Source organism: Amphiura filiformis, chromosome 3 (assembly GCF_039555335.1).
Source record: "Amphiura filiformis chromosome 3, Afil_fr2py, whole genome shotgun sequence".
In the NCBI taxonomy this organism is placed as follows: domain Eukaryota; kingdom Metazoa; phylum Echinodermata; class Ophiuroidea; order Amphilepidida; family Amphiuridae; genus Amphiura; species Amphiura filiformis.
The window spans coordinates 11,824,642-11,896,730 of NC_092630.1; the positions used below are offsets into that span (position 1 = coordinate 11,824,642).

At 36.1% G+C, this 72,089-nt stretch overlaps 3 protein-coding genes across 3 annotated transcripts in view; 2 read left to right on the plus strand and 1 right to left on the minus strand.

The window, feature by feature from the left end:
• Positions 1-14,573: 14,573 nt before the first annotated feature.
• LOC140147625 (uncharacterized) lies at positions 14,574-20,841 on the plus strand. Its single transcript, XM_072169401.1, has 5 exons — positions 14,574-14,651; positions 14,918-15,135; positions 16,997-17,161; positions 19,468-19,621; positions 20,575-20,841. The coding sequence occupies exons 2-5, from the start codon at positions 14,934-14,936 to the stop codon at positions 20,636-20,638; spliced, it is 585 nt and encodes a 194-aa protein (XP_072025502.1). The 5' UTR covers positions 14,574-14,651; positions 14,918-14,933; the 3' UTR covers positions 20,639-20,841.
• An 18,032-nt stretch (positions 20,842-38,873) lies between these two features.
• LOC140148033 (uncharacterized) lies at positions 38,874-45,213 on the plus strand. Its single transcript, XM_072169871.1, has 5 exons — positions 38,874-38,999; positions 39,740-39,961; positions 40,872-41,036; positions 42,123-42,276; positions 44,948-45,213. The coding sequence occupies exons 2-5, from the start codon at positions 39,757-39,759 to the stop codon at positions 45,009-45,011; spliced, it is 588 nt and encodes a 195-aa protein (XP_072025972.1). The 5' UTR covers positions 38,874-38,999; positions 39,740-39,756; the 3' UTR covers positions 45,012-45,213.
• Positions 45,214-65,054: 19,841 nt separating this feature from the next.
• LOC140148038 (uncharacterized) overlaps positions 65,055-72,089 on the minus strand; it is a 22,047-nt gene continuing 15,012 nt past the window's right edge. The window contains exons 3-4 of the mRNA XM_072169876.1: positions 70,164-70,317; positions 65,055-65,846 (exon numbers count right to left, since the gene is read on the minus strand). Of these exons, the coding sequence (XP_072025977.1) occupies positions 65,783-65,846; positions 70,164-70,317 (218 nt within the window). The 3' untranslated portion in view covers positions 65,055-65,782. The remainder of the gene's footprint in view (positions 65,847-70,163; positions 70,318-72,089) is intronic.

Below are 72,089 nucleotides of genomic sequence, written 5' to 3' on the forward strand. Positions count from 1 at the left end.
ATTTTTTGATTATTATTGATATAGATATTAATAGTTCGGATTATTATTGATATTGATTTTAAAATTTTTGATTATTATTGATATTGATGATAATTTTTTTGATCATTATTGATATATTGATGTTAATATTTTTGTGATTATTATTGATATAGATATTAATAGTTTAGATTATTATTGATATTGATTTTACTATTTTTGATTAATATTGATATTATTTATTTTTTATTATTATTGATATGTGTAATATTTTTAATTATTATTGATATTGATGTTAATATTTTTGATTATTATTGATACAGATATCGTCACAGTTTCCAGTCATCATAATAGTACCATTGTGGTGCACTGTCAGTCACAGCTTCACCTGACATAAATAGCCTATGTGTCAGACTTTGTTGCAGGCCCATATGGGGTAATTCAAGGGTACTTCAAGTGCGGAGCTGCAATTCCTGCTCTTTAGATATCAAATCAAGATGACTTCCATTGAACTTCCGCAGCTATCTTGTCCAATTTTAATTCCACCCCAGTGTTGTTGCATTCACCTGACTGCCCACCTATAATATGAAGAGCCTGTCTAGCAGTCTGTATATATGTTGCATAGACATCAAAAATGTAGGTAGGGTATCAGTAAGCACAACAGAAAGTAAACAATATCTTCCCATGGAGCACTTGCTACACCCCCTGTGTGGAGGTTTACAGTTCATGTCTTCCATAGGGGGTGATTTCAACTAGAAGAATAGCCAATTGACAAAGGTCTTTGTAATGTACACTATAAATGTAACATTAATATCTAGTATATATAGATGCTATTTGTATCAATTTGAATCACCTCTATGGTGATACTATATTCATTACTAAAACATAGACAACCTTTTGCAACCTTCAAATCACCTTTACATCATAGCTTACAACCTATTTATAACAGCAGCAACCTTTTCCGACAGGTTTGCAACAATGTTCAGTATGCATCGCACTTCCCAGCCCTTTAATGTCACATGAGTCACAAAATGTCTTATTTCAAGAGTAGCCTATATTCATGAGAATGATGGGATACAATCAGATTATAAAATTAAATGGAATTATTTTAACATACATGTATGGATGGAAATTTTTAGTGGCTAACAAACTGATAGAATTTATTAAAACATTTTTATTAAAAATTGTATTTTGTGGATATAATGTTACATGTAAAAAATCCAATCATCCAATTCCTTGCCGCAAGCAAATCCGCTGCCAGCCGTCTGACCTCGTTGCTTGTTGTCAGGCTCCGTCGAGACATCGTCACTCGCCGCCCAGACAACGTCCGGTTTTGGTCGCTAGTCTCCGTTTCCTGCCGCAGCCTTTCGTCACTTGCCGTCGTTTTGTCGCTGAAGGTCCTTCCCACTCGTCAGCGAATCTTGTTTTTCCTCTTTTTGCCGTCGCTTTGCCGTCAACATTTTGTGATTTTCACGTTCGTCACCTTTCATTGGTTATCTGCCGTCATAGTGTGACCAGGCCTTAAGGGTCTGTGTTCCGACTCTTATATCGGCGAGACCGAAAAGTTGCTTCGCATCAGATTTTTGGAACGCCGTCTCCCCAGCTCTACTTTGTCTGAGGTTTCCAAACACATCCACATCGAGTCTCCCAGCTATCATATAGACTTGGACAAAGTTTAAATTCTGGACAAGGAACCCAGATATTTTGAGCGTGGTGTGAAGGAGGTCAAATATATCAGAGTGAACCAGCCATCGCTGAACATTTTTTGGAGTCAAGTGTCCGAAAGGTGGCTTACCTATAATTTGGGTTGCCAGTCTGCTGATGAAAGTCGAAGTGTTGACTGAAAATTTTAGGTACGCAAATTTTTGTGTTGTGATCAAAGGTTTAAACTACTAAACTATGTGTATGAAGTTGTTGACTTTTGACCTATTCGACCTGATAACTCCTGAACTAAGCACCGTATAAAAATATGACAACTCCTTTTTTTTATTCCCTGTTATGAGAGGAACTATTTGAGATACATTACAACAATATGAGACTATTTCAAAGTTTTGGTCCACTCTGACCTTTGACCTCTCGTGGGAACCACAGGAGGCATAGAAAAAAAATAGAACCAATCAAATTTGTATCATTTCATGTTTCTTTGTTTCATTTGTTCAAATTATTTCATTGTCTATAACAGTGATGTAGCCAGGACTGTTTCAGACTTTGACAAGGGGGCTTGGGGTCAAGTCAACCTTCAACCACTTAATTGGGATAAATAAATTATTCATATTAGTAAGTTCATGCAGAAGTCATCGAATTGCGAAGCTATCGCCTGATATGAGTGGTTCTTTCATACGTGGGAGAAAAATGGGAAGAAAATTCGGCACGCGACTGGTTGAGCACCATTCGGAAGCAGAAAAGGAAGTTCAACTTTGTAAAACAGTCACCGGTAAATGGAACATGCAAACACAGTAAAGTCGGCACGTGAGTCGAGTGTTGTTACGTTTCCTGAATGCCTCCTCTAGTGACTTTTGTTAATACACAGACGGAATTTTTGGAAATTGATGGTGTGGCATTCAGATAGTTCAGCCATTCAAAAGCGCGCCTGCAGAACAATCCTGGATCGGCACTATTTATCATGTAGCGATTTTTACAAGTTTGACAGTCTCTCTGATAGGAATGCGGAATACTGGCTTAGGTTCGCCAAAGGGCTTACCAAAACCAATTGCATAAGTTCTCTTATCGCCCCAACCGAAAATGAGTGTCGTGATAGTTCTTTGCGTAATGTAGCAATTTGTCTCTCCTCTCAATAAATAATGTGTGCTTTTTCTTTATCACCCTAAAGTTGTTCTATTCTATTCATTTCGTTTTATACGTGTTGCAAGTGCAATATTTGTAAATAATATAAAAAAAAGATGACTTTTATCCTCTAAATTTTATTCAATAACGTATTCTAATCATGCTAATCTATTATTGTTCTTATTTTGTTATGAAATTCGAATTATAATCTGATCTACTGGACTTAAGTTTTGTGAGTGGCAATATTTCACACCCTATCTCAGATGCATCATTAGGCCGACTGATGTTAAAGCGACAAAAGTTCGTTGACCTATGAAGAGAATGTTGAGTCACATGTCGAAGATAAGCTAAACCTCTGAGGGATCTTCTTTATAGCTGAAAAATAAGCCCTTACTAAGTTGTGCCGTAGCCCGCCTTCCTTGTTAAGTGAAGGCTCCTCTCGTTTGACGGAAATCGCTTCCTAGACTCCTCTCTTAAACCATCTTCTTTCGCGATCTAATATATTGTCATCCTTATTGTCAAATGAATGATTGGTGCTGTCCAAGTGCGAGACCCACATAGAGGAATAAGACATCCCGGTACGACATCTATCCTGAGTCAATCTGCATTCTTTTGGCTGAAAGAGCCTACCATCAGACATAAATTCTAAAGGGAGCATGTCCTGATATCAGGGTTGATTTCATGGTAAGCCTAAAACGCATTGAAAACTCCAAAATTCAGTCACAAAATTATAATATTAATAAATCACCAGAGCGTAGGTTTTTGAAAAAGAACTCTATTAACAATAACAAAGAATGTGCCCAAAGATTTGTCTCTTGCATGTCGTTTTCTTGAAATGTTACCAAAAATATCAAATTTTGTAAAAACGTCCCAAAATTTAAAACAAACATGAACCATAAAATAAATACATTATTCGCACTTGGCGGCCCAGTCATTACCTGCCGCTGTAATCTGGGGTAACTCGTCGCTTCCCCTCTTTGTATGAATGGCCAAGTGGACCAAATAACGTGTAGGATTATACGTGTAAACTTACACGTGTAAGATAGCATCTAACACATCTTACACGTGTAAGAATGCATCTTACACGTGTTATAATCTAGCGGGATGCTTAAAGGGGGAGGGGGAGGGTAACCCTATTGGTTTTGGATATGAATTGTCTTAAAAATTACATATAATATCAAATATTGTCCCCTTCATGCAGCTTTGTGAAAAAAACGAGAGTATGTTCTACGTAAATGTGAATAAATAGCAAAATTTGCAACCCAATACTTGGTATGCGTGAATCGCATTCTGGGAAGGGAAGCAATAACATGTGCCGTAATTCCCGTTCGTCATGTGCCAAACTGTTGCGTAATTGTAGTAATTTGTCTCTCCTCTCAATAAATAATGTGTGCTTTTTCTTTATCACCCTAAAGTTGTTCTATTCTTTTCATTTCGTTTTATACGTGTTGCAAGTGCAATATTTGAAATAATAATAATAAAAAAGGTGACTTTTATACTCTAAATTTTCTAAATTTCATCAATAACGTATTCTAATCATGCTAATGGGTATTTCATAACCAGGGCAATTTTGCCTAAATATATAAATCTATTATTGTTTTTATTTTGTTATGAAATTCGAATTAAAATCTGATCTACTGGACTTACGTTTTGTGAGTGGCAATATTTCACGCCCTATCTCAGATACATCATTAGGCCGACTGATGTTAAAGCGACAAAAGTTCGTTGACCTGTGAAGAGGATGTTGGGTCACATGTCGAAGATAAGCCAAACCTCTGAGGGATCTTCTTTGTAGCTGAACAATAGGCCCTTACCAATTTGTGCCGTAGGCCGCCTTCCTTGTTAAGTGAAGGCTCCTCTCGTTTGACGGAAATCGCTTCCTTGACTCCTCTCTCAAACCATCTTCTTTCGCGATCTAACATATTGACATCCTTATTGTCAAATGAATGATTGGTGCTGTCCAAGTGCGAGACCCACATAGAGGAATAGGACATCCCGGTACGGCATCTATCCTGAGTCAATCTGCATTCTTTTGGCTGGAAGAGCCTACCATCAGACCTAAATTCTAAAGGGAGCATGTCCTGATATCAGGGTTGATTTCATGGTAAGCCTAAAACGCATTGAAAACATTCAGTCACAAAATATATAATATTAGTAAATCAAGTAAATCACCAGAGCGTAGGTATTTGAAAAAGAACTCGATTAACAATAACAAAGAATATGCCCAAAGATTTGTCTCTTGCATGTCGTTTTCTTGAAATGTCACCAAAAATATCAAATGTAACAAAACCACCTTTTTGGGTACCCCAGTATATGACACAGGATCATACAAGTTATAAATATTCATTCCTGTAATATTTAGCAAAATATTACAGAATTTTAAAGCAGAAATAACAATATTGGCCAATATTTAGTGTATAATTTTCCGGGATTTCCTAATTTCACGAGGGCGCGCTCATATTATTACGCCATATCGATATAATGCTTGAGAATGTTTGTACTTATTTTGGTATCACTGGATAGAAGATACATAGCTACACATTTGTATCAATTATATAACAATATAGGACATATAGAAAATGCGGGGCTTCCAGCTATACTAAACTATACAGTAGATCAGCCTGATTTGTACAGCTAGGAATGCAATTCGTCTCTTTGTTAAATTCATTAATCACACTTAGGCGGATTCGTCCAAATTAAAATTTCAAAATCAAAAGTCGGGGAGTACCATTGATTTTAGTGGAAATAAAAGATCACCTGGAACATACTCATAATAACAATACAATGATTCAATTTGCTCAAAATGTTCGATTCGTCACCCTGCCGAATTCATAATGATATCCATTCATCGCATATGATGTCGGTAACATTAAAACAATTATTCATCAGTGGTCATCGGTTTAAAAGACTTGATTGAGAACAGTTTGCAAAAGAAAGATGGTTTCTCATGCCCCAGTAGTCAGTCATGTCTTAGCGCCAAATCTTCCGTCCATAAGATTATCTGTAGCTGAGCGCCTTCGACTTAACTAGGACATTATTGAGGTCTAATATGCCTAGTCTTGCAAAAGTTCGCAGGTCGGTCAGATAAAGGATTTGGTCCTCACAAGCTGAATCGGTAACGATCAGTATCAGCCCAGAGACAGAAAAGGTTTTCGACCCGTAGAAGAGCCACCTTTTCAGAGCCACCATACTTTACAAAAAGACCGATATGATTGGTATGATATTTTTGCTTAAAACACAATTCTGTATAATAAGCCTGAGCGACAAAATTCTGCTGATTACAAAAATGTCTTTTTTTTCAAAAAAAATAGTGAATTTAAAGGTAAGAAATGCATATTTTACCAAAAACCTTCAATTTAAAGTAAAAATTCTAAAAATCAGTATTTTGACCAATATTCTGCTGATTACAAAAATTTCTTTTTTTTCATGAAAATAGTAAATATAAATGTGCGAATTGAATTTTTTACCAAAACACCCATTAAAAAAACACGGTATTGTGACCATTTTATCAATATTTGATGAGCTATTGATGTGTTTTTGGTGTCCAGTTAAAGCCATGTATCTGCTCATCACAATCAATTGTAATCTTTTTCACATGAAGTACTTCTAGTGTTCAAAAATACCAAAGTTGGGCAAAAATCATGGTTTTTACCATTTTAATCACTTTTGTTTCTTCTAATGTTTTTGAAACATTTAATTTGACTTGAAACATAATTCTGTATGTTTACAATAAGAGGCAATATTCTTTTGATTGCAAACATATCTTCTTTTCATGAAAATAGTGAATGCAAAGGTGAGAAATGCATTTTTTAACCAAACACCCTCATTTAAAAGGAAAATGCTCAATATCGTTATTTTCACCATTTTATCTGTAGGCTATTTGGTAAGCTATTGATGTCTCTTTGGTTTCAGATGAAAGCCATAATTGTTCCTGGCAATACATTTGTAATATTTTGGATTATGAAGTACTTAATCTAACTACCAAGAGAAAGGTCTATACTTTAGAATAATTTTACAAGGGCAAATAAAAATCATGGAGTTTACTGTAGAAACCAATTGCGAGCTTCATCTACATCAACCCCCATATGGTCAACATTGAGGGTGGCCATGATGGGCTATCATTTTAAGGATGTCTACGTTTAGCTTTTGTCATTTAGTTAGTATTACTACTTCAGGACTCTATGACGTGCCAGTGGGACCCTGGTACAACATCGTGACAGACTAATGTTTTGGTCTGCTTTCAAATACCGATTTTTAGAATTTTTACTTTAAAATGAAGGTTTTTGGTAAAAAAAATGCATTTCTTACCTTAAATTCACTATTTTTTTAAAAAAAAAGGAAATTTTTGTAATAAGCAGAATATTGTAGCTTAGGCTTATTATACAGAATTGTGTTTTAAGTGCATTTCTTACCTTTACATTCACTATTTTTTTGAAAAAAATACATTTTTGTAATCAGAAGAATATTGTCTCTTAGGCTAAACATACAGAATTGTGTTTTAAGTCACATTAAAGATTTCAAAACATTTGAAAAGCCAAAAAGTATTAAAAATGGTAAAAAACCTGATTTTTGCCCAAATTTTGTCTTTTTTCAATATTAAAATTACCTTATATGAAAAAGATTACAAATTGATTGTCATGAACAGGTGTGTAGCTTTAATTTGACACCAAAAAGACATCAATAGCTTACCAAATACTGATGAAATAATCAAAATACTAATTTTGAGGATTTCCCCTTTAAAATGGAGGTTTTTGGTAAAAAAGTGAAATTTTCACCCCCATGGCCAGCGCTTTGGCGAGTAAGAAATTGATTTTTGAATTCTGTGGAAAATTCTGAATAAGATAGACCCTGTCAGAATTTTGGAACCCGAGGGGTGATTAAATCGATGCTAGCTGATAAAATTTGTTACGAACAATATGGATAAAATTTTGTTATGCGGTCAATTGATTACGAAATAGGATAAATCAATTATCGATTTGGGGTTTCAATACATTTTGCGCTTAAATTAGAGTAATATATAGTTTTCATGGCTAAAAATCATCGAAGACTTCCTCAAATTCCTAAAAAGTGAACTAAACAATCACCAACAGTAAATTTGATATGAACAACATGGATAAAATATTGTAATCGGTTAATTGATTCCCTCCGGGATTCCCTCTCAATCAATGATGTGCGAGATTGGAGAGTCCAAAGGAAAAATTGTTTTCACCAATATTAAACTGGGGGAGAGGGGTGACGATTTATATTTAATATGCCAGAAATGGAAAGCATGGCACTGGTTCTCGATAACGCGTTGTATACAAATCAATAGGGCATCCAATGGAGCAATTGGCAACTTTTGAATTTGCACCTTAACCGGGATTTGGGATCACCGCGTTTTTATTTCTTGACCAATTCAACGAATGTGGTCTTAAATCTGAGCTATGAGATGCAGCTATTATGGTATATCTGTCTTTATTAACGATATACAGGGGTGGAAATGATTGGTGTCATAATTCTGTTGTTGTCTAGAGGACCATCCATAATTCATGAGAACATTATGTTTGTCTTTTTGCAGGTATATATGGGTTTTCAAACGGGTCAATGGAGCTCTTCGCGCTTTCATGGACATAGATTTCTGAGGGAAAATTTACCAGACGAGACAATAATTATGGATATCACCAAATCATGATCTTAATCGTATTCAAAGCCACGTGGCTGATATTGAAAGCAAATCCAAATGAATAATGTTTTACCAAAATGCGTTGACATGCTTGCGCTGAATAAACATAATATGATGTTGCCCCTGATCCTGTGGGAGGAATTGTTGGAATTACTGGTGAAATAAGCCCCTTCTTTCTAAATTGTTAGAAAGAGTACATAGATTTTAATCCTCTATGTTTTACCAAATGAAGAATATTGTGAAGTAATTTGAAGATTACATAACCATAACGGTAATCTTAGCAGCTACTTTGTAAAGGAATTTTACCATCTTTTCAATCTTCATTTTCACTGAATTAAAAAAAATTACGTACATATAAAATTGCAGTTAAGTATTCTGCCTTCAATTGTGATCACGAATCGTTAAATTCCTAATGAGTTTGACAGAGTGGCTAATACGCAAAATCGCTGTTCTGAGTAAACGGTGTTTAAATGTGAATGATCAGGGTGGTTATATGACGTTAGTTGTTCTTGTGCCCGGTACGAATCCGGGCGAAGTGTTTTTGCTTTACGTTCCTCATTGCAATGGTTATCTCTTTTCTCGTTCGGTGTTTTTTTAATTTATTTCATAGAGAATCGCATCATTGACAACAATTAAAGAGTACGATTAGTCAAGAAGCTCGATTAAATTAACAAATACACTAATTGGTGATACACCAGCTAGTATCTTAATTCTACAAACTTATAGAATATGCTATTAAATTTACTCGGAAAATTGGATATTAGAAGGTACACGACACAAAGTTGGGTGCAGTGTGTGGTGGTGGGGTGTGTGTGTGGGTGTTTCCTGACGACAAATATAATATATGAGGGCGCCAAAATATGAGGGCGACAAAGACGACAAAATATGAGGGCGCCAGAATAGAGCAGAACATACAGCAGAATACGGTAGGCCAGGGGGTCACTGGAGAGCAATAACATCATGGGGACGGAAGGTTTGAAGTTTAATGATTCAGAAAAGTTATCTGCGGAGAATAGCGTTTTGGGGGATTTTGGTGAATTTTGGGTATTGTATATCAATTGGCATTGACGGGTGTCATACACTTCTGTGACATGGTTACCCAATTTCAGATCAGAACTTGCATAACAAGTATTTTAGCATCTGAAATAGATTGAAGGGGAACATTAGTAATCATGACTTGTTGCTCATCTGGGTTGTTTTTAAGGAAAGACACTTCATATGAGCACACCTTAAGGGATGGGGTATGAACGTTTGGACAGTATTTTTGTGGGAAATGAGAGCACATCATACATATCGAATCTCATTCTGAATACGAAGAATGTCCTTCTGATATCAAATAATTTTGATTTCTTGAAATTCGCGATATAATGCCCATTTTATGGCAAATGATTAAAAATTTATATTTTTGATATTTAACAATCCTCGAAGTAAACTTTACAAACCTAATGATATGTACTTAACGTGTATGTAGCTGGAATGAAAATTTTGACCTTTCGTATTAAAGATACGGATTTTTTCCCCTAAAACACCAAAACATTTTGGGTATTTTTGGGAGAAAGTTGTATATCTCCAATATGAAAGGTCAAAATTTTCAATTGATCGTCGGCTTTTCATCCCACCTATATACACTTTAAGTATAAATCGTCAGATTTAAAAAAGTACATATCATTAGATTCATAAAGTTTACTTCGAGGACTGTTAATATCAAAAATTTAAAAAATATCAAATTTGAACAATTTGTCATAAAAATTGTATAATATATGCGAATCTCAAAAAATCTAAATTTTTTGATATTCTTCGTATTCAGAATGTAATTCGATAGTTCTGGTGTACTCTCAGTTCCCACATATAATACGTGAAAACGTCGCTAAACGTTAATATGAGATCCCTTAAGGTTAGTAACTATTTTTAAATTAAATTTTTAAATTTCGTTGTTCGTAGCATCCTGCGAATGGTAGTGAGCGTTGGCATAAATTACATTGATCATTACAAAGCGAGCGTGTGGAAGAATTCAAGTATTACATTATATTTTTGTAGGTCCTGTGGTTCTTGAGTTATGTTGTAAAGAGGGCTGAAGCTACATCAACTTTGTAAAACGTACATAACTCACTAAAGCAATAAATCAAGAAAGTTTTCAAAGTACATGAGTTGTAGACTGAACAAAACATCAAGGTGTTATTTGTAAGTAATATTATTAAGACAAAGAAAAATTAGGTAACGAATAAAGCCATTGACATCATCGCTGGCTGCCCAGTGCTGTTATGTGTTTAGTTATTATACAGGGCTAATAATTATCATTATTAAATGTATTCATCATTCCTTTCTTTTCCCTTCTCTGTACTAATTCTTTCCGAGGCCTACCCTTTATCACTCCCTCGCTCTCCTTGTCCCCTCTCACCCTCCCTCTCTCATTCCCATCATTTTCCTTATATTTCTATTTATCTACTTTATCATATCTTTATTATATCTCTTCATTTCTTCCTCTTTATCCCTACCTCCAGCCCTCTCTCATTCTCCATATCCCCTTCCTCCCTCCTCCCCTCGCAAGACTACTCACAAGGGTGAATATGCCCCTCCCCAACCCCTCCCCTCTTTGGATACGTCACTATTTCTATACCAATCTCCTTCTTAAAATAAAAATTAAATGGGAATTTGTTAAAAACAACCTAGAGCTCTTTTGATGTTCATTCATATATAAATGCGCGACCTTCATTACGATAAATTGGGAATGGACAACAAAAGGTTAGCTCCCGGGCCATTGAAATTGTTTATTTGCATAATAAATGCAATATTGATGTTTCATGCTCAAATTCTAAGCTCTTACTTAGAACAATCTAATTATACGAGCCCTTTGGTGTAAAATATATTTTATTTAGTCCAAATATATCTCATCATGTTGATATACATAAAAATTGTAATATCACAACTTACTAATATAATAAAGAAACGACCTGATTTTATGTAAAAACCTTTAAATTTGTAATACTTGATTCAAATTTATCTTTTTCTGATAACAGTATACGTTCTGTGCATTGAGAGTGTTGGCACACTTCATTTCATGATATCATAGTTTTTTCTAGGTCAAATATGTCTCGTTCGAAGGAACTCACCGCTTACAGTTGGTTTTTTGCGTAATATCAATTTTAAACGACTTATTTTCTCAAACAAGGAGTCATTTTCATTGTCCTCATAATATTAGCTTGCCAATGATATGATGTTGTTCGAACAATACGCCCTTTAAAGAAAGCAAATTCCAGGTTATTCATGCATTGAGAGTGTTTACAGTCCATTCTCTCGAAGCATGTACACTTCATTTCAGGACATCACAGTTTTTTCTAGGTCAAATCTGTCTCGTTCGAAGGAACTCACCGCTTACAGTTGGTTTGTGTGGAATATCAATTTTAAACGACACACAGAGACCCACATTCTGCATTCTATTGGCTGCAATAGCCGACCATCAGACATATATACTTAAGGGTACATGCCCATGAGTTTCATTCAGGGGCGTGTTTGTAAAACGGCACAGCGCATTAGTAAAAAGAATAAAAAATACTAAAATTTTCACCGGGGTTCGAACCACTGCCAATTTCACTGAATGCTAAAGATGCCTATGCTGTGCCACGGTGACTGTGGTTAACATTCGGCGATTTTCAAAGATATACATATCAACACGTTTCTAGTGTATTGAAAATCAATTTGATTTTGATTTTGGTAGGAATACGGTCATAGAAAGACATATGACTCTACTTGTCTGTTTGTTTTTCATTTAATACAAATTAATTTTGATGAATTGAACTGGTACAACTCTTAGCACTCGTGATAAACGACGATTAATTTAGTAATAATAAAATGAAAACGCTGGGTCATTCACGACGTCATTTGTAATTTATGTCAAAACCTGGGGAGGACCACACACATCCGTGCTGCATGTATACGTGCTCAATCGATACTCAATGATCCAGACAATAGCGTTTGAATATACCGCCCTGCTTGACACATCTTGTCACTTACGGGAAGATATACTATAGGCCTACCCTAATAGCTTACAATAGATACCCCACCGTAAATAGCTCTGTTCGTTATCTCGCTGTGCTAGTTTATACACGCAGCGTACGGACTTTTGAACCATATTTTGTTCAAAAATGATAGGAAGGGACTGTTTTCAGCTAAAATGTTGGTTATCAGCAGATACTTAATGATACCGGGAAGTGTTGCAGAAAGGTAAGCGTACTCTTTATTTATTCAAAATATGTATATCAATAAATTTAAATTTGAAATCCAAAAAGTAAATGTCAGGTCAAAATTCTCACCTTAGAATTATTGTGAAATAAAATCAAACCAAATTTAGGCTCCGCAAACAACGTCCAATTATTCCCATTGGTGTTTGCTACACATGCATATAATAAATTATGATTTGGGGCTAATTTGAGAAGAGTTAATGCCTCGAGTTTCAAAATACACCGAGTGATGTTTTTGATCAAAACATCGACAATTCAAGACTCTGTAAAAACAAATCAAGAATTTTCTGGGATAATTGCAACTAAGTGCAATGAAAGTTATGATCTAAGCTACCAGATGCATCATTAATTTCCTGACTATGATATTTAGTTGTGGGAAAAGATTACTTTAATGTTTTGGAGGGGATTATTTCCCGCCAAAAATTTCAACCAAAAAGAGCATGTAGCCTTAAGGCAACTTGTGCAGGTATCAGCGTTAATTTCATGGTAAGCCTATTTGAAAACTTCAAAATGCAATCACAAAATATATGGTATTAATAAATCACCTGAGCAAAACGTAGATTTGTCTTTGGCATGTCGCTTTCTTGAAATGTCACCAAAAATATCAAATTTTGTAAAAACGTCCGAAAATTTAAAACAAACATGAATAAATACATATTCGCACTCGGCGGCCCAGTCATTACATGCCGCTGTGAGGTAACTCGTCGCTTCTACTTTTTAGTTACCCGTACTTTAATTTTGCCTCTTCATGTATGGGAGCCCTTAAAGGCCCATTCAGTGATTTGCTCATCCGGACGATCGTAAAAATCATCAAAATTCAGATTTTGGTACCTTTGTAATTGGCATAGATGTGCTAACATAGCCTGCTAGTGGTTCGGTCGAAAGCCGTGTATTTTAGACAAAATAAAGCATTTACATGAATCTGGACTTTTGATACTGACAGTACAAAAGTCCGACTCGAGATCGAAAGAAGCTCACTCTCCGCCGTACCAACACGCGTTGCGTATTGTTTCTACTACTTATTACATCAGTAGCTACTATTTTAAACAAAATACACAATTTTAACTGTTTTTCATATTTGAATTGACCGTTAGTTTGCCTCGGTGACCTTTAATTGCTTATTTTGTTTTCTACTACAAAAATTAAGCGTCTGTTTTAAATCAATTTAGACTCTACTTCCCCGTGTTAGAAACACTGGACTAGGAAGTTTTTCCAGTCGATTGGTGGCGCACTGTACGAAAATCTCGATGTTCTCGAGTCGATCTGAGTTGAAGTAGAAAACCTTTTAAAACTTCTGTTTTTTGACTAATTTGTCGATGTATTCAGGGAAAAGTGGTTTAATGAAATTCTGTAGACTTATTCTTTATTTCTAAGCAACTCTGACAAATTTCCATTTTTTTAATGTTCCTGTGAAATCACTGAAAGGGCCTTTAATATGATCACTATAAATTATACTAATATTAAGAGGTTAATGACTGCCAATCAGTTGTTTTGAACGTATTGTGAAATATCTAAACCTGTGTTTTGGAACCGAGGGATATTCCGAGGTCCAAAGCACATGTTTAGATATTTCACAATACCCGAAAAATAAGTCAGTGATGCAAATTGATTAACCTCATTCATAACCGTCACTTTTTACTTTTTTTAATTCCATCTTTGTGACATATTCTTCTTTTAAATTTGAATTTAGAAAAATGGATTCATTAATTTATCGTTGTTAACTGATTTTTAACAGGTATATATTTTCCTTATACTTATTTTCATTTTTTACGCTTTACAAATTGCTGTAAATGTTTGTAGTTCTTTGACATGCGCATACAGACTGATTGATAGAGGATATTTATATAATAATACATTGTTTGGCATCAAAGTTATACACGGCAGAAGCAAAATCAAGTAGCTAACGCGACAGACACGGTAAGGAGGTAGTAGTGCATGTTAAGTGACGCGATCACAAAAAGATGCTTTTTGAGTTTATATTGCTGGAGAAAGTGAGCATATTCTTTTACATTTTATCACTTTAAGCTAGCTAAATAGAGTCTTATTGCATGTACCACAGTTTTGACGGAATTTCCAAGCACATTTTTCCAGACTTTTCCAGAATATTATTTCCGCTAAATGGAATTTGTTCGACAACCGACTCATGCTACTTGACTGCTTTATGAACTGTAGATAACTTAATCTTTGTAAACCATGCAGGCCTATATTTTTTCTCTTCTCTATTTCTGTATTTGACAAACAATGAAATCATTCACAGGTAATACCTCTTCAAGATGAAGAAGCATTTGGTCGTCTTGGTTCTTGGTATCTTCATCATGTGTTTCAACTCTGCGATTTCCGAGACGGAGGACTGTGTTGCTCTCTGTAATCAATGCGTTGAGGTCTCCGATACATTAGCTCATATGGCATGCACTAAACATTGTGCGGATCTCCCGCAGAAGGATGATGGCAAAATTACGTGTTCAAAATTAACAGGTGAATATTTGTATTCTTGTAACATATCCAAGTTTAGCTTCCACTTCCAAGGCAAATGCAATAATACAATCAAATAATAATTCAAACTAGTTGAGAGTTTGTTGTTACCATGAAACCCATATATGCTTCTTATCCATGAAAATAATGATATATCTTCACCTACATCAGAGATACCCAGTTTGCTTAATAATTATGTGCTACATCTTGAAATTTGATGATGTTCTCCCATTTGGGAGAAGATCAGCTGGAAGACTTTAGGCAAAGAGGTGTGTAGGGTGGGGGTAATTTAGGTTGGGCAAAGAAAACAATAGCCCAGTGAGCATTAGTTCGGCTCAATCTTGCTGGGATATCTATGCGTATTAATTTGTAAAACGTTCCAGCAACGGTGACACATCGTGACTTCACACTGGAAAAAGTTCATTCACTGCCAGTAAAGGTTAGTAGGTGTTACTGCAATAGAGCAAATAAAAATGCAAGCAACGGAGCCATGATTTAATAGGAATTGAACCTGTCTCATCAAACCACTCTAATTCCTCTTTGGAAGTGACAGAGGTGTCATCGAAGTTGGAACAGGTTAACAGTACAAAAAACTAGGAATTTTTCTCTTAGTCAAGGGGTCCGTGTAAGGTACTTTGCTAATTATTTTGGGACATCCTGTAAAAGACAACATGTATCGCTTATAGTTATCGTTCCTGGACAGGACCGAAACCAAATGACTGACACTTAAGCTATAAATTACTGGCGTCTAATATTTTAATAGTTTCACAATTATTTCGATCCTAAAGTTTTATTTATTTTTATTAGTGGCCTACCAACCAGCAGCTATCAGGTTTGATTGGCACAATATTGACAAGTTAATATTTAGTGAATCTTTCAACCCAATATAATGCTAACAGCCATATGTTCAGCGATCATCTAGCTTTGTTTCCCTTTTTATGAATTTGTATTAACAATAGAGACAATGGGCTGCTGTGGCCTGCTGGTTCATTATGTGCTATTGTTGTTTTGTTTTGACTTTCTCCGTCAAAATGGTAAACTTTGAAACAATGTCACGACGCCACCCTTTCAATATAAGGCACATGGCCATAAAGAAATTTACAAAGTATTGTTTTTAAACTGTCGTATTTTCGTTTGTAATAGAGAGCTGACGGGATTTTGAATAAATGTACGAACGTATGATACATACGTTTGGAAATTGCAAGCTCACTAATTTACTGTTACTATCGATTTACACGCTCACCTCGACTTCAAGGTTAAATACCACTAATTATATATTACACGGGTTTCAATGGGAAAATGCCTAATTTCGGGTGGGATTTTCTCATATTCAGAACTCTCACAGTTCAATGCCACTAATATCAGGTGAAACTATATGATTTAGATGCTAAACCGTAAACACCTTAAAATGACAGTGCGCCCTCGAAGCTGAAAGTTACAATATGATAGGGCTAATATTTACTAAAAACCGAAGCCGTGCGTATGAATTTTGGTACTATAACAACAAAAATGTCATATAATGAGAGAAAATGTACCATTTTGAAGCATCAAACTCTAAAAAGTACTTTTTTGGCTATATAACTTGATCAATTTCAGCGATTTTAATGCAGTCTTTTAGAATGCCATGAAAACAAATAGTTCCTCGTCGTATTTCAATGTATCGCCCAGGCCTATTAGTGGTATTTTACCTCAAGAGGTTTTTATGGCAGACAATTTTTAGATAGATAATCCTCCAGACGTTGAAGTTTGCACTGCATTTCTCAGATCCTCTACTGAATGCTATTTTCAGTATTAGTGAAGTTATGGAAGTAGGCTCATCGTTGCAGATCTTGAATAAGTTGAATGAACATTTACATTTTTTCAGCACCGAACAAAGGCAATCCTTCCCTTGACGATGAGATCAAGGCAATTCATGCGAGAATATCCGAATTGGTTGAAACTGGTGACTATTCTACAATCGTTAAAGAGTTCTACGTTGACGATTGTGTATCAGTGATTAAAGGACAAGCACCTCGATTTGGTAAAGAAGGTAAACATTTGACTTACTTGACACCTCAATTACTAGAAATAACATATTGTAATATGCATATTATAATACTACTATAATTGGTGCCTATAAATGGCACCTTATGACGGTAAATGTAAGAGACATGACAGAGCCATCGGAAGGGTTAGTATCACAACTATACACACTGGAAGCTAGTGGCTAGCCGGTGACCAGTTCGCTGTTATATGATTATGAATATGCATAATTTTCCCCTTCGGACACGAAGGAAGGTGGCTAGAAAAAAAAAAAATTGTTATGCTTATTATAACTATTTTGGATAGTAATTTGTGAAAAACCAAAAAAAAATATTACCTCATCAATTATGCAAATTAGGGCCTATGTACAATTGTACACATTGTGAAGTGACGACGTTTACAATTATTTTTTGGAATCAATTGTTAGGGCCGGATTTTCCTTTTTGGGGGCCCTGGGCCAGACCAAAATTTGGAGCCCCCCTAACGTACCGTGATGAAGGCATGTACACTCAAGTGGGCAAGTTTATAGATTTTACTTGGATATTTGCGCGCGAAAAATCTCAATTTTAGACTATTTTAGCCTAAATTGAAGCTGAATTTTGCTATATAACAGGCTATGGCGCGCGAAGCGCTCAAAATTTTGCAATTTTTGTACCCTATTTTGGCCCAAAACATGGTGTTTTTGGCTAAAATGGAAGATGCACACTGCACAGGGCAAATTTGAGGCCCTGGGCCCGGGCCCATCTGGCCCTATGATAAATCCGGCCCTGTCAATTGTACACATTATGACTAAGTAATGGCAGTAAAACTTGGTAAAATGTGTGAAGCAACAAACTTTAAGCCTCTGTTTCTTTTTTCTGTTGTCTTCATACGTCCGTATCTATAGGCTCTTAACTGTCATTAATTTGGTATAAAATGCTAATAAACAGTTCTTGTCCTTGGAGAGACCGAGAAAGACACCACACTTAATAAACTTGATTTCTGAGACTAATTTTGTTACTCCACCCTACACGATCCATTTTTGGGCCCATCACCGACCAGTTACTCCTAACTATCTCTGTAATAATAGGCCTACAGAGTGGTATTGCCAAAAAAAGTATCCAGAGCAAATTATAAACTGAATTAAAGTATTAACAAAAGAGTTAAAAATTACTTATAATGATGTACAAACTATACTAAATAACTCATATATATTGATAAGATTAGTCACACTGTGTACAACTGAACACAATATATTAGTCTTATATTTACAAGGTGAGACACACTGTGTACAATTGTACACACCATTTAAAAAAAATTCCACACCACACATGTTTGAAGCATTTAATCAAAAATAGTGTTCCATGTGTTCTACAGGTCTTACACAACCCCCCTGACTAGAATTTAGCTTGTCCACAATGTTATTTCATATAAAATTAAAAAGGGAAGGTACCAGTCTTTTGGCAACGTGCTGTAGTGGGTGATGCCCTCTTAGATTGTGAAAAGTGACATTCAGCTAGGCGAGGGCGCTCTTCACTGGAGGATAGCACGTGAATGCACAATTGTGCACATGGTGTTTCTTTGCAGTAATAGGCCTCCCCTGGCATACAGGGAGCAATATAAGTTCACGTGTACATGTACAATACAGTATGTACGAAGGGGAAGTTTAATCTGACTATAGTAACTGCAAGCCAGCTGTTTTGAGGCCATTACGTGAAATTGGAGGGGTTTGTTTTGGGGCGAGGCAAAAACACAACGACGATTTCATACAAAGAACATGAAACAGATAGTGCACAGTTATTTTTGTCATACATTGGATTATTATTATACTCAATAAACATAACACCTTTCTTTTTAGTCTGTTTAAAAGACTATTATGATATTATCTAGCTTGTTCTTGGCAAAGTTTACGACGTTTGAGTTACCCGTAGAATGTGTCGATTTATTGTAGTACTCGTCCAAAATTTTTTATTAAGAATGTATCTTTTGTTATTAAGTAGCATTTAATAAGTGATGCACAGATACACGGGCTTATTATTGGCGCTTGTTTGCGTGTCGAGAAACAATACATAATTGCGGACTTTCCGGTGAGCTATCACCTGCATTTGCTTCCGCGTGTATACAAATAATAAAGCGTTATTGTGATCGCGTCGCGCATACGTAGTAATTATGAGGTTATGAATCAATCATAAATCATGTGAATTGTGAAATAGTTGTAAAATGTTATTTTATTATGCTGGCTAAAACTGAAACACGCCTTATTCCACCGTAACATTACTTTCTCTGATATCTGATATCTATGGTAAATTCTGACATTCTGGAATTTTTGTTCAGAGCTTACACATGCTTGGTTTGATGTGTTTGAAAGCAACCCCAGAGTAAATCTAGAATTATATACAACTACTGGGCTTGGTGAGAATAACGGAATAGTTTGGGAAGATGGTATATCACATGACTACCAGGACGATATCCTCGTCGGTTCATTTAGGTAAGCTTGAGGGCTATCCCAATTTAAAGAACAATCTAAATACACTAGCCCCTTTTCTCATTATTGAAAATAGAACATAAGAAAATCACCAGTTATCAAACGCCAATAATTATTGATTGCGATTTAACGCTAGACAATGCTAGCGATTTCTGATCGACATCAGCAAGCACTTTTCCGATAAAGTGGTGGAGCTTGGCCCAAATGCTTCTAAACACAGATGGGCACTCCGGGCTGTGAACTCAGGTTCGTCCCCTTTATCTTTTAATGTTTTTTAACACATTTGATGTGAGGGCCATAAATTTGCAATTGAAACCCCATAGAAGAATGTGTGAACAGGTCCGGATTTACTTGGGGGAGGGAGGAGGGGGGAGGGGGAGTTGGACCAGGCCAAAATTTCGAGGCTCCCAAACTCACTGTGAGGAAGATGTGCACTTAGTGTCATATTTGCCTAATACTATTTTCTAAGTTAAATAATGTTTTTTGTTGCAATCTGTATGTATTGTAGTTATTGAGTTATGACAACTAATAGGTCAAAGCGAAAATTTTCTATTTTCTATTTCTCCCCTCTCAGGGAAAAACATGCACTTGAGGAAAATAAAACCATTACAATGAAACTTGGCAATGCACGTATTGAACTCAAACATTTAATTATGAGTGTGGGTTTTATCACCCAACACGCCTTAACAGTTTATCGGGGTTACTATGAAAATATGTCTTTACACTGAAACCAACTTTGGTTGGTGTATTGATGAAGAAAAATGTTGGATGAGGTCATTGATCGATCCATCCTGAAATTGTTTTTACTAGGTTGTTGTTTAAAACTTCACAAGTTGGGCTTTAGTTATTATTCCACATAAATAAAGGTATGAAAAAAGGCAAAGGCGATGGTGATATCAGCCTGAATAGTACAGCCTCCACAATTTATGTGAATATTGTGTTTTGTCATTTTGCAGGTTTATGAATCTTTACAAACGCGTCAATGGAACTCTGCTTATTTTCATCGAAGTATTATTCTGAGGAAAAACACTATACATTGGCATCCTCTCCTTCATTCTCCAGACGAGTAGGACTAATTCGATTGTCAAAAATAAGTCCCGCCCCCTTAAGGGGTGGGGTATGAACAGTATTTATTGTAGGACATTAGAGCACATCAGATATATCGAATTGCATTCTGAATACGAAGAATGGCCTTCTGATATCAAATAATTTTGATTTTTTAAAATTCGCAATGTAATACACATTTTATGGCAAATGATTAAAAATTGATATTTTTGATATTTAACAGTACTCGAAGTAAATTTTTTTAAATCTGATGTTTTATACTTCACTTTAAAAAGTGTATGTAGGTGGGATGAAAAGCCGACGATCAATGGAAAATGTTGACCTTTCGTATTGAAGATATGGATTTTTTCCCCAAAACACCAAAAAAAATTAGGCCTTTTCGGGAAAAAATCCATATCTTCAATATTCAAAATTTTGAATTGATAGTCGGCTTTTCCTTCCAGCTACATAAACTTTAAGAATATGTCATTAGATTTATAAAATGTGAAAAATATCAAATTTTAATAATTTGTCATAAATATTTGTATTATCGTGAATTAAAATTATTTGATATCAGAAAGACATACTTCGTATTCAGAATGTTCGATATGTCTGATGTGCTCTCAGACTCATGTCCCACAAAAAATACTGTCGAAACGCTGAAAATGCTCATTCCAGATCCCTTAATGAATGACCATTATTCCTCAACGATTAATTGTATGCCAAGTTTGCAATATACAGTCGAAGCAGAATTTATTTTTGCGTATTATGACAACTCATTTCTTAAAATAGTCATAATAAAGGTGCCGCAGCGTATATTTAATCAAAAGTAGACCAAGATTTGAAAGTTGCAGCAAAGTATTTCGGTATCCACGGAAGAAAATCTGTTCAGCTCCCAAAAAATTATTCTTTTTGTTTCATGCATTTGGAGGGGATTAATTGTATAACCACTGACCTGACCAAGGCCAGTATGGTCTCAAACCAAGTCAATTACATCAGCTGAAGAACTGGCCATTTTCATATACACATCATTCCTCTTTTGCCTAAGGCTGTTCCAATAAAACTCAGTTATTTCGGATGGAACTTCACAGTGTAAGCTGCGTTACTGTCTATTCAATTCATCATTAAAAACTATGTACTATCATATATTAGAAGTATTTTGACATTTTCTTGAATAAAATACCACAACATTACACATAGCAGTGTTTATTTCTTCATTAATTGTATTATGAGTTAAACCTCTTGAGGTATCTCCTTGATAACTGAACATAGGCCCTCGCCAAGTTGTGCGTAGCCCTTATTACGTGAAGGCTCCTCCCGTTTCACATAAATCGTTTCCTTGACTCTCTTAAACCATCTGCTCGGTCTAATATTTTGACATATTTTCACTTGTGATAAATCCCCCAATGTTTTCATAGGGGGCGGGGGTAGTCCATCCTCTTTCCCATGTTGACCTCTGTATGTTGGTTTCTAACCAAGTTAACTTCATATTTGCCCTAACTAAACTTCCGGGATATGATGTGAAATATTGCCACTCATAAAATCTAGTAGATGAGATTGTAATAAAAAGGATTAAATACAGGATGTATCAAAATGATTGGTACCGGGCTATGTGACATTTTCAAAAATATATCAAAAATATAAAATTGCTAAATAATATAGTTTTTGTACTATAAATAAAAAGGGGCATATGTTAACTTATTGATCTAATAATTCCTGACAATTAAGACCTCGTCAGAGAACCATTACAGGTTCTGCAGCCTCTCCAGAGAATCAAAAAGTCCAGCAGTGTGACCAAAGATCCTTGTAATGTTCCCAATAAGAACCATTTAGGGTCACCAATAAAGGACCCTTTTGGAACCCTTTTGAGAGTGTAAGACGCTGTGCCATAATTTGAATACCCAAAATGGGCACATTAGAAAATAGCCTGCCAAAATATACTTGCCCCCTATTTGGTGTTGCTCGTCCTTGCACATGAAAAAAATTTAGGAACCAAATTTGCAAACCTAAATAGTCTACTTATAGGAAAAAAATTGTGAAGATTTTATTACCACTATGGCAGGGATTCCCAATATTTTTTCCCGTGACCCACGACCAGAACGATTTGACCAGGACAAATGCGTAGGAAGCAAGCGAAAATTTGCCATTCTAATGCTAAAATGAGTCAAAATGTAGTTACATGACCTATACGATGGTACCCTGAACTATAATGCACGGAGATGTATTTTTGGGATTTTTTCCGGCAAGTTCCGCGACCCCAAAGCGTTGTGACCCGCAGTCTCACTATCATGGTGTAACTACCTTTGGGACACGCTCTATTTGACAGAGGATAATACATAATTAATTTCCATGCCCGGTTTTCTTATATCATGTATATAATGTAGATTAAAACAAATTTAGAAAGCATCATAATATCTCTTGTGTAATTGATTGTCGTTCATATTTCAATAATCTAATGATTGGGACTGTGTAAGGGTTTTGATTGTTTTACCTGCATTTTGGATTTAATCATCAGATATCACACCAATACGTTCCTATCACAGATATCAACATGTTAAAGGGAGTCTCCGGCAATCATAACATTATGCTTTATGTTAGAAAAATAATCATCAAGCACGAATCACATGTTTTTATTCAAAACACTCTCATATGGACCATAAAAACGAATTTAAACAGCCGGCTCTCAACACGCGATATTCAAAATTCCAACGCCGATATTATTTTTTATAAGTGCAATGACGTAATGGTTATTTGAGCTCTATTGTCGTCAGCCTTTATTGTATTACTGGGACATCATTGCACTCGACAATTTCGGCGCCCGGGAATTTTGAATATCGCGTGTTGAGACAAGGATGTTGTTATTCGTTTTTATGGTGAATATGAGTTTGTTTTAAATAAAACCATGTGAATGTGATTCGTGCTTGATAGTTATTTTTCTTACATAAGACATAACGTAATAAGACATAACACTTTAATGTTCTAATCAATGGTAGCGCTGCCCTATTTGGAACAAACTTTTGAATTTGCATCTTCCCTAGGATTCTGGATCATCGCGTCTTTATTTAATAACCGATTTTAACGAACGAGGTCTTAAGGGCTGGGGTATGAACGTTCGGACAGTATTTATTTTGGGACATCAGAGCACATCAGACATATCGAATTGCATTCTGAATACGAAGAATGTCATTCTGATATCAAATAATTTTGATTTTTGAAATTCGCAATTTAATACACATTTTATGGCAAATCATTAAAATTGATATTTTTGATATTTAACAGTACTTGAAGTAAACTTTATAAATCTGATGATTTATACTTAAAGTGTATGTAGGTGGGATGAAAAGCCGACGATCAATTGAAAATGTTGACCTTTCGTATTGAAGATATGGATTTTTTTTCCCAAAACACCAAAAAAAATTAGGTCTTTTTGGGAAAAAAATAAAAGTCAAAATTTTCAATTGACCGTCGGCTTTTCCTCCCTGCTACATACACTTTAAGAATATATCATTAGATTTATATAATTTACTTCGAGGACTGTTATATATCAAAATTTGAAAAATATCAAATTTTTATAATTTGTCATAAAATTTGTATTATATTGTGATTTTCAACAAATGAAAATTATTTGATATCAGAAAGACATGCTTCGTATTCAGAATGCAATTCGATAGGTCTGAGGTGCTCTCATGTCCCACAAAAAATACTGTCGAAACGCAATAAACGCTCATTTTGGATCCCTTAAATCCGAGTTAAATGTTGAAGCTATTGGTTGCTGGTTCTAATTATGACATATGAAGAGCTTTGTTGCAAAACCCCTTACACCCACTTGAGCAATTTTGAGAACAGAATCAAAAGATCATCAAAAAAGTACTAATATATGGGTGTTTGCAACAAAAGCATTTTTGGTGGGATGCTTGGGTAGGATGAAGACAAAAACTGATTTTGTTGAAAACCCCCTTGTATCAGTGATTTTTTTTGAGGATTTGTTGATGTGTTCTCAAAATTGCTTAAGTGGATGTAAGGGGTTTTGCAACAAGGCTCTTCATATCTGTCTTTTGTTTAGTTTAGGACGTAAAGGGGTGAACATATCTGGTACCTTAATCCTAGAACTACGAAGGGAGGTGTGTCCACCTCCTAAATTTTTTCATCCGTCATAAAAAATGCGCCTCTTCAGATCCATCCTTTACGCTCATTTTAGTGATAAACCCCAGCACATTTCCCGGGGGTAGGACCGACCATCAAAAATGACCATGGGTCGGGGGGGGTGATGAGGCCCACCATAGGTTTTTACAGTAAAATGCATTATTTTCATTTCCCTCTTGTAAAATCATTCTAAAAGAGATATTGACGCTGCAATAATTATCTTCAAACTGCCGCCAAAGAAAGAATACTATAAGGTCACTCAAGCGTAACGAATACTTTATTCCATACAAGGATTGCTTCGTAACATCATAAATAACTGTTGTAAATAACTTTGTAAATAAATTTTACTGATTTTCCAAATAGGTTGTTTTGTTAAAACTTGGAATCCACCATTTTTACGTATTTTGCTATAACTTCCATTAGAAACGTCAATTTTTTAAAATCTAAAATTCTTAAGAAAGATGAATATATGTATTCGGACGCAACGTAGCAAAGTGAGTTGCAAATTTTAGTTCCAGTATTAGATTTAATTTACAAAATAATGTTTTGAACTACTGGATGAATAATCTACACCAAGATATAATTTATATAATAGTTTTCTATATACACTTTCCTTCAAAGGTTGATACCAAATTTGATATCAAAAGTTTAATCATCGTGAGCATAGAAACCGTTGTTTGGAAATTCGCGCAATTTTAAAAATGACATAGTGCCAAGAATTACGTCGCCTGAATAGGCCGACAGGTTAAAGGTTTACCCATGCATGTCAAAATGCAAATCAAATACCCCGCTCTTTCAATTGTGCGCAGGCAAGTGTGCAATGATTCCTGTACGGGTTGCTTCAGGCCAGGCACATAATAAGCTGATACCATACATTGGATTTTGCGTGGTCAATTCGTAATTTGTCATTTTTAAAATAGCACGAATTTCCAAACAACGGCTCCTATGCTCATGATGATTAAACTTTTTAAATCAAATTTGGTATCAACCTTTGAAGGAAAGTGTATATAGAAAACTATTATATAAATTATTTTGCCATAAACTCATCAGACTCTGATTAAATGGGGATAGTCCTTCAAGGAGGACCACGCTCCATTTAGGCGTGGGTCCTTCTAGATTAGACCAGAGAAGATGTAAAGAAAGGAGATAGATCCAGCTATCCTCAAACAAAATATGTGTGTTGCCGCTCATTCAAAAGCAATCACGCTATTTAGGTTTAACAATAAAATACAACAAAAGGGTTCGAACCCATGACGGGTGTCATACACAAGTTGCTGCTTACCTAGTTTTAGGGAAAGGTCAGTGTCTGTATACCATCAATACTATGCATACCATGCATGCAGATCCTAACATCCAGTTTATTTCAAATAAAATATGATCGAAGTTCCATGGCAAATAATAATTTTGCACGCTTGGTTACGCTTTCAACCTCTACGATTTATGATACAGACTATTTTCAATTATCAAAATATCTTTATTAGGTTTGCAGGAAATGACAGGAAAATACATTAAAACAATAAAATATAGATGATCAAAAATCATCCGTTTCTAACAAAATCTAAAAACACTCTCCTAAATAATTAATATATGTTACAAAATGTGCGGATTTTTTTGGAATCTTTTCAAAACTACATTTCTTTCTTATAGTATCCACGTGTGGTATCCCTGCAGAGCAACATCAGGTACTTAACACACACGTGTCATACTTTCAAGGAATTATCTATAGAAACATTGGATATGGTTTCAATTCTGGAGTGAAAATTAATCAACCGTAGTCGGCAACTCACATCACATCAAAGGCTACTTTCAAGTAGATGTGTAACTACTTGAGAATAAAGGACTATGAATAGGTGCGACAGGATAGCCTACGGGATTATCTCAAGGATATAATTCCGTTCTTCCTCCTTTTTCAACTTTCCTGGTTATGCGTGTGAGGTAAACTGTCGCGGTAGATTGCAATCATGCTTTTGTTGAATGGGTTTGAGTAGTCCGCCATATTTGCGGTATGATACGTCATATGCACAAGCTATATTAATTGTGAAGTAGGCCGGCCTATTCGTTAATATGTTTAAGAAAAATATAGAATTGGAGGACACACTGCACGCTTCATAAAAACTTGAGGTTTAACTCATTTATTTACTTTCTAATTCCTTTTTTGAAAGTAATAAATTAAGCAAGTTTTCTTTCTTTCTTCCTTCCTTTCTTTCTTTCTTTTTTCTTTCTTTCCTTTTTCTAATTATATTTATTTTATTTATTATTATTTATGTTTTATTATTAATATGTATTCATTCATTTGTTCGTTTATATATTTATTTGTATTTATCAGTATTTGTTTTATTATTCATTTATTTATTTTCTATTCGTTGATTGATTTATATTTTGCCATTTGCCAGGTTTATGTTTTTTATTCAGTTTATTCTAAGTTTTTGTTTATTTATTCATCAATAAAATATTAATTCATTATTTATTTGCATTAAATTTATATTATTTTATTAATCCTAATGGGGTGGAGTCAGTCCCTTCATTTAGAAACGCTAAAAGTATATGAATTAGTAAGATAAAGAAGTACATGTATATCATAGATGCAGATGAAAAGTTTATAAGTGATTCATAGATTGGGTTTTTGTTAGAATAGGTAGGTAAATAATGTTATATTGGAAAATTGAAAGAGTATCAAATATAAAAGATGTATAAAGATTATTGAAATAGGAGATATAAGAATTGATAATTAAAAAGGCACTACCGGTTTCGATCCTGTTAGCTTGGATCTCTTCAGGTGCAAGGTTTATATACCGAATCTCCATAATTAAAGATTTGTGTTATGTCATTTTGATTGTTAAATTCATTCATTTTGAAGTTCCATAAGAATTTGCAGGTCCTCATCTGGTGGTAGTCTTGCTTTGACTAGTTTGTCTTCAATATTGTTGGCTCTTTTGAAAGCAATGATAGGTGATTTAGGAAAAATTGTGCAAAGTTTCCTATCATTTTCTATATGATTCCAATATTTCAAGAGAGTTTGTTTGAGAGTGTATGATTCGAGATGTCCTGTAAATTTAGTGCTAAAGACTAGTGGAAATTTAGTATCTTTAGTTTCTTTTGTTTTAAGGTAATTAGGTCTTTCTGAGTGTGAAACTGCATCTCTGATTTTGTTGATGAATTCTCTTTTGTAACCTCGGATTATGAGTTTTTCGGTGAATAGATTTGAGCGTTTAATTGCATCATCTATACTGCTGGAGTTTCTAATAATTCTTAGAAATTCTCCTTTGATAAAACCCGAGAAAGTTGAAGGTGGGTGTTTAGACTACCTAAGGTTTGCAAATGACTGATTGAGATTGCCAGATCTAAGACCATGAAGACCTACCAATTGAGAGACTGATTATAAGTTGAGTGGTTGCTTGACTCGATTACTTGATTGATTGATATTTTAACACCAAGATACGGTACATTAATTGTGAGACCATAATGTAATTTGTTAATAATTGATTGATGATTGCTAAGTAGTTTATTGATTGACTGACTATTAATCTAATAAGATATTGTAATTATAGAAATTGTGATTGATTGATTGATTGGGTGACCACATCAATTAATTGATTAATCAATCAATTAAGGAGGCTGTGTACTCTCAGACATGCATGTAGTAAAAGTGCAATAACTTTGTAATTATTCGCGCAAGACATATAAAGGTATACATTTTTATGAAGGCAAGACATCAATAAATCTTAATATAAATACAGATTTGGGGTAAAAACAACAATTATGAAGAAAATCACAAACAAGTGAGTTTTTGGCAATATCATAACAAAAAAACACTCTTTCCAAAATATTTTATTTTGTTTTTAGCTCAATCTTGAGGTTCCAGTCCAAAACGGTTTTTTATTTTTTGATATTGGCCTTATTTTTTGAGATATTGACCATATAAGGCATCAAATTGAACTTTTAAAATTCACAAACGCCTATTTGCACAAAATGATGCCTAAAATCGGAAATAGACCAAAATATAAAAAAATGAGAAAATCGTTTCTTGAGTCGATCATGCTTTTTACGATGATCATATTTGCTTACCTATAGATACTGTATTTATTGAGTTATCGTGTACCTAAATCGTCATTTTACCGAGAAAATGAACATTAAAATAATGGCCGTTGAAGTTTAAAGTGATCACATTTTGCACTTTCATCGAATCTCGCAGGAGAATGCGGCAGTTTTTATTTTTCTACCTTACATTACATAAAAATCGGGTAAATCCACGGCCCCTTGAGAAGTTTGAGCGAAATCCATTCATAACTTGATATTTAAATCGGGGAAAGAACTTAAAAAACCCACATTTTATCAGCTAAAACGGAGCCATTTGACCACTAGGTTTTTGTGCTTCCGTGGTGTTTCCATAAGATGCGCCGCGCATGCAGATAAGCGTCGCGTATGCGTAGCGTATTTGTGCGTTAACAAATTGCGCGATACGCAACGCGATGCGTTGTTGCGCGCGTGTACCGTGCTGGTACAACAAAGATTTTCTTTCCTTTTCAATTTCAAACACGAGTGGAATAGTGAAATAAAATCCTTAAAATATTGCAGTTGAAGTTTACAAATCTGGATTTTTATTCCTTGTATTTATAAAAAACATAACAAAGTACAAACATATCAAAAAACTCAATTTTGCGAAAGAAACAATGTCTAGAGTACACAGCTGCCTTAAATGAATCTGGATGTTGGTTGAATGAACCAATGCAGCGATTGAGTGATTAATCAAAGAATCCCTTGAACTTGAAAAATAGTTTGCATCCATTTTTCGAAATTCGGAGCAACTTTAATTTTTCACCCCTAACATGCAAATTGACCTTGGACTTGTCGAGCCTCAACTTGGTAACTATGTCAAACGTGCAAATATGTTACATTTTTTGTGATCTTTGACATGTTTTAGTAAATTTAGAGCATGTTTAATTTTCCCCCTACATGACTATGAGCAATGAGCATGTAGGGTGTTTGAGGGTCTTTATTGAGGGTCACGGAGTTCAATAGCTTGGTAGACAAAAGATTTGAATTCAGCATACCCGAATTAAACGAAACAATTTGGTTGCCAGCCTTTACGCGAAATTGCCACTTCATGGAATGCGCTGCATTCCTTTTTTTTTATCAACAATTCATACGTTTCCATGCATGAAACCATTTAAAATCTATGATGAAACACATCTCCAGTGACTGCCCATGCCCTGTCCAGAGAAAAAATGCAGTTTTCTCATGGATAGCTGAGCTGTTGAATCAGAACAGGAATGATGAGTTTTCCATGGTCAGGTCAGAGAGATTAAGGAATGATAAATTAAACTGGTCTACTACAGTAAACTAGCCACTTCATGACTTGATGCGTAAATAAGACTTCCAAAATAGAACCAGACTAATATAATTATATGAACACTGCCTCACAAAATAATTCAACATGAATTATCACGATTTAGGCCTCTATCGAAACTCAGTGTTTTGATCCATAATCGATTGAGATGATTAGCGTACTCGTCCCAGTTACATAACAGATGCGGTTAAATGATGGGGCGGGGTTACCAACCATATTTGGAGTCATTACGTTGTCATCAACTGGGTTGGTTCAGGTCACTGTTTATGGTAATTTGAGTGCGCTGCTGGGGGTAGAGATCGAATCTATAAGGACCAACGCCTGACGGCGTTGATTATTGTGCTAAATATTGCGTTGGTCCTGTATCAGTACGACAGCAACTTCGTGACCTCTTTTGTTCGACAGAAAATTTATACGGGTTGGTGAACACGGGTTACGTAACACAATGTTGAAATTTTAGCCGGCAAACGCTTTTTATCAAAATAGCTCAAGAAATGGAAGACACGGGTCGTATATTGCTCCATTCATGTACCCTGACCACAGATAAGACATCAAACATTTGTGTAAAGCAACAAATAACGTGTAAAAGTTGAATTAAATGGAAAAAAGAAGCTTGAACATGTCCAAAGTAGCTCGGAAAATGAGAAAATTGCATGTCACGAACACAAAAATGTTCATATCATCAAGCAAGAAAAAACGCCGGAATCAAAAATGGGTGTCATGTTATAGAATAACTTAAGTTAGCTTGCCTGAAAATTTCGTGAATTTTGGTTGGGGTATATTCTTAGTCGTATATTGAACATGTTGAAATGTTTATCTTTGTGCGTGACTACTGTCACGCCATATATTATACGGCCGATGTTTTTCCTGCAAAGAAACTTTCATTGTCAATTGTCCATTGTTGGTTATTTAACTTGAAAATAATACTCCCAACGTTCAAACAAGTTTAAAAGTCAGCATAAAGGTTTGTGTTACATTATTTGGACGGTGTTAATTCATTCCAGAAATAGAATGCACGAGTGAGCCACTGATTGGGAATAACATTGCTATTATTGTCACCGAATTAATCATATATCTGGTATGGCTTAGTGGTAAATACATGTAATTGGAAGTTCGATCTTGGTTCGAACCCCGCAAGCACCTCTCTTTGATTTTTGATTTGATTTTAACTCATATTTTTAAATCCTAGTTTTCATATTTTTATTAAAGCCATAATATACGATTTCGGGCAAATTTGAAGTTTTGTTATTCCAAAAATTATAACAATATTTATAATATTAGTAAATAACTGTCAGGAAGGTTTTCACGTTACATTTGAAGCAGAAGTAGCGAGATAAAAATGAAAGAAAACACTTAATATCTTGACCGCTTAACTGTGGTGTTCTATGGGGGATTAGTCTTAATAAGACATCAAAGTTATAGTTGCTCTATCTAGACAACGAACTTGGCTGATTCCAATTAGGTATAATCCGAGGTGTAAGTTGGACATTGTGTAAAAATTACAAATATGCCAAAATATTAGGTTTGAAATTCGTGCATCTCATGATTTGATATGTATGCAAAGCTCATAAAATATGTTGCCGATAGGGGAGGGGTCTAGCCCAATTAAAAAATCGTGAAAATTTGTGTTGACGTTCCTTTATTTGATAGGCCTATAAATATTCTTGAACTTTTAAAAATTACTTAAGTTTGACATGCTTTATTTGATTATTTCATATTGAAAGCTACTGAACTTAAATGCATTTTTTTTTAAAAGATATGAACTCGAATGTAGGATTAGGCTTAAACATGAAAAAGAAATAAATCTTGAAAAAGGTGGGCCTTCAAGCTGACATTCATTAGGCCTATATTATTACAGACAAAAGGGAGAGGAAAAAAGAAAAGAAAAACGAACTGAAAAATTCCACATCATCGATAAGATAACATGGGAATCGAACTCTCAACCTTCCGCACTGCACACCTTCGCTCTGTCCACTAAGCCATCGCAACTTGTTCGGGCGAAGGGTATTCTTTTGCTATCTTATTTCTCGTTCAACATGTTCAAGGATCTCACTCAACAACAATCTTTTCAAAACTGCTTGTACTTCAGTTAAATGAGATGATACTACCTTCTCTGACGACTACAATATTTTGTTACACAATAGAGTATTTTGCATTTATAAAATATATAACAATAGACGTTTTTAATTGCTATATTAATCAATATAACATGTATAATAGACAGCGCCGGCTGGGATCCATTTCGTGAAGCATCGTGACACTTGCAACGGGTGCTTACGACACGAGGAATCAAAGAACGCAACTTTTCAACCTACGACTAGGTTATTCCACCGCTCATTTTCGCTGAAATTTTAATACAAGCTGTGATTAATTAATCTTTATCACAACAGAAAAGCATTAGACCGGCGTGTCCTCAAAGCTGTAGATATAACCATTTTAGTGATCGTGACATGCATTTTCTCTCATTTTTAGGCTACTTCGCGCACCAAAAGTATTCATTTTTTCCACAATAATTCAACTTTTACACGTTATTCTTTGCCTTATACTCATGTTTCATATCTTATCTATGGGCTCAATATGGAAATGAAGGGAGAAATGACTCGTGTATTCCATTTTTTTGATGTTTTCTGAAAAACCGTATTTGCCACCTGATTTTCAACATTGCGTTACGTAACAGCAGAGGTCACGCCGGTAAAAATGACCGGAAGTGAGCTAAGTTGCTGTCGTACTGGTATGGACTAAATGGGGATGGAACTACTGGAGACTTTCTTTTTTGGCTGTGTTTATTACAAACATTTACCTGTCAATCTTGAACACGTAATTTTTTCATCATCCTTATACCAAAGTTCTTCACAATGTTTAGTGCATTCCATATGGGCTAATGTATCGGATACCTCAATGCATTGGTCACAGAGACCGATACAGTCCTCCGGCCCGGAGTTCCTAGCGTTGCAAACAATGATGAAAATACCAACAACCATGACGACCAGATTCATCTTCAACTTGACTGTGTTATTACCTATATGGTTTGATGAATGAGTAATTTGTGGATTTGGTAACATGTATTCGTTTAAAGCAACTCGCTTTTAAGTTATGTTAGTTTGTCTCTCAAATACTAAAATAGAGAAAAAATTACTTAACGTGCTCTTACTACTACCTTACCTTGTCATCAGGCGTCACGTGAGCTACTTAAAATTATATTTGGTTCTGTCCTCTAGTCATTAAAGCCATATTATAACATTTGCTGAGGAGAACGCCCTCAACAAAATTTTAAATTCAGGTTTTTACACGATTGTAATGTACTTTAGTAAATAAAGATTCTCTGCAAAAATCAAGGCTTTAGGTGCTGTAGTTTTGTCAAAATCCAAGATTTTGAATAAACCGCCGGAACCGTCGGTTTATTATTACGTTAAAAAGTGAGCTGTTGTAAACTGCTTATCCACAAAAATAGCCTGTTAAGTAAAATTTCAAAGTTTTAGGGGCCTGAGCTTTCGATCCTAGCAGGATCTTTATCAAAGACAAGACAAGTGACAGTGACACACAAACATGCATATAGACATGGACATAAAGGAAAAGGAAATTAGTAAGACAATAGAAGACACAAGTGTTTCTTGGGAAATGTCAATAGGGGCAGGAAGTGGGATGTCATGAATGGAAGTAAGAGGGATATGTATATGAATGAAGACAATGGGCTGAATAGAAAAATGAGAATGAATGGTAAAATACAACTACATGAACATATTACATAATGATAGATGAAATAGGAAATAAAAACTAAAATAATAAAGTGGAGGGAAAATATTATATAAAATATTAGCAACAAAACGGGGGGGGCAAAATATAATGATAATGAAAAGCAAGTTAGTCGTTTCCCTCTTGGATGTTGAGACCGTGTGGCTGGATGGTGCGAAGGCGCTTCATCCAGATTTTCTCCCTGCTGGCACAGACGGTGACGGGGCGGTTACCTAAAGACTCAATGCCCTGTAGGATCATGTCGGAGATGGAGTGGTTGGGGAGGTTAAAGTGATTACCAACAGGGGTGTCAAGCTTCTTGGTGTTGACAGTGGACCTGTGTCCATAAAACTGCTTCTTAAGTGCAGTCTTAGTTTCTCCCACATTCTGTATACCACAAACTCTGCAAGAAATGAGATACACTACATTAGATGTGGTGCAGGTGATGTTGCCCCTGATCCTGTGGGAGGAATTGTTGGAATTACTGGTGATAGAATTCGCTTCTTATTATTTACGGTAGAAATATTAGTCGAACGCGTATGCGATGTCAACACACCCCTACGTTCACGGCGTGCGGGACACACACATACACGCCAGAGGATCGTACCATGTTACAACCGCCGGAGTAACATGCATTGGCGCTAAAAGGGGCATATCTGACAGTAAATGCTAACATTTTATAGAAAATGAATACTAATCTATTTTTAAAGAAATGTTATAATATGGCTTTAATGTAAACTGACTTGTTATTTGTAGATACTAGGTAACCAATCAGCATATATGCGCATGGCAAAGAATGATTTCAAAGTTGCTTGTCTTCTATTACACCTTGTCGCCGATGTTCGGCATAGCGCCGCCTATTATAATGAAAGACAAAGATAAAGACAATTTATCGCGTCTGACGTCATCTGTCAATCAAACTCGAGCACGGTTTGATTACAAGTGTCGTGATGATGACTTGCTGAACGCGGATTTATAACCGGGCGCCGTATTGTTAATTTTGCACCTTGAAACATGCAAACCATCTCAAAAGTTAGGTCTTTATAGTAGGAAACTTTCTTAACAGAAGGCGCCATGTCCACAATGCCTAGAAAAGCTGCTTTTTGCCTTGTAAAAGTACGTAATTTTTCGCCATTTGCTGGTATTCCTTTTCTCCGATCAGCACCAGATAGATCGGTCTTCCCTTTACGCGCTGATTAACCTGTGTAAACCAATCAAGGATCGTAATTGACAGTGACATCAGAGGCAATAAATTGTTTTTATCTCTGTCTTTAATTATAGTGTTCTCCAATATTGTCATCAGCTATTCATACATACTCGCTATCTAATATCATACGTGATTTTAAGAGAGTCGGGTATAAGCAACATTAATGCGCAGTTGCCCGGATGTGCGATCACGGGTTGGAGAAAATGAAGGAAAATCACGTTTTTTAAAAATGTTACTTGTTATTTAAAAAAAATTATTTTGATGAAATTAGGTTTGTTCAGAACAATATCTTCCACGTTAGCGGTTTATTTTTAATTTGTTATTTAGAATATTAAGTTTTACTAGCGCTACATGACAGGGGGAACTATATAGTAACAAAATATTTGAAATGAAAAAATCTGGAAGCATAATGATGGTAATTGAAAATAATTAAATTGCACAGAAAACACAAATTATCCGTCAAAAAAGTCAAAAAATTATCTGTTTCGAAGGTCAGCCACATATAGCATGGGCTATCCTGTTATCTTTTTGTTTTGCACTTAAAGTTCTCAGATTGCGGAAACCACGTGGACAACCTGGCAGAAGAAGTTGTTTCGAGACAAAATTTCTGCAATTTTTCCCTCCGGCTAGGCTATGGATTGAATCCATCTCAAGATCTGCTAGAGAGTAGGAGTTAAACATGCACTCCATGCGATACAAATGGATTGATATTTTAAACGGAAACCTACCATTCTAAATAAATCCAAACATTTTCTTTCCTGATTAACATTTTACAGAGATTGTAATTTTATCATATTGTACGGCACCTGTATGCATTTTATGCAACTTTGCAGAGTTTTTATTCGTTTTTAAATTAATTGGATTTACATTTTAAATGAAACCTACCCTTGCAAATAACTCAATACAATTTCTTTTCTGATTAACATTTTACAAAACATAATACCACTAATTTGGCATTAGTGAACCAGGTGTGTACTTTCATCGAGCTGTCGCTAGGTTCAAAATATGAAAACAAAGTTCGAATGCACTTTCAAAGTCTGTGATGTATTATAATTTGTGTAGCTATTTAGTTTGCAGATGGATGGCAAAAGGATGTTCCCTGTCACTTACAAAATAATGAGAATTGCGGTCTATAACGTTTGGTTAACACTTGTATTATGTGCAATATTCTTAATCGTGTGAATAATAGTGTAAAATATTGTTAGAAACAACAATACGTTGTCCCTACGTTAATAGAGAGATTGCGAAATTTACGTGAAACGTGATGTGAGAACGGCAACCGCATGCGGCATGTCACACCAGTAGAAAGTAAGTTAGTATGCCCTCTAGAGGGTGAAATCTATTGTGAATTGGTCAACCGTAAATTCCCGTAAGCATGATCAGGCTTTTACGTTGCGGTTGGTAGCACAATAATGACGTTCCAAAATGACAAAAAACGCATTACAAAATGCAAAAAAAAAAATGTTATGTTTGTCATGTTATAAAGCGATTCAAAGTATCCAGATTGAACAAGTAGAGTCCGATATGTAATCAAATTCATTTTTGGGTTCACAATTTAATCTAGTATAGATGAGAAGAAGTGAATAGATTTAGAAATTTAGGAGTTTTAGGCAAGATCGTGTCGTCTTATGACATAATCATGATAATGCGATATGAATTTTTTGTTTTGGACGGGCAATAGTAGTTCATGTAACGCCGTTTATCACCATAGCCCGCAAAACTCAAATCTGAAATATTTGTAGCTTTGTATTGTTTTACCACACCGTCGAAGCATTTCAAATACACAATGAATGTGCATTTGAAATGAAAACATACTTTTCTATAAAAACATAATAGCTTTTAACTTGATTTAACTTGATTACCTATTTGCACTTTATTTATTTTAATATTTTTAAAATGGAGGTGGTGGATACTTGGTGATGCACAGCCATTCCGTCTGGAGGAGCGTCAAAGCGCCAAATAATCAGCAACTTTCAAATTAGAAGTTGATCAAACTGCATTAAATTGTGCATAGAAACAGATGATGAATTGCACAAATCTGATTTTTATATTGCAGCCTAGGATTGAAATCAAAGGTAAAATCAATTTTCCCTATAATTTAGTACAAAGAATTTCCCAATTGTACAAGGGTGCCACCACTTTATCCCTTATGACGTCATAGTGACATTACGTGGGGTATGTTTGGACTTATTTTAGTATCACTGGGTAGATGAGGACCATATAGCTATACAATAGTATACAAATATGGTGTGATGGTCGAAATATAATCACTCGGTGAATCACCAAGTGATTATATTTCGACCATTACACGAATTTAAGACAGTTAATATTTGTTTTATATCACTCATGCATAAATTCTATTACTAAAATACTATTTAAGGTAGGAAATACATTTTTCATCAACATAACACCATGTTTTGCCGTGATATACTTCACATTTTGGGGTCCACCCCATAATTAAATCGGCGAGTCCAAGAGTCAGCGCACGGCTTGGCGCAGGCGCACTACGGCAGAGCACTATGATAGTAAAGACCAAAGAGCTTTTAAATAGAAATAGAGTCGCAATAGATTATATAATCTTTTGTTCGTTTGATGCCGATTAGAAGTTGCGACAGGCTATTCATAAAAGTGGTACCATTGTTTCGAAGAAAGGGGTTCCTCCATTAAATTAGTCACTGATCCGGCATCATATTAACGCTCTACACAACAAGCGAGTATCAATAAGTGACCACACTACAGTCATGTGTAAGGGCAGTCATGTGTAAAGTGGTACCATTGTACTTACGTATCCCAAATGTGTGCTTGTGTGGGTCAGAATTCTATAAGGAGGCTTTAGCTGTCGATGCAATCATCTTTACCACCCACCTGACGTTAGGCGTTTCATTTAAATAAATTGAATGCTCTTCTGATCGATTACATATTAGAATGTATGAAGGCTGCCATGTCCAGTCCATATATCTATACACTATAATGGTAATCGCTATACGTATACATATAAGTATAAGTATAGGCCTATAAAGGTTGTTTTTAATAAATTTCCATTTAATTTTATTTTAAGAAAGAGATTGGTATAGACATAGTGGCGTACCCAAAGAGGGGAGGGGTTGGGAGGGGCAGATTCACCTCTGTAAGAAGTCTTGGGAGGGAGGAGGGAGGAAGAGGGAGGAGGGATATGGAGAATGAGAGAGGGCTGGAGGAAGGAGAAATAAAAAGATATAATAAAGACAAGTAGATAAATAGAAATATAAGGAAAAAGATGGGAATGAGAGAGGGAGGGTGAGAGGGGACAATGAGAGCGAGGGAGTGATAAAGTGTAGGCCTAGGAAAGAATAAGTACAGAGAAGGGAAAAGAAAGGAATGACGAATACATTTAATAATAATTATTAGGCCTATATAATAACTAAACACATAACATCACTGGGCAGCCATTCGATGATGTCAATGCCTTTATTCGTTACGTAATTAAAACGCCCAGTCAGATGTATTTCACACCTACCAAACACAACTCACCCAATTTCGCAAACTGGACGTTGAATGTACACTCTCATGAATATTGATTGGCAACATTTTCCAATATGTCAGCGCTCTAATCGGAAACAATAGAACAATAGACCCTGCAGAGCGTTGGTAAAGACTATCACACGGAGAGGGTGATGGTAAAAATGATAAATGGTAATCAACCAATGAACTGTCTAGAATTTATGTATGAGTGATATAATTCCAAATAATATATGACGTTTAACATTGAAAAATATGAGGGGCTACAACAACAATCATTCTTAGGCATGCGCATACAGGGTGATTAATTCCACATCACGATATTAAACGTTGACATGTTGGTTTGTGTCATTGTTTATGACGACAGAACCAAATATTGTCAAAATCAAGTTGCTATCAAAACTGAAAAGGTTAGTGCATGTTAAGGGGGTACTACACCCCTGGCCAATTTTGTGCCTATTTTTGCATTTTTCTCAAAAATTATAGGGTATTGGTGACTAGTAAGATATGTATATTATAGGGGCAACGACTACAACTACTGCACTGAAAATTCAGCAACTAAAGGCAAGTAGTTATTGATTTATTGATCAAATATTGGTTTTCCCTCATTTTTGACTGTAACTCCACAACTGTTGTCTGTGTTGAAATAAAATTTCCAGGGTAGTAGTTGCAGTCCTTGCCCCTATAATATACATATCTTATTTGTCACCGATGCGCTATAATTTTTGAGAAGAATGCAAAAATAGGCACAAAATTGGGCAGGGGTGTAGTACCCCCTTAAGTGGCGTGATCAATGATTTTGGAGTTTAGGTGATAAAGTTTATTTGACTGTTTTCAGCAGCGTAAATATAATCTAATTTCATGAACCATTATGTTTGGATTGGACTTTCCATATACTGAAATTCCAGCATTATTGCCTTCCAATGGATTTTATTTGACAAACCACTCAATTTACTTGATCGCCTCACATTACGTTAAGCTACCAAGAAACCGTAAATGCTATTGAACTGTTGATAAGTTAATCTTTTCAACTGCGTAGCCTACTAATTTTCTCTATTTTTGTTTTTGAGAGACCAAGTGATATTACTTAAAATGGTTGTTTTAAACGAATACATAATCCGTAATTACACATGCATCAAACCTTCTACAGGTAATAACATAGTCACGATGAAGAAGACCTTGATTGTCATGGTTGTTGGTATTTACACATTGGTTTGCACCTCTGCGAATCAGTCGGAGAATGAGGACTGTATCGCTCTTTGTAATCAATGCGTTGAGGTATCCGATACATTAACCCATATGGGATGTAATAAGCATTGCGAGAAACTCAAACAGAAGGATGATGGCAAACTTTCGTGTCCGAATTTAATTGGTAAATGTTTACACTATTATAAAACATTCTAGTATACTTCAATTTCAGGGATTCTTTACCAAAGGCGATTAAAAGTCACGTAAAAGTAGCATTGTGCCGAGTGAGGTATCAAAATACAAATAGCAAAATTCACCATCTATTAACAACTCCATTGGATAATTTAGATTTAAGTGTTTTAAGTGTCGAATATGGTTATATTATATATTATAGTTGCCCAAAACAAAACATTTTGGCAGACTTTAGACTAAGAACTATCACATGCATATATCATGACTGTATTTTCAAAATTGTACTTTTTAGTGGAGAAAATAGTCGCGTCAGGGAGCACGGTGGCCAAGCGGAACGGGCTGTGACTCATAATCGGAAGGTTGCGGGTTCGAGCCCCGGCGACGCCATAGGCCGCCATCGTGTTTTGCCCTAGAGTAAGGCACTTTATCTCGATTACTCCTCTCCACCCAAGTGTATAAATGGGTACCGGCATTCTTAAATGCTGGGAGGAGCTAGGTGTAGCGACCCCCTATAGCAACATTACATGGAGGAGTCTGGCCCAATCGCCAATGAAAGAGAGATGGGCACTTCGATCACTGTTTATGCAGGATCGTCTCCTTTACCTTTACTTATAGTCCTCGTATTCAACTTTATAAATCTAATGATATGCACTTAAAGTGTTTGTGGCTGGGGTGAAAAGCAGTCCATCATATAAAACCTTTGACTTTTCTTATTGAAGATATACATTTCCCCCCAAAGGATAAATTTTGACAAATATGTATATCTTCAATTTTCATAAGAGATGGATGGTCTTTCCTTCCATTTTTGACCACATTCACCCTGATTTTTCATCATTGTGGATCGTAATACAAACTGGCATTATCGTGAATACTGTGAATCAACCTTTAAATGTTCTTTTCAGCACCAATCAAAGGATCTCCTGCCCTTGAAGACGAGATAGAAGCATTTAATGCAAGAGCATCAGAATTGTGCGAAAACGGTGATTATTCTACCATGGTTGAAGAGTTGTACACTGACGATTGTGTGGTTGTATTTAATGGTCAAGCACCTGGTTTTGGTAAAGAAGGTAAACATTTGAATTATTTGACACCTTAACTTTTAAATTCAAGATTTGTAATTTGTCCATTGTAATTTGTAATATTAACATGAACACCCTGAGAAGAGTTTGATCGGAGGTGTTCTGTATCCCGACCCACTAAATGGGAGGCATCCGCCTGTGGTATTGTGTGGTATTTAATGGGTTAGGGTTAGGCACAGCGTCTATTTTGGTCCTATAGCGTTAGCGGTGCCCCGATAGATACCGATGGCCTGAACATTTGTGACGTGTCATGTCAAAAGGAGACACTTTTGGGCAGGATCGTAAATTGAGAAATAGCCAAAAATCTGACCGGGGTGATTTTTCACATTTGGGTTTGTTGCAAATTTGTGATGTTATTAATGATAAAAATATTGTCTGATAGTTTCAGACCGGAATATAACTGGCATCTTGTATTTTTTGAGACATTTTTAAATTTAATTCCTACTCTCAACATTGTCAATAATATATTTAAAGGCCGATATTTCAATTTCCAATTGTATAATACCATAACTTACAAACTCAATATCTTCGCTTAGGAATGTCCGATTTCATTGGGGAAAACGGCGTTTTGGAGCAAAATATCTCTTTATTTAAGCTATGTAAAAACCTTTAAATTGATAACCTGCCCAGAAGTGTCTCCTTTTGACATGACACGTCACATTTTTGCATAGTGCCTTTTTATTTAACTGAAAAACGATAATAACTACGCTCGATAGAGTGTCATCAGGGTATGGTAGAAAGAATCATCGGTATCTAACCGGATATTGATAGTGTTATAGGACCAAATAAACTTAGACGTGGTACCTTATTAAAATCCCGGGTTGAGCTATGTTGTGAAATTCTGCCCAATAATACCTTATGGTACGGTAGTTCCTCTTGATTTTTCACAAAATATTTTTAAGATTTCTATTATGTTTTCAAGCTTTGTAAAGCGCTGTGATACTGCACTGGGCTTTATATAAATAATAGCGCAGTTCTGTATAAACATTCATTAAGTTATAATTTATTATGCTAATGTAGATATCCTAAATTATTACTTTCTGCGTGCTTATCTCGTCATACACATTTGTTCAGATATGAAGCGGGCTTGGATCGAATTTTTTGAAAACGTTCCCAGCTACAATCGGGCAGTATTTACTACTACTGCATTCGGTGAGAATAACGGAAATAGTTGGGCAGATGGTGTCGCAGACTTTTACCAGAACGATGTCCTCGCTTTTTCGTGGAGGTAAACTTGAGGGCTATCCCGATTAACATGATTAAAAACTAACGAGCTAAACACTAAATATACACTCGTCAATTCTCTTAATGCTTGAAGAGGGGCCATAATGTATTAACCAACCATGTTAACGTACTAGCATGCAGTCGCAGCGAGTGACAGTAAAAATTGCCATTCAGTGCGCACACCACTAAACATAGTCCCATTTAAATACACGTAAATATGCATGAAAGTAAGTTTGTTTTTCTACCCCATGTAAAACCATTCTGCATATTTTAAAGATTAAAATTTAATTTGAAATTGGTTTTTTGATATAATGTCAAAAACATGGTCATTACTTTTACAATGTCATATATCTTATTGTACCATTTATGTTCACCCCTCTATATCCTAAATAAAGACAAAGACAATCATATATACATGTGCGTCACAGAGAAAAGTTTAGTGAAATTATTTTGGGGAGATCCCAAAGGAAAAAGTGCTTTCATCAACGTTGAACTGCATGGGGAGAGGGATGGCCAGGGGTAAAATGAACACACCCCTTACGAAAATGGCACGCAGTTTTTGAACGCATGCAGCACGCAAGCAGCACGCGTGCCGCACCGCATGCAGCACGCGTGCAGTTGGTAGCGTGCGGATGCGTATATTTGGAACGAGGCACGCATGCAGGGAAGCGTGCAGATGCTTGCTGCATGCGTGCAGGTCATGAGCGTGCACAGTTTGCATGCAGCATGCAAATCCATTAGCGTGCACAGCATGCAAATCCATTAGCGTGCACTGCATGCGTGCAGCACGTACTGGCCATATATATGCGAGACAAAATCATGAAAAAAAAATCAAAAATAGTGGTTAACAGTGTATACTGTCCTTACAATTAGTCTTGCATAGCCTGGCTATCCATTTCACAATGAACCAAAATTGCCTAGCTTAATTTATGCAAGTCACTTATCTAACTTAACCTACCTGATTTTGAACCTGGGACCTTCTGCATGGGAGTCTGATGCTTTACCATTTGAGCTATTGGGGTATACACATTTGATTAAGTGTTTTAAGTTAATATAAGCAATATTTTGATGACTAAACCGGCCAAAGTGCATCATTTTATGAATATTGATCAAATTTACTGTAAATATTGATAACATTCACTATACAAATGTTGAATTTTGTTTTGATTTTTTTGCAGTGCCAACTGTTGATTCATGAATGGCATACCAACTTTGGCCCAATATTGCAATGCCAACTATCGAAAAAGAAATGACATTCCAACATCGGCCTAATGTTGCAATGCCAACTATCAAAACAGGAATGGCATTCCAACATCGGCCCAATGTTTCAATGCCAACTATCGAAACAGAAATGGCATACCAACATTGGCCCAAAGTTGAAATGCCAACTATCGAAACAGGAATTTGCTTGCCCTCCCTCTAGACCTGCCAAAAATTGCTTGCCCCCCCTCCCCTGTTGGCCTGCCAAAAATTTCTTGCCCCCTCCCCTCTTGGTCTGCCAAAAAATCTTGGTCTGAAGGTTAAATACTTAGAAAATTTTGGTCTGAAGGCTAACTTATTTATTCATTGTAAACATTTAAATATTTTCACTTCTAGTTCATTGCCAAATTGTGACTTGATGTCAGTTGTGTAAAGGTGATATAGGCATTGAAAATCCTGCATGCATGCAGCATTTTACCTTTCCTGCTTCTGGAAACCCTGTATGGGTGCAGCATTCTAACTTTGTGATCTGAAAACCCTGCATGCTGCAGCAATCGATCCGGCTTGTGATCTGGAAATCCTGCATGCGTGCAGCAATTATGTGTGCTGCATGCAAGATGCGTGCAATTCGCACACAAGTGTAGTTTGCACGTAATTTGCGTGCAGATTGGTAGTCTGCACGCAGGTTCTGCAAGCAAATTGTGTGCGCGGTGGATATGTGTGTGCGGTGCCTGCATGCACACAGCTGGTTCGCACGCATGAACACGCTACCAGCAGACCTTGCTTGCATGCTGCACACATCTGCATGTGTGCTGCACACTGCCGCACGCGTGCTGCATGCTGTCGCACACATTTTTCATTGCTTGCATTTTCGTAAGGGACAGGCCCCTTTGATCATCGATGACATACATTACTTCATAAGGGTGGGGGCGTGTGCGTGTGGGGGGATGTTAACATCAGTGGGGTAAATTTCTTTGTGACATTGATATGAGAGATATGGAGCTTGGTGTAAAATCTTTGAACACATATTGAAGCGGAGCGAAAGTAGCGTGTTGCTCGCAAAGCGCGGAAAAAATGCCAATTTCAATCTAAAATAATAATATAAACATTGAACCCGCGCTATACCAATGTTCTAATCAATGGAGAACACGGCACTAGTTATCGTGGTCAAGAATGATTTGTGTACAAATCAATTGGGTGTCCAATGGAGCAATCTGCAACTTTTGAATTTGCATCTTACCTGGAATTATGGATCACCGTGACCGATTTCAACGAATGTGGTCTTAAATCCGAGGTAAAAATGCAACTATTGGCTGCTAGTTCTAATTATGATTCTGTCTTTATTTTATTTTACAGTTATTTTCGACCCTGTATATCCTTAAAAGGATATACAGGGTGAAAATAACTGTTGTCATAATTTTTGATGTTGTCTGTAGTACCATTATCCACGAGAACATTGTTTTGTCTTTTTGCAGGTACATGTTTCTTTTCAAACGGGTCAATGGAGCTCTTCTCCTGTTCATGGACATAGATTTCTAGGGAAAACATAACAACAAGTTCCTCCTCTGCTTGTATTCATCAGACGAGACAATATGGACATCGTAAAATCGTAATCTTAATCGTATTCAAAGTCACATGGCTAATATGTAAAACAAATGAATAGTTTTTGCATGTGAGATATTAAAACTATATCAATTATCTGAAGTGCACAGTAAAAAGACTCAGTTTACAAAAAAACAAACCGTATCATACTTTTTGCCCAGGATTTTTTCCCACTATTACATTATACTATTATTACTATTAGCATAATACTTTAGCGCTATTGGGTGATTTTTGAGTTAACATCCACCTTTCCTACATTAGTGGAACCAATGTTGTTTGCATCCTTACACCTCAAAGGATAAAACTAGTATTGGTTCCATTTTGTCTATGCCCCTAAGGTCACAATATGGCCAAAATTAAAAATTTGTTCTATCATGTTATAATATACCTCAAATTGTTCCTCTCATTGCTAGGAATAAATAAAGTCAATTGCCATATTGCACTAGGGTGCTTAGTTCTGGAATATAAAGTAAATGAGGTCAAATGTCAAATATCTCATGCAGAGAAGCCAAATTTTCAAAATGCACCGATTCAAGCGAAATTTGTCTTAAATTACTCCTCTCGGCAACCCAAATAGGAAATTAATTTATTAAAGAAATGTTTAACCTAAGAATCGGATGAAATTACGGGACAAATGTTATGCTTGTACATATCCCCCTGAAGGGGGACATGACAATACTAAACTGCACTTAAATTGTGAAATAATTATATTTTGAGATTTCTTAAAGGAGAATAATTTGAGACCAGTTTCGATGTAATCGGACCATTTTTTAATGTTGTATTAATATTAATATTAATATTAATATTAATATTAATATTAATAATATTAATATTAATAATAATATTAATATTAATGTTTATATTTATATTGATATTAATATTTAAATATTAACGCCATATTATAACATTTGCTGAGGAGAACGCCCTCAATATTTTTTTTAAATTATGGTTTTTACACGATTGTAATGTACTTTAGTCAATAAAGATATTCTGCAAATATCAAGACTTTAGGTGCTGTAGTTTTGTCAAAATCCGAGATTTTGAATAAAACGATGGAACCGGCGTTTTATTATTACGAGGGAAATTAGTCGAACACGTATGCACATTACTTTCACGGCGTGCGGTATACATATACACATACATCCCGAGGATCGTAACGTATTACAACCGTGGGAGTAACATGCATGGGTGCTAGTAGTAAATTCAAATTTTCTATGCTTTACTTCACTTGTTCGGCTCAAATTTAAAGGGACATATCTGACAGTAAAAGCTAACATTTTATGGAAAATAAATACTAATCTATTTTTACAGAAATGTTATAATATGGCTTTAATATTAATATTTCAAATTACGAGTACGAATAGCCACGAAGCTCAATCATATTAGTAAGTACACTAAATGATGATACACCAGCTAGTATCTTAATTCTACAAATTTATAGAATATGATATTAAACTTACTCGGAAAATTGCATATTAAAGTATACGGTGCCAGAACATACAGCAGAAGAAAGTAGGCTAGAGGGTCACTCGAGAGCATTAAAGGTCAGGTCTATCTCTATTCGAATCTATCTCTATTCGAAGAGAATAATTATTACATTACAAGTTGACACTCGTTGCAATTTGTTTATGCGGCTATTTTACCATGGATCACCTTCATATCATCAACCAAATTGTTGAAAAGATGGGTGAATATAGACACTGTGCCATGGATTCATTGACTACGAAAAAGCTGTTGATAGCATTAAGTTCAAGGCAGTCATCACAGCCCTCAAACAGCAAGGCGTCCATCCTGGATACATCCAGATAATAAATCCTATCTACAGCAAGGGCACTTCAACAATCCGCCTCCACAAGGACAGTGATAAGATATCTATCCAACGATGGGTGCGATAAGTATAATACCATTTCACCTAAACTTTTAATGCGGAACTTTAAGGGAGGTGTGATGAGCGAACCGTGGTTTGGATTCCAGAGGGTGTCTGTAAGAGGCACAGCCATCAGAAAATGAATAACTGAGATCGCGCGCCAAATAAACTTGCTGCAGAAATTTTCCAAGTCTTAAAAAAAATAGGCATAGGTGGGAATCGAACCCGGCACCTTCCGGTTCTGAATCAACGGATAGTATCACTAAGCCAACTTTCTATCTGCACTAAAACCTGAAATCAAATAGAAATCCCACAACTAAAGCAGCAATCGATAAATCTGCTCACTCAATCATCAAATAATCAATCGAAAAATAAATAAATAAATAAATAAATAAATAAATGTGTCCGTTCTCTCGAGCCCCAAAATAAATAAATAAATAAATAAATAAATAAATAAATAAATAAATAAATAAATAAATAAATAATAGTGCCCGTTCTCTCGAGCCCCAAAACGTCATTAATAAAATCAATAAATCAATAAATCAATAAATCAAAAAATCAATAAATCAATAAATCAATGAATCAATAAATAAATAAATAAATAATACAAAAAGAAATTATAAATTTGTTTTTCTAGGCCCTAACGTTGGAAAAATAAAGCCGCATAAGAAAAGTGACAGACGCACGGTTTCGATCAAGCGACGCCCAGAACAGCAACCTAGAAACCACAACGCCTTAGACCACTAGGCCATAGAATCACACAGTTTCTTCGAAGTCAAAGAAACGTATTAACCTTTAACGTTACGCAATATTGGCACATGACACGAGCACATGTCTGCGGGTAAAGATACTGCATGATAGAAAGGCGCATAAATAATCTAAGGGGTCTATCCCTGAAGTTAATGGTCATTGACATGTAACCAATTCTTTGTATACCAGTGTATATGTCAATATATAAAAAGAAGTATATTGTTAGGCGTAGACGCAATCATCAATGCGGGAAGTATAAAACCATAGTCGCCACTCGTGCACTCGTTTGAGTCCACGGGTATTCCGAGAACAGCCTTCAACCCTGAAATCAGAGGTCGGTTTTGGGCTGTTACATGCAAATACAAACTAAATATATCATGAAAAAAACCACCAAGAGGACTTATTCAGAGCCAATCTACATTCTGTTATTTACAAAAGCCGACAATCAAAGTGAAATTATAAAAGGAGCAAGACCAGATATCAACGTTAAATCACGGTAAGCCTAAAATCGCATCGAAAACGCCAAAATGCAGTCACAAAAATTTATAATATTACTAAATCACCAAAACGAATTGTAACGTAGGTATGCAGAAAAGAGTTGTAGTAGCAATAACAAAGTATGTGCAAAAAGATTTGTCTTTGGCATGTCGCTTTTTTGAAATATCACCAAAAATATCAAATTTTGGAAAAACGCCCCAAAATTTAAAACAAACACGAACCTTCCAAAATAAATATATATTAACACTCGGCGGCCAAGTCACTACCTGTCGCTGTGATTTGGGGTAACTCGTTGCTTCCCTTCTCCAGATACCTGTACTTCAAGGTCGCTCATACCCCACGCCTTAAGATATTATACGTCAAATAAAGCAGAGGATGGATATCGTTGTTTTTCCTTAGGGAAATGAAATGACGATGTAACGGAGCAGAGTTCCATCGATGCGTTTGTAAACAACCATATACCTGCATAAATACAAAATTTAACACAATGTTCTCATGAATTATGGAGGGATGGCTTATTATGGATTTAGGCTTATTTTCATCCCGTTGGGTTTGGTCTTGCCTTTTATTTATCGTGTTTATATGAAACAGGAACCCGGAGTTGTTAACAACAAAATACTTAAAATGGTTAAAACAGTTCATCCAATCGACTATGGACGAATTGTCGATTCAGCCACAGAATGTATGTTTTTTTTCAATCCCTGAAATGGCGTTTTATCACTGGTAATTGTTTTAATGGGCTTTAGCTATGTCCCTTTTCAAGAAAAAACAAGTGAATGCTTTATTTTAGGATATTCTTTTTAATAGCGATAGCCTTCAAACTTACCGAAAGGAACCAACGAGGGCGTCATTTTGGTAGGAATTTGCGATACCATCTGCCCAAACCATTCCGTTAGTCTCACGAATGCTGTAGTTGTAAATAACTCCCGAGTGACGCTGGGATTGCCTTCTGACCATTCTAACCAAACCTGCTTCATTTCTGAATAAAAATATATAATGTGATATCAAAAACGCAGAAAGTTCGATATTATGTCATCTATTATAATTATTGTAGTTATCATTTAATTATTGTGGTTTCAGAAAGTTATATTCTAACATACAGGGTGAGTAGAGTTAAAAAGTGCAAAGAAGAGATATTTACGTTACCTGTATCTACATGTTGAACGTTTTTGTAAATGATTAGAGACATTGCGATTTCCAAACGTAGACATCGGACGTACGTTGATATATTCAAAATCACTCTCTTGTATCGAAGCGGGGTCACGTATTGAGCTATTTTTGAAGATATTCCACGTGCGAAATCGACGTAGATACATCGTTGATAATGCGCTTGTCACACTACACCGAATAGGTCTTCCGTACAAGAAACGGATGGTATTTTAGTAAATCCGTTGTTGTTCGTCAATGATCCTTTTATGTTCTTTTTATGTCCTGCTATCATCCGCCAAATGCGTTTCGTGTTAGGTGATGTTCGTTAAGTCCGACGGAGTGTATCGAATACACATGTTCGGTATTTATCCGATGTGTGTTCGTATGGTGCTGCATATTGCCGGAGTTTGTTCGCTCTCCTTTCGTTCATGTTCGTTCTTTGTTCGTTGCATTCGGCCCGTGTTCGTTGCAAATACGTTCCTGTGAGGCCTTCATCCCCAAATATTCTTCCGAACTGGTGATTTGCCACCGGATAGCATATTTTTGCATTCGGTGATGTACGTTGACCCAGACCGTCTTAGTGTCACACTACACCGGATCGGTCTTCCGTATTATGAAACGGATGATATTTTAGCAAATCCGTTAGTGTTCGTCAATGTTCGTTTTATGTTCTTCATAATGTCCTGCTATTATCCGCCAAATGCGTTTCGTGTTAGGTGATGTTTGTTTAGTCCGTCGACAATACGTTTCAAGTTTTGTGCATGCACAAAACTTGAAACGGAGTGTGCTCGAATACACATGTTCGGAAGTTGTCCGATGTGTGTTCGTACTGTTCTGCATATATACCCTGGGTTTGTTCGTTATTCTTTCGTTTATATACCGCAGGTGTTGGGAAGGTTTCGCAGGCGCTTGTGCCGGATGTAGGCCTATGGCGAACATGTGCATCGATCATGGGATGGGGGGGGGGGCTTTCTGAAGGGTGTGGGACGCAATATCATATTCCCCCAGTACTTTAGTGACTGACAAGTAGAAAAAAGGGGGAAAGGAGAGAAAAAAGAAAAGAAAGTGAGCAAAATTGAAGAGAGAAGAGAAGAGAAAGTTAAATTGCACGTAATTTAATAGGCATATGCAGGTAAGTAGTATTGAGGGAGGGGGACTTTCTGAAGGGTAGATGACGCAATATCAAATTCCTACCAGTTTTAGTCATTGACAAGAAAGAAAAAAGAAGAGAAAACATGGAAAAGGTTAAATTGTACGTTATTGAGTAGGCCCAGGATAGTAGTAAGCCTAAGTATAGGCCTGTGATTGTTATAGGCAGTGCTTAAATGTGATTCCTTGGCCCAAAAGGCTGTGAAAATTGCAGGGCCCGTGATATTTTGTCACCAAAGTCAGTATTTAAGACGGACTTAGGTCTATTCCTTGGCCCAAAAGCCCGTGAAAATTACTGCCGGCCAGTCCATATGCAGGGCCCGTGATATTTTGTCACCAAAGTCAGTATTTAAGACGGACTTAGGTCTATTACTGACTTTAACATATTAATCCATGCATGCTTTACCTGAAATTACGAGTCTGAAGTCTTATATCGAAGTGTCCAAATTTTCCATTTTTAAAACTAAATTTTTACACAATAGGCCTAATAATGTAAATACAGTCCCCATGCAAATGGCTTCAATTGGACTTTCATTTTGAAAAATGGACAAGTCTGTCTTTTTGCTTCTGCTTTGGACATCCACGTGTTATGTTTAGAACAATTGTTTATATTATACAAGAATGGTGAAAACTTTTCTTCAATTAGGCTTTCGTTTCACCAATTTGCGGCTTTTTCAAACTAAAATAGTATCCAATATTAGTGCTAAAATTGATCCACAAATGGCTTCAATTGGGCCTTCATTGTCCAAAGGTTTCTCACCTCTATTGTCCCCCCCCCGGACGCTGGTTGCCCTGATATGTAAGATTTGTAGCACTTTTGTACTTTCTAGCCCATTTTTGACCATTTTCGTCAATGTTTTCCCCTTAAAAGTTGTCTTTCCCCACTTTGTCCACCCTCTGAAAACGTGCTTGCTACGCCACTGCCTCTGAAGGGCCTCAAACCCCCTCAAACACCCTCTCTTCCCCCACTTTTCTGATAGTGTGGACGTCCCTGCTGGTGCCACATGGGACGGATTCACCGGTCATTTATCGGACGTTGAACGATCGGATATAAGCCGCCTGCAGGATTATTAGCGGCCACAACGCATAGAGAGGCGAACGAGAATCGGACCCCCAAATCCGGTCATTTGTCGGACGTTGAACGATCGTATATAAGACGCCTGCAGGATTATTAGCGGCCACCACGCATAGAGAGACGAACGAGAATCGGACCCCAAATCCGGTCATTTGTCGGACGTTGAACGATCGTATATAAGACGCCTGCAGGATTATTAGCGGCCACAACGCATAGAGAGACGAACGGGAATCGGACCACAAATCCCACCGAATCTCCTGCCGGACTGGTGATTATTTCCAACGGATAAACTATTTTTGTATACGGTGATGTTCGTTAACCCAGTCCGTCGTAGTGTGACAGAGCTATAATGTACACAATTTCTCCATTTCACAATATGTTAAAGACAGTCAAACATAATGAACATACGAAGAAAAGTCTAATTATTATTATGATCTTTTTTGTTTGTAACAAATCATTATAATAAAGGTACAGCGATGTGTTAAAAATGGACGAAATTTAAACGCAATATTCATACGCAGAGATTACCCATTGAAATGTGTGTGATACTTTGCGTACAAAAAATCACATTGCGATTTCCCATTTTGGATTCCCAACGTAGAATAAAACGTAGATGCTACGTTGAATAAGCTGATTTTACCTCATGTCTAAGTCCATGCAACGCGCCCAATTTTCAGGACGAAAAAGTCTCATTTTGAAAGTAAAGTCATGATGTATGGATGTAGTGATCTTTAATCTACCAAAGTATATGTTTTTGGGCAACTATAATAATTGGGGAGCACAAAAAACAATTAAGTTTAATCAGCATGTAGATCAAAATTTTAGTCAAAATCAAAAGCGGCTTGTTTGAATCAGGCATAGACTCAGCTTACTGTTATCGGGACTGTTAGTTTTTAAGCACTATGCCCTCTATCGACCTAGGTTAGAAGCTGTTAGATTAGATCAAAAATTTTAGTCTTTTTTCAGCTCATTTGTTCTCCTTCGTGACGAATGAACACAATCCAGCTTGGAACCGAGACTAGCAATATTTAACGTACGTAAAAACGTACGCGAAAACGTACGTTCCACGCGCTGCGTTGAGAAAATCGCAATGTCTCTATTCATTCAATAGTCACCCACCTTGTGCGAAAAAATGATGTAAATCGCATCTTTCATTTTATCTTTTACGCGATAATTTTTTTTTCGACGAGGTCCGTGTATTCTAATTGACAGGACACAATGTGCAATAAAGACACCAGATCTGAAACTGACTTTAACTTAAATCATGGTTTACATTCTTTCAATTCCTTTTTTTTTTTCACGCATTTCCTTTCGTTATTTGAAAAACCCGCCCACCAATATGTATTTGATATAAACACAGCCAAAAAAGAAAGTCTCCAGTAGTTCCATCCCCATTTAATCAGATTCTGATGAGTTTATGGGAAATTAATTTATATAATAATTTTCTATACACTTTCCTTCGAAGATTGATACCAAATTTGATATCAAAAGTTTAATCATCATGAGCAAAGGAACCGTTGTTTGGAAATTCGTGCAATTTTAAAAATGACAAATTACGAATTGACCACGCAAAAGTCAATGCATGGTATCAGCGTATTATGTGGCCCGAAGCAACCCGTACAGGAATCATTGTACACCTGCGCACAATTAAAAGAGCGGGGTATTTGATTTGCATTTTGACATGCATGGGTAAACCTTTAATGACAATGAATTTACACCTCTCAGATGCGTGTAGATGGGTAGATATAAAAAATACTTTTTTATAATGTCGTAAATGACGCATTGCAGATAATGTTGTGTGAATGCTGATAATTTTATATTTTATGTTGATGATGCTTACAAGAAAACGTATTGAAAATTTTTTGTCTAATTACTTATTTTGAAGTCTGCGCAAACTGCTTAGAACTTGAACTCAATAAATCTCCCGGTAAAGAACTTTACAACAACGCTGAAATGTGTGTAACAGCTGCACATACAACCCGACATGTTATACCCCATTTGAAATTCCCGCCGTCACAAACAGTCACGCTTTATCGATTAACCTGCCGGCCTATTCAGGCGACGTAATTCTTGGCACACACGCTAGCTCCGCCGCGTGATACAACTGCCTATGTCATTTTTAAAATTGCACGAATTTCCAAAGAAAGGTTCCCATGCTCACGATGATTAAACATTTGAAATTGGGGTTGGAAGATACCTTCCCCTAAATAACAGCTAATAACAGTATTGCGAACCACCAGCATCCATGGTTCGATGTTCGAGTCTTTCCTATTCAGAGGAAATATTGCAATTACACACCTTATTGCCTTTTAACAATAACCAATGACACTAGCACGTAATTCCAGTCAAGCACCAATCTTTAATCCTATTGTTGAAGAGAATAATAAGCTTATACTTATGTATAGCATTAGTATAAAGCTTAAGTCTTTGATTGCTTTGTCTAAATCCTGTTCAAGTGGTGGGTTAACCAACAATTAACAATGAGAGGACATTCCTGAACCTCGTTCAGTTGGGGATGATTTGAAGTGACCGCCAATTATGACCATTTGATATTTAACACCAGCAATGTGGTTTAAAAGAAATAATGTAGTGCCAAAATAATGTACCCTTTTACGTAAGGAGCAAAGTTTAACAAGTTATAACTCCGCTTCTGCAGTACGAATGTCAGCGGCGAATGTCAGGTTATTATTTCCCAGTCTTTAAAAAAAATTGCAGGCAGAGGTGGGAATCGATCTCGGTACCTCCCGGTTAAAAAGCAGTGTGCAAGACAACTAAGCCAACTAAATATCTGTTGATTAATCGTTGATATTGCTTAATGGAACAAATCGCGGAATTAAATTAGTAATAAAAGAAGTATATATATTCTTATTTAGCGGTCAAATTGGATAAAAGGGGAAATATTTGTCCCTGCTCTAAAGAAAATATAGGTTAGAAAATTATCAAATAAATTTAAATTAAAAATTGAGATTTTATATTTATTTCTTTCACGAGGCGGCATTATCACAGACAAACACTGTATAAGCTAAAAACTCGACCCTCATCACTAGATGCTGTCATAGCTCAATGGTAGAGCATCAGACTGCTAATGTCAATACCGTTTTTCCGAGTCCTCCTGCCAGCAATGGTTATATTTGTGATTTATTTATTTATTTATTTATTTATTTATTTATTTATTTATTTATTTATTTATTTATGTATTTATGTATTTATTTATTTATTTATTTATTTTTGTTTATTTATTTATTTTTGTTTATTTATGTTAGTAATTTGATATATTTGAAAGAGGTATTTGAGCAATTGAAATTTTGATTTTATAATCCTATGGGGTCAATTTGAACCCCCACCCCTCCCAAATTGCCAAACGCACAACACCTATGAGTTTGCATCATACATGTCATCATCATAAAAAAACATTCTATGTATACCTGACGCCGGCAACTAGACTACTATACAAAAAAATAGTATCACATCTTTCCTGCTCAATCAATATAATACTTGCAAATAGATTTTGGTTTGTTATGGTAGGGATTAGTGTCCGATCTCTGTAATGTAATGTAAATGAAGCATATTGATATGCAGGAAGAATCGATCGGGGCGCTATCTATTAGGGAAAGATAAACACTATTCAAAATATCAATAGACAAGAAGAAAGGGATGTAGAGATTTGTAATTGAGTCATGCATGATTTAACAGAAGGTTCTTTCCAAAACCCAAACGTAATGACTTTTGATATCAAACTTGGTATCAATCTTCGAAGGAGAGTACACAATTATTATATAAATTATTTTGCCATAAACTCATCAGAATCTGATTAAACGGGGATGGAACTACTGGAGACATTCTTTTTTGGCTGTGTTTATATAGAATATACATCTTTAAAGCAATAATGTGTGATTTGCATAAAAACAGATTCTTATTTAAATGTTTGTTTTCACTGATCACATTATCCTCTTTTAATTTCGAGCCAAACAAATGAGGTATAACGAAGAAAATTGCGATTCATTCCAATGCCTACAATGCGTGTACTACGCTCGCCGATCGTATTACATGTAACTGCACGGAGCATCGCGCTCGACGTGTGTACTTACAAGCTGACATCCACGGTACTTGTTAGCAAGTACTCGATCGTTGAACTCTGAATAAAACCGGGTCGACCCGGTTTTAATACAAAAGGTTCAATTTTACTGTTATTAAAGCACTTCAGGCTTTCTTTTACGTGGTATTTTAGTATACCACTGGGCATTATAATTATGCAAAAAGTAGAAATCCGAGTAAAATTGAGGGCGTCGCTGTGAAGCAAATCACACATTATGGCTTTAAGGGGGTACTACACCCCTGCCCAATTTTGGGTCTATTTTTGCATTTTTCTCAAAAAGTAAAGCGCATTGGTGACAAGTAAGATATGTATATTATAAGGGCAAGGACTACAACTACTGCACTGGAAATTTTATTTCAGCACAGACAACAGTTGTGGAGCTACAGCCAAAAATGAGGGAAAATCAATATTTGATCAATAAATCAATAACTACTTGCCTTGAGTTGCTGAATTGTCAGTGCAGTAGTTGTAGTCCTTGCCCCTATAATATACATATCTTACTTGTCACCAATGCGCTATAATTGTTGAGAAATTTCCAAAATAGGCACAAAATTGGCCAGGGGTGTAGTACCTCCTTAAAGTAGAGATGGGGCTGCTGACATCTAGAAACACTATTTACAGTCATTGCAGAGTGAACAAGGTTCCTAATTGGACCTGAAATATATCGAGTGAGTACTTCATTTCATTTGGATCTGTTACCAGAATCTTAACAAATTAGCATTTTGCAGACTCTCTATTCTCTAATAGGCCCGTATTGTTTTACCACACCGTCGACACGCAAAATGCTTTTCTTATTTGTAATGAAGCATTTCAAATAAATAATGGATGTGCATTTTAAATGAAAACTTACTTTTCTATAAAAAAAAACCAAAACATAATACCTTTTAACTTGACATCAGTGAACCAGCTGTGTACTTTCGTCGAGCTATAGATATAATAAAACAATTCAATTAAATGGATTACATTTTAAATAGAACCCATATAGAAATCGGTAGCTGTTAATAGTTATGGCAGCAAAAATGATCACAAAAAATTGGGATTATAGGAATATCATGCAGGTCAGGAGAAAGAGCCATTTGGAGCCTCTTGCAGACCCGTAGCCAGTAATTGTTTTTGAACGGCTGCACTTCAGAAAGGGGACATTCTTGGGTAGATTTGTTTTTCTTTAATTCATAAAATTTGTTATGTTTCTTGTATAATGCAATTCGGCCGTTTGGCCGCGATGTTGTACAGGTTAATAAAATCATATCATAATGAATACGGCAGAGTGCCGAATACGCAAAATTGCTGTTCTGAGTAAATGGCGTTTGAAAATCTTGGTACCATTTCATTGGTCCTTCTAAAAATTTTGAACATTCGAGTGCACTCATTTGAAATGTATATTTTAGAACTGAATGTACACAAGTTATTGGCAATACTCGCATGTTTTGAAACAATCGATATATCCCCTATAAACGCGTTTTAACAGCTATTCGGCTTTATCCTGTATCCAAAATGTCTCTACCACCACGCAGAGAGTCGGTCGAATACGTATTCAGCTACGTGTAAACTATAGCACGCATCCTTGATTTGGGGCTTTTGTGTAGAAATTACTGGTTGTCCTAAGGCTATGTAGACTTAACTTGGTATATAAGTTATAAATTGTCATCCCTGTAATATTTAGCAAAATCTCGAGGATTTTAAAGCAGAAATAACAATTTGTGTATGATTTTCTGGGATTTTCCAATTTCACGGGGCGCACTCACATTATAGCAATATCATGTGGGGAATGTTTGTACTTATTTTGGTATAACTTGATAGAGAATACCTACAGCTATACGTTGGTATCAAATATATTAGTATAGGACATTTAATATAGAAAATTCGGGGTTTCCGGCTATAAAATACTATAGATCCACCTGATTTGTACAGTTAAGTATACGATTCGTCTCTTTACCGAATTCATTAATCGCAATTAGGCGCGATTCGTCCAAATTAAGATTTCAATATCTACGTCGGGGAGTAAGATTTATCATTAATTTTTGGTGGAAATAAAAGATAACATGAAACATAATCATAAGCATACAAAAACTCAATTTGTTCAAAATTCTCGATTCGTCACTCTGCCGAATTCATAACGATATCATATCATATCATAACATTTTTGAAAAAGTACACTGTTTTGGATGGATTCTGGAAGGCTTTGCTAAGTTTCCGGGAAATAAGTTGTGATCTAGGTGGAAAGTGAAATAGAATACCAAGGATAGCCCAAAAAGTCTTGGAAAAGAACAATTCACAAAACAAGGTACAATGGGCATAAAGAACAAAGCGAGGCAATGAAAACACTACTACGATTGGAAGCAAGGCCAACTAAATACACATATTGCACATCAAAACAAAATGAGAAATAAATTACACCAGCTCAGGTTGACCAGCAAGAAAAAATATCAAAAATATTATTACTAATTATTTATTAATATTGGGCCAAGATGTTAGTTTTAAATCAATTGAATTGAATTTATCATTGTATTGGTTCATTGAGCAGTTGATTTTAATCACGTATGCATTTTCTAAATTTAATTCCTACTTGCACTTTATTTATTTTAATATTTTTAAAATGGAGTCGGTGGATGCTTTGTGACGCACAATCATTCCGTCTGGAGGAGCGCCAAAGCGCCAAATAATCAGCAACTTTCAAATTAGAAGTTGATCAAACTGCATCAAAGTGTGCATAGAAACAGATGATGAATTGCACAAATCTGAATTTTATATTGCAGAGGATTTAAATCAAAGGTAAAATCAATTTTCCTATAATTTATTACAAAGAATTTCCCAATTGTACAAGGGTGCCACCACTTATGACGTCATAGTGACATTACGCGGGGTATGTTTGGACTTATTTTAGTATCACTGGGTAGATAAGGACCATATAGCTATACAATTGTTCCAAATAGTATATGACGTTTAACATTGAAAAATATAAGGGGCTACAACAACAAACACTCCGTACATTGTAGTATATGTTATAAAGCATGCAAATATGCATGCGCATACAGGCTGATTGATTCCACATCACGATATTAAACGTTGACAGATTGGTTTGTGTCATTGTTTATGAGAACAGCACCAAATAAAGTCACAATTAAGTTGCTAACGTAACTGAAAAGGTAAGTGCATGTTAAGGGACATGATCAATGATTTTGGAGTTTAGGTGAAAAAGATTAAGTAATACAATTCCTTCTTATTTGACTGTTTTCAGCAGCGTAAATATAATCTAATTTCATGAATCATTATGTTTGGATTGGACTTTCCATATGAAGAGTTTTGTTGCAAAATACAAGCACAATTTAAGGTTAGAGTAACTATTTGCAACTGTTCCGATTTGGTTGTTCGCAGCATCCTGCGAATGATAATGATCTTTGGCAAATATTGCATTGTTCATTTCATAGCGACCGTGTAGAAACATTCAAATATCACAGATGTACTTTCGTAAACCTGTGTTTGTAAAGAGGGCTGAAACCACATCACCTTTGTAAAACGTACATAATTCATTAACAACAATAAATCAAGAAAGTATATGATTTGTAGACGGAACGTCTGCAAAATAATATATTGATTTAGACATTAAAATCGATCTTTATTGCTGCTTCGACCAACAATACTTAGTCAACCTTTAAAGGGTTAACCTTCTTGTGGTTTTGCACCGTCCAATCTTGGAATTTGTCAAGGTGTCAAGGTAAGTTTCGCTTAACCCTAGACGTAAGAAGGGGGTGGGGGGTGGGGGAGGGGTGGGTTCTACCAACCCCCTAAGATTTTGTATCCGTCATAAAAAAACGCACGCGTTTACGCCCAAACGATCGACCTAAGCTAATCGTAGATACATACTTTGCGCTCATTTTTAACTTTTAAAAGGTGATACCAGCTGGAAGAAAGGTGAGGCTGAAAATCTTGAGCCTTAGCAAGTGTTGGAATGTTTAAGCTTCTGTCTTGTCACGTCATATTGTGTGTTTCGGGAGGTCTTCTATCTTCAGCGCTGTGGATGTGCTATGGGAAGTTCGTGTTGTCCGCTTTCAGCAGACGCGTACATGGAGTACTTCGAGAGCCAGGCATCAACATCTGCCCCCACCTACCGCGTGTATGGAAGAGATATGTGGATGATACCTTCGTGGTTATAAAAACTGTGCACATCGAAGAATTCACCAATCACATCAACAACATCGATCCCAACATCAAATTCACGCGGGAGGAAGAGGAAGACGGTAAACTTCCCTTCCTTGATACTTTAGTTTATCGCCAACCGGATGGAACTCTCAAGGTTAAAGTTTATAGAAAACCAACGCACACAGAGCAATATTTAAACTTCTCCTCCCATCATCCACTTGAGCATAAACTCAGTGTCGTAAGAACGCTACTACACCGTGCGGAATCTGTTGTCACAGACCCGACTGATAAAGAGGAGGAGATAGCTCATGTAAAGAATGCATTAAGGAACTGCGGCTATAAAGACTGGACATTCTTTCGCGGTCAACCAAAGGAAAAGGACAGTACTTTTCAGAACAAACACTCAGAGGCTGCTAATAAAGGTTTCGTCACCTTACCTTATATAGAAGGTCTCTCTGAGAAATTACGCAGAGCTTTCAGGACCGCGGGAGTATCCACCTCCTTCAAACCACAGAATACGCCCAGGAGTGCACTAGTTGCCCCTAAAGACAAGACAGAACCCTTTAAACAGTCTGGGATTGTATATGAAATAACCTGTGCTGATTGTGACGCTGGTTACATTGGTGAATCTGCCAGCTTGAGAAAAGGCAAGTCTACTGCTGGCAGTTCCAAATCAGCGGTCAGGGAACATGTTGTAAGATCCAAAGGTCACCAGATTGAATGGGAAAACGTCAAGGTGCTCGAACGGGAACAAAAAGAGTATTCCCGGAGAGTTCTTGAAACCATCCACATAAGGACTCAAAAACCAAGACTAAATCGTGATCAAGGACTTGAAATTTTTACTATTTGGGATAAGGGGGCAGCGCTACATCGTAACATCGTATGACGTCATTCTGTCAATCATATGACGTCATCAGTGAGGAATATCCCGATTGTAGACAATATATTATCACAGCATCACCATCTGCTGAAGACGCTAGTCGGACTAGTGAAAACGTTCCATGTGAGCGAAAAATAGTGTAGTGTTGAAGTTAAAACTTTAATTCATTTATTCACAACGTTTAAAATACGTACAAAGTCAATTATTGATAGCTATAGGTTTCTGCCATATAGTGCTATATATAGTTGCTATATTGGCTCGCTAGCTAACGGTTACTGGTGTGCACCAGTATAAACTGATACCTATCGGTTAAGCACAACATCTTTTTGGTCCTATAGCCTTATCGGTGCCCGAAGAGGTACCGATGGCACTTTTTTATCGTACCCTGAATATGTGTACAGTGCATTTGGTTTTTATTTAAATGAAAAACAATAACACAATGCAACTGTTTAATTATTATGCTTGATACAATTTATTATATTTTCAGGGAGTAATGTTAAGAGTCATCGGTACCTAACCAGGCACCGATAGTTCTATAGGAGCAAATTGAACGTGGTTCCTTATTGTATGTGCTTTGGGTGCTTTAGTGGAGTTGGGCTAGGTTAAGCTAGGTTGTGAAGCTCTGTCCCAAGGCCCTATCATGGCATATGCAATGGCGTAGATTTTTTTTGACATGGGGGATTGGGGCTGGATAAATTTTCTTGATGTATAATGAATCAAGCAGCAGTTTATGGTACAATTTTGTAATATTGAAGCTAAATGGTGAAATAGGATGCACAAGTGCAACAAATTGGCGCTAAGAGCCGAAATATATAAACACTTTTTAGGCTAAAATGGCCATATATAGTTAATTTTTCAAGAAAAATATCACGCCGCCACCCTTTTGAGGTATAAGATACATGGCCATATGCACTTTCAAATTCGTTCTATTTTAGGTATATATATTTAGCAGCAAAAGATTCATATCACAAAATAATGATAATATCATGCATGGCGGGCTAACGACCCATTTGGTTAACACTCTGTCTGGCTTTGAAAAGCGGATATTCTTTTTGGGCGTATTTTATGAAAAAGTAACATGTATTAGATGTATTGTAAGCATTTTGCTGAATTTTTAGGACAATTTGTTGTAATTTTGGGCCTATTTTGGTGATTTAAATCAGCATTTCTAGGGATGTCGGTGTATATTGGGCGTTTATGAGGAAATATTTTGATAAGGAAATGAAATAGAGTACCAAGGACCGCCCAAAAAGTCTTGGCAGAGAAAAAAAAGCTATGGCGCTGGGAAAATGGAGCTTATGAACATTAATAATTCCAGTGTTGGCCATTGTAATTTTTTGAGAATTTCTGTCATGGAACCCTTGGCTCTGCTGTAGTTTTTGATGACAAACCGATCAGCCCTGTGTTGTATCATTTCCAATCTTTGGATGTCTGTTGTTGTATGTGGGTCCCACACAGCACAGGCAAACTCTAAATGAGGTCTTACTAGGGCAACGTAGAGTTGCTCCTTAACTTTCTTAAACCAGAGAGCCTTATTTGCTTTGGCAATGATATTATTAAGGTGGAAGGTCCATTTAAGATTATGAGATATTTCTACACCTAGATAGGGATGATGAGGGACTTGTTCAGCTGATTATTACACATGTTGTACGATTTGATTAGTGGGTGCTTTTTGGTTGTAATCCTGATAGTTTTGCATTTGGCGGGATTAAATTTCATTTGCCATTTTTCGGCCTATTACAAAGAGTGGTAAGGTCCTTCTGAAGAATTTCTGTATCTTGGGGTGATTGAATAACTCGGTATAAGAGACAATCGTCTGCAAATAATCTTATCCTTAATCTTATCTTGTCAACACTTAAAGCCATATTATAACATTTGCTGAGGAGGACGCCCTCAATATTTCTCAAAATTCTTTTTTTTTTACACGATTATATTGTATTTTATTAAACTAATATACCCTGCAAAAATCGAGACTCAAGGTGCTGTAGTTTGGTCAAATCCGAGATTTTGAATAAAACGCAGGAACCGTCGTTTTATTATTACGTGGAATTATTAGTCGAACGCATACACGGTGTTCATACACAAAGTACGTATACGGTGTGCGGGACAGTGATCTACACAACAAAGGATCGTACCATAACACGACCGAAGGAGTGATACGTATTGGCGACATCGACGCTGATAGTAAATTCCTATTTTCTTTGCTTTGCCTTTTAGTTGTTCGGCTCAAAAATAAAGGGGATATATATGACAGTAAAACTAACATTTTATGGCAAAGAAATGCTAATCTATTTTGTATGAAAATGTTATAATATGGCTTTAAAAACATTGTATTAGAATGTTTGCAGTAGGTTATCACAAATGTTTTTTAATCTTATGCTGAACAATGGTACCAAACAGTATCTGACGTTTGATATAGAAATATATGGAGTTCCAATAACCCCACTTCCTTTATTACACAAGTTGTCTCTTAATTTGATATCTTTTAAGATAATGTCTACTCCATCGTATTAGGTTCCTGACATCTACCCAGCAAACACAAAAACGTTTTAAAAACGTTTTAAATAAGTTATATGTTGGCTTTTGGTTTAGGTAAAAACGTTTTAATAACATTAAAATGTCGGGTTATATAAAGGTCATGATAACGTTTTAAAACGTTTTGTATGAAAACACACTACAACAATATTTTTAAATGTTTTCAAAAAATGTTATCGTAAACTTTTTTACAAACATTTTTGCCAAATATTGTGTCAATACTTAAATAACATTATGTTCAAATGTTTGAACCCAGCAAACACGGAAATGTTCTTAAAATGTTTTCTTCAAAACCTTTTAATAACATTTAAATGTCGGGTTATATAAAGGTCATGAAAACGTTTTTAAAACGTTATTGAAAATAATATTCTGTTTAGAATGTTTTGTATCAAGTTTTCAAGAATGTGTTTGGAATGTTATTAAAACGTTTTTATACCCTTTATATGACCCGACATTTGAACGTTTTCTGTAAAACATTTTTGCTTGCTGAGCAATAGATTATCAAAAAATGTTGTTTAAGGTTATGAAAACGTTTTATACTCTTAATATACCCTTTATATAACCCGACATTTAAACGTTTTCTGACAACCTTTTATAACCTTTTGCGAATGATGTCGAAAACGTTTTGTGTTTGCTGGGTAAATATTTAATTATATTACAGGTGTCAATGTTCATCCCATTAGAGGTGTAGAGAAAAATATAGAATCCAAACTAGTTTTTTGTTGCTAGCGTGAATAATAATTGAGGCTGATTTTGGTCCTCACGATAGAGAACAAGGCTATTCGTCGTGCATGCAGGATTACGCTGGGCCAAAATTTCACCTCCTATGCTGAGGCCTTGCGGACTTGCGAGCTTGAGTCCCTGTTTGATAGGAGAGAGAACCATTGTCGCAGGTTTGCCGAAGGGCTTGCCAACTCATCGCGTACCAATGATCTTCTCCCCCCTACCAGACAGGCGAGTCATGCTCGCAATCTCCGCAATGCGCATCACTACCCCCAGCTGCGTTTCAGAACATCCTGCTTCAAAAACAGCCCCATCCCCTATTTCGTTGATGTATTAAACAAGTAGCGCGCCGTTTATTCGGGTTTTCCTGCATGCACGCACATTTCAGCTTTTATATTTATTTATTGTGCAATAATAGTGTGAATTTATCGTATTTACTTGTATCTGCCATTTTATGTTATTTTATATTGTACTTTTTTCACTCATATTTATATCAATTTTAATGATTGCTTTTACTCTGTACATTGACATGTAATTTGACCTTCGGGTCACAATATGTTGGTTTTAATAAATATACTTGAATACTTGAATACAATACTTGAATACTATAAATTCCAAGTAGCCACAAAATTTTGAAATGTTTACTCAATCCACGTGCAGGTAGTCTCAAACAGAGCAAGGTTGAAGTTCATAATTAATTATAATTGATATAATAAATATCGGATTCTATGAAGTGTGTGTCTTGAAAATTTCGTGATGTGATTACTAATCATTTAATTAATTTAGTTGTTGGTTCTTTGAGCAATTGATTTTAATCAAGCATGCATGAAAACAACCGTGCAATGGAATCTGGGTTTTACCAAGTAAGATCAGGAACATCTATACCTCTTACTAGTTTGACATCGATTCATTATATGCCCCTCGTTTTGTAAACAACACTTTCGTACCTTGAAAGTATCTTACTGGTTTTTAGATAACACAAATTGATGTTTTGTTAGACTTTAAAAAGATATATCAAAATCTATACACTTAAATACACATGAAATGTGCATCAAATGTGGCTGGCTGTTCGTTTGAAGTAGACTTTTTATTGATTACGGGTGCATTCGTTTTTCAAATACATTCAATTTGTTTGGATGGTATAGGTGAATATTATCAACTTTTCCAGAGCAGCAGAACATAATTTGTAGTTGACACACGCTTACTATCATTTTATTATTCATTCACTGTCTCTTCCTTCATCTTTAAAGAAGTTTAACAGGGAAAGCTATATTGTCCAAGAACACGAAAGATCATGGGCTAAAATGTTTATTTAAATTAAGTAGTTTTGCAGTATTACATTCAACATCCGCTGTCCATGCGTGCTTGATTTTATAGCATGCTTTACATATCACATGATATGGAAATATATACCATGAAAGTTACCGCGAACAAGGTAGACAATAGAGAGATTGCGAAATTTACGTGAAACGTGATACGGGAACGGCAACCGCATGCTACACTAGTCGAAAATAAGTTAGTATGCCCTCTAGAGGGTGAAATCCATTGTGAAGTGGTCAATCGTAGAATTCCCGCAAGGCGGTCACGTTGCGGTTGGTAGCAAAATAATGACAAAAAAAAGGCATTACAAAATGCAGAAAAATGTTATGTTTGTCATGTTATGAAGCAATTCAAAGTATCCAAATACTTCGGGTTGAAGGGAATGAAGCTTGTTGATCCAGAATTTCTCGCACTGCTGTCGTCTAAATTTGGATTGCCGACCAAGGGATTCATAATATTCAATACGAATAAGATTACGAAAGCCATGCCATCTCGTCTGCAGAATAAAGATGAGAATGAACTTGTTTTACATTAGAATGCGACGTGGATGTAAAAGAGTTCCATTGACGCGTTTGTACACATTCATATACCTGCAAAAAACAAACACAATGAGTTCATAAGTTATGGAGGGTATATTTTAGGCTTATCTCCACCCCGTATATGTTTTGTCGGGCCTTTAGCAGTCAGCTACCTGCACAACCGATTCTATTGTTCTGCAAGGCTCACTCAGTCATTTAATGAGGCAATACAAACGATCGAAATTGGTGTTGAAATGAGCAAAATTTCGAGTTACACCTTTTCAGTGTAAAAATTTTTTCTCAGCCAAATGAAAAGCAATAATTTTCATTTTTTCAGTAAATGGCTGGAAAAACTATAATGCTTGATACTGATTTTTTTTAAAATCCTGGTGTTAAACTTAGGCCTGAAATTCAGTCATTTAGTGTAAGATATTCGATTTTTATAGGCTTCAGCTCGGCCCGCGAGCTTTTTCTTGGATCAACCTTTTAGCTTTTCAAAGTAATATAGTTCGCTAATGAAGGATTTTCCCCAACTTTCTAAAGCACATCACCGTGAGCTATATATCATAGTTTTGTCAGAATTTCCGTTTTGATTTCACCATCTTTCACTGTCGGCTGAAAAAATTTCTAAATCAACACGTGAAATCTAAAGGCTAGTACTAGCATTGTGGATCGATATCCCTGGGTTTAATAGGAATACCGGCATGGCTATAGTGTTGCCAGAACTTCAATATAGCAAAGAAATTCCCAGACCTATAGCGCTCCTACTGATCATGTTTAACCAGAACACCCAATTGGGGATTTAATCGCTGGTCGGGCAATTTGCTTTCAATGAAAAATTGACCTGGATAACAACAAAGGAAATATCGACTATTTCTGCTGGTTGCTCTCGAGATAAAAGTACTCACCATTGCCTACTTTTACTTAGTTTGACATTTTCGGACCATGAATGGAAAAAGGGTAAAACAAAACGGAAATTCTGACAAAACTATAACATATAGACCCACACGATGTGCTTTACAGAGGTGGGAAATATCTTTCTTTAGCAAACTATGTTAGTTTGAGACGCTAAAACATGAATTCCGTAAAAAGCTCGCAGGCGAATTCAAGGCAAAAAAAAAAAAAAAATATCACACTAAAAGACACAATTTGATGCTTAATTTTAACACCAGGATTTAAAAAAAATGTATATCCAAGCACCAAGTTTTTAACTGACATTACTGAAGAAAAAAAAATATTGCTTTATATTTGACCGAGAAAATTAATTTCATAGCAAAAAGGTGTATCTCTGAATTGTGCTGATTTTTACATGTATCGATCGACTTTTAGCGCGACTAAGCATTTCTAAAGAATTGGTTGTCCAGGCGGCAGACTGTTAGGGCCTTTATTTATAGTTTTTACGTTGAATAAAACCACTAAATTGTTAGCAATGCAGTTAAAACATTTTCCCCATGGACAATCACAGATTCTTCTATGGGCTTCAAATCCGCATTTTTGGAGAGGAGTCAAGATAATTCAACCATAGGGAAATAGCTTATGGTGAAGGCAAGTCATTTTTGGGGCAGTTACTTGGTCGGTTCTTTTCAGAGCCACTGAATCTTCAGTAGGAAAGGTGCTCTAGTACAGACTTGACATTTAATAAGGGAGGAGCTTAAAATATAGCCCTTCAACATAGCTCTCGAACTAAGAAAGTCTGAACGTCCCCCACTTGGGTCAAATGTTATAACCTTACGGTACAAAAACAACTGCGCGGATTTATGGTCGTTCAATGAACTTACGCTGTTTATTTATGTACATTAAGTTTATAAACCTTAGCCCCAGGGGGCATTCAAATTTTTCCAAAAGCTCTGCAACTTTTAAATTCGAAAATGTGATTGTTGATATCGATCACAAATCGCTAGCATGGTCTAACGCCAAATCACACCGACAACTTTCTGTTATCAGAGCGGATAACTAGTGTATATAGACGAATCTAACGAGCCAAGTCATGGTCAGGATTTGGTCGGCCATATTAGGGTCCCCGCATGCACCAATCAGGTGTTGTGAGTGCCAATTGGGTGGATTAAACCCGCTTAAAATTCGATGTGAGATTCTTTTGTGTTGTAAGCTGTCATCATTCTTTTGTCTACGTGTAACCAGCGACGTAGCTGGGATTTTTTTCCAGGGGGGCAAGCCTGTATGGAGCGGGGGCCCAAATCCACCATACAAAAATGGGGGTAGGTGCGGGTGGTGCGACGCACCCCCATCGAAGAGAAAGAAGACTGTAGTGGAAGAAGTGCTCACGTGCCAAAATACTAGTTCTGAGAAAATGGGGTCGAAAGTTTTGAAATTTATCTGCTGATCACAAACTTTATTATTTTGTACTAAAACTTGCAGGAGTAATTTTATATTCACTATTATTCTTTTACAGCTATAAATAAATACTTTGTTACTTATTGATTTTCTATAATCAATAATCGATATCTTGCACTTGAGTCTTTTTTCCACTACAATCAGTGGTCAGCTGTAATGGATTTTTCTCAAAATTGAATGGCAATATAAGTTAGAAGTATATATTTTTGGAATGTCCATATAGAGAGGAACAATTTGATGTATCATTTGTGTAAACCGGATGTTGCTTAAAATTTGACCTCGTTTGACCTTTGGTTGACCTTGAGCTTATAACTCCTTAACTAAATGTTGTAGATATGACAAACCATATATTTTTGTAATCCTTGTGACCCAACGAGCAATTTGACACTAATTTGATAGTGATCAGACCAATATGAAAATTTGACCCCAGTTGACCCCTCACGTGACCCCTATTTCTGAGGGGTCATATTGGCCAAAATTTTGAGAAAAAAATTGCTAAACCCCAAAGACTTCAAAACAGTCAATAACTCATTTTCGTCAAAATGGCACTTGAGTACATTATCCACTACGGTCTTACACTTAGTGTACTTTCAAAGAAAAGTACACTTTCAAATATATCACAGAAAAATAAAAAATAAAGGAAATAAGGCAATACAGAAGGAAAATGGTAAACTGGGTTATTACTTTTTCAAAAAAATTGCGCGCTCCACGAGAAAAATTTGTTTTTTTATTACTAATTTGATCTTAATAGATATGAATTTTGGCCATAGTTCTTGCTAATTTCCTGGTTAAAGTGCGCGCTTAGCGCGTTAAAAATGTCCAATTTCAGACAATTTTAGCCCAAAATTAAGGTATTAAAAATGAATGAATTGCAAAATTTTTCAATGTTACCATATTTCGGTCCAAAACGTGGTGTTTTGGGGAACATACCTTAGGCTATTTTAGGGGCCTGGACCCGTACCCATCTGGTCTAATGGTAAATCCGGCCCTAAGTTTGAAATAGCTCAATGGTAAATGAATAAATCGGCCAATTTTGGTCGATACTGAACATTTTCGGTTGGGGCATGCAATACAAGAAACATGTCGGACACAGCCTTCTTGACCACCTTTTTCGACTTTTCTTTTGGGTTGGCTATTTTATTGTTTTATTTGTTTTAGTCAATATACTGCTCCCATATAGGTGCTTTTGTGCAATTAGCATTTCAAAAGATTTCTATTTCTTTGTCTTCAAGAAGTCAAGTATATTATCGACTATATTTATAATGGCACTACATACTACTACGTAGGCGTATGGATTCCCTCTTTCTCAATCCCTTCTCTCCCCATCTTTTTCCTCTCTCTCCTCCTTTCTCTTTTTTCCCGGGGGGGGGGGCAAATAGACATTTTTTGCCAGGCTTATTATTGATAATAATCGTATGGTATTGCATATCGTATGGATTCCCCATCTCATTTCCCCTCCTCTCCCTCTCTCCCCCTCTCTTTTCACCTCCTCTGCCTCTCTCCCCTCTCTTTCTTCCTCTCTCTCTCCTTTTTCCTCTTTTTTCCTTGCGCTAGGGGGCGGGGCCCAAATAGGCTATTTTTGCCAAGGGGGGCAATCGCCCACCCCCCCCCGCCCCGGCAGCTACGCCACTGCGTGTAACACGGGTGATAGAATGCAGTTTAAAATACCCTTCAAGGCCGCATCATTTCACATTTTAGGTGAGATAGTTGGGTCCCCGTCGCGCCTATGGCCGCCATTGAGGTGCAGGAATACGTGAATTTGGATTCGTCTATACGAAAGTATAGAGGTTGTCCACTTTACTCATGTGTTTCTTCTAACAAAAGGCGCTGGTTCCCGTAGTATTCCTCATTCAAACCAATTCAATGCACGACCTCGGAGTTACCTGCATGACTCTGGCGGGCTATTTTGAAACAGTGATGGCTACACATGCAGGTACTTCTTTAGAAAGTCCTAAACAAGGTATAGCAGTCGCTGATAGGATATGCAGCTTATATAACGCGGATTGCATTTAGATGATTGAAATCCGTCAAACTTACCGATCGGAACCAACGAGGGCATCTTCCTGGTACATACCGTCGATACCGTCTGCCCAAATCTGTCCGTTATTCTCACCGAATGCAGTAGTTGTGAATACTAACCGATTGATAGTGGGATTGCTTTCTGACCAATCGATCCAAGCCTGCTTAATTTCTGAACATAAAAGATGCAATATTAAGGTGGTACTACACCCCTGGCCAATTTTGTGCCTATTTTTGCATTTTTCTCAAAAATTATAGCGCATTTGTGACAACTAAGATATGTATATTATAGGGGCAAGGACTACAACTACTGCACTGGAAATTTTATTTCGGCACAGACAGCAGTTGTGGAGTTGCAGTCAAAATGAGGGAAAACCAGTATTTGATCAATAAATCAATAACTACTTGCCTTGAGTTGCTGAATTTTCAGAGCAATAGTTGTAGTCCTTGCCCCTACAACATGCATATCTTAATTGTCACCAATGCGCTATAATTTTTGAGAAAAATGCAAAAATAGGTACAAAATTGGCCAGGGGTGTAGTACCCCCTTAAAGCACACAGAGTTAGAATTCATATAATCATTAAAGTAAGTAGTATTTCGTGATCCTAGCATCCTCTTTTTATGACATTTTTAGGTAGATATCTACGAAAAAAGCTTATTCCCAAAATTTCAGTTGATACCGATTTTGCGTTTGTGAGTTATGCATGATTATGTGTATTACACTGCTTCATAGACAATGTGTTTAAAATTTCACGATATTTTTGCTAAACGAATTAATCTGCAAGAAATTTTTGGTACATAAACATTATGTAGCCAGAGGTTTCCAGTGATATAAAAATCTCAACTTTTTTGAGAAAAGTGGGGGATAATGCTGTGGATCACGAAATCACGATCACATAATGTGCCGTTTTACTATTACCCTTACTAATAGGGTAAGGAAGCGATATTTACGTTTATGCAACCAAGATGAACCTTACTTGTTGAACATTTTTGTAACTGCTTCACCCGATTTTAGTCACACTCCTTGTGTGAAAAAAAATGATTTGAATTGCTTTGTACCGGTTTTTACCCGATATATACCCAATGCATTGTTTTGACGAGGTAATGTGTGACTCAAATGACAGAACACAATGAGCAACAAAGACACCAGATCTGAAATGGGCTTCCCAGAAACCACAAAAATGTTCTTAAAATGTTTATTCAAAACAATTTAAGGGATGGGTTTATTTGTTTGTAAATGGAGGAGAAATGGGAGGATTTTGGCATGTTTGTTGTGATTGTTTGCCTAGCAATATTGATCACAAGTACACAATTGATGGTGCATATCAAGGACCAAACTCTATAGTTTTATATTTGAGCATGATCACTTCTGTAAGGTCATGGGAAATTATGTAAATCGGCTTTTATATTTGATGTTGCATATCGGCTCACGCACTTTTTTTTTGTACCCAGTATTTCACAAAGTCCCTGTACTCTGATGACCCTATGACTTTTTGCTGGTATGTTGAGTACTTTAAACAATTAATTATAGTACTTACCTCCTACTTTAGGAACATGCATATGCCTTAATGTATGTCGACCATGTCAACAACCCAGTGTAGTTTTACATGGTTGGAAAAGTCTATTTCCTTTCGCTATTTTGCCAATCATAATTCATAAATTGTCCAACTTTTTTGACAAAAAAGAGTTTTGCAACTATTCCGCCAGCAAGGAAACACAAATTTATGTGTATCCAGTGCGTCCTTTACGTTTAAATAGTTCAGTTTATTGTCAAGTTGTGCCTCTATACGCCATATTTACGGAACTGATGATACGAGCTGATACGGAATTTTTGAACCCAAATTTCTTGAAATATACATTACCTTTTCAACTTCTCGCCACGAAATTGGATTCATAAGAAGGTCAAATACAAGCCTTCCATTATGGCTGGTATCATCATCTCG

What these genes read in the sequence shown, in the direction of transcription:
- LOC140147625 (XM_072169401.1), top strand. Translation starts at nt 14,934, where the DNA reads ATGAAGAAGCATTTGGTCGTCTTGGTTCTTGGTATCTTCATCATGTGT. An exon ending in TACGTGTTCAAAATTAACAG is followed by an intron (nt 15,136 to 16,996) that starts GTGAATATTTGT and finishes ACATTTTTTCAG; the next exon opens with CACCGAACAAAGGCAATCCT. An exon ending in ACCTCGATTTGGTAAAGAAG is followed by an intron (nt 17,162 to 19,467) that starts GTAAACATTTGA and finishes ATTTTTGTTCAG; the next exon opens with AGCTTACACATGCTTGGTTT.
- LOC140148033 (XM_072169871.1), top strand. Translation starts at nt 39,757, where the DNA reads ATGAAGAAGACCTTGATTGTCATGGTTGTTGGTATTTACACATTGGTT. An exon ending in TTCGTGTCCGAATTTAATTG is followed by an intron (nt 39,962 to 40,871) that starts GTAAATGTTTAC and finishes TGTTCTTTTCAG; the next exon opens with CACCAATCAAAGGATCTCCT. An exon ending in ACCTGGTTTTGGTAAAGAAG is followed by an intron (nt 41,037 to 42,122) that starts GTAAACATTTGA and finishes ACATTTGTTCAG; the next exon opens with ATATGAAGCGGGCTTGGATC.